Raw genomic sequence first — 72089 nt, forward strand, 5'->3', positions numbered from 1 at the left:
AATTAAAAAACAGCAGCTGGCCTATGCCAGGTGAATTGGGCTAAGGGGCTATTTATTGCGGTGTAGATGTTCACTCTGCAGCCTGAGCTCTGGGACCATCCCTCCTTGCAGGGTCCCAGAGCCAAACATTTACATCGCAATTAAACAGCCCCTTAGTCTGAGCACTAAGCCTGAGCCTGGCATGAGCCAGCCAGGGTGCCTAACTGCAGTGTAGACATGCCCTTAGTCATTTTGTCTCCATAATCCGGGACCAAAGAAACTAAGTTAAAAGATAAATGTATAAAGCAAGATGCTAAGCTTCTGAGGTTCACTAAAACTAAAACCTTGCAATAGTCAAATTTCATTTGGGAGCAGGAAAGAGAAATCAAAACCAGTGTTAAATTCCTGATGATGATCTTCTGTTCTTACAGATCGACACTGTCAGGGAGGGGATCAATAGTAGCTGTCAGAACTTGTTTTTCAAGTATCATTGAAAGTAAAATTTCTCCATTGAAAATACATTATATGGATTATTCCATACCAGATCAGAGTATATGATTTGGGTTGAAATACTTAAATATTTTCCATTGGGTAATGTAGCTGATCATCATGAGTGACTTAAAGATTTCACTATGTAAAAACAGTTTATAGAAGTTCTCTAATTCTTTGGGATTCAAAAAAATTACAGCAGATACTGCTATAGAAATCTAGCATCAACCTTGGCACAGCTCCGTATGAGGTAAGATTAGAGTTAAATCACCACTAAAACACAGATTTCATTTTTGCCATGAAGTTAAACCTAGACATATGGATCAAGCATCATATGAGTCAACTTCCAGGACAAATTGAAATTTAATAACTGGAACATTTTTAGCAGTTTCTTGGTCCGCAGTTACCCACAACAGACTTGACATAAAAGGAACAAATTGAATCTTGACAGTTACTTGCCAGACAAATGAAGCTGTAGTAGGACACCTACACTGCATTTGTGACAGCCAGGTGATTAAATGAAGCAAATGACAAGACTACTGAACATGAACAAGGTGAGGCAATGTTAGGACTTAGAGACCTAACTAAGTTATCTATGACATGGATTTGCAAGCTGCCTAACGGTTTCCCTTTTTCTTAAACAGCTAATTAAAAATACACACAATCAGAGGCCAACTGAATGGTAAAAAGCTTAGTAAAGAGGAACAGAGCCTTTTCATTCCTAAATCTGTGGTTTACATCTGGACCTATTTGGTAATGACTAAAAAACATTAGCATAGGCCCAATTCACTCCTGTTGAAGTAAATGATAATCTTTCCACTGATCTGAAAGAGAGCTGGATCAGGTCCAACATTTGAGGCATGCGAAATGAATCGGTCAGTTCCTCATGATTGAGTGGGCCCCTCAGTATACACCTTTTTGGTACTCAGCAGATAAGATAAAGATTTTAATTTGCTTTGAATGTCAGGGCAGTAAGTCAAGTGATACTGATCACTTCTGGATATTGCAGTGCTGAGCATAGAAATACCTAGGATGGGGGGGGCGGGGTGTGTGTGAGATTTACTTGCAGCAGCTTGCAGAGCCATGGTGTGTGTAATTGCTGGGTACTCCATCAGGACAGTTTTGATCATTGCTCTATGCAAGGTGGAAATTGACTAGCCTCTGTCTAAACTACTTCTGCCTGCCATCTTATGGAGCCCAGGGTTTCCCACAATTCTAGACAGCTGGGTTGCTCTCCTCTCTACAACACGCAGATAGATCAGTATTTTGATTCTGCATGGTCTACCCATGCCCTCTGATCCTGCTTGCTGCTAGATTCTCCATCTCTGCAACAGCAGACTGATGTTTTATTCCTCCTGCCCTTATTTCCACTTAACTTTTCTGCCCAGTTTTTTGGGTCAGTGAGAGCTGTTCTCCCTCCTTGACATTCCTCTTCCTCACGGGTCAGTTAACCCTCCCTGAGCCTGCACTGCAGCATCTCCTGGCTAGCTCCTCTATCCCTTACAGCATGGCAAAACAGCCAAGAAAGCAGAGTTAATCTGAGTGGTGCTCTATAGGTAAGGCAGCGTTTCCAGATTCAGCAGATGTTGAGTTGTGCCCAGCCTTCTGTCCCTAAATCCATGGGGACCTAAGGCTGCAACTCAAGCAAGTCCCTTCCCACCAAGGCAGCTGTGACTCCAATGGGAGGAAAAATAGGCCATGAACCCCAGTGTAGAGATGAGAGAGGCTCCAAAAGTGAGGAGCACCCCGACTACTCAACTCTAGAGGTAAGTCCCATGGGACCTCTATAGAACGAAGAGAGGAGGCTTGCGAGGCCACGTCATCCCACCCCCCAAATCTTAAAGTGGGTCCTAAGCACCCCAGGGAAAGAAGCAGGGTTTCTAATCAGCTCCCAACCTGCCCAGGAGTGCTCTGAGAAGTTCCCCCTTCCCTATGGAATGGGACACAGTGGGGAGGATTCTGAGAGAGACCTCTTGAGAGGGCTTCAGGCCTTAAGGAAGGCAAGCTGCAACAAACCTCCTCGAAGTCACAGCCGGGCTTTTCCACTCCCAAAGCACATGAAAGCGTTTTTTTAAAAATCTAAACAGGGAAAGTAAGTGCACACAACCCAGGAGATGTCCTTTTCTGCCTCCTCCTCTGAAGAATACGAGCTGCCTGGTTCTAAAACCTGAGTAGGCTCCTGCGTGTAAGCTTCAGAGAAAGTTTCTTCCCTCAAAATCCTCCACTTAAGCTGTCTTAACCCTTGACTCCTTTGAGAAAGTGATCAGGGATGAATGGAACAAGCCCGGTAAGGGCAGGCATACTAACAAGAGTGACCTCAGCCTTTCTTAACATTCAAAAACCAAAAGGCTCTATTCCTGCAACACCAAAGGTCAATGTCACTGTAGCATTCCTCACCAGGGATATAGTTATTCCCTCACAAGGAGAGTTCTAGCCTAAGGAACCTTTGGATAGAAAGATGGAGGCCACTCTTAACAAGGGTTTCAAAGCCTCTTCCACCAACCTCTGAGCACTTCTGGCAGATAGTTACTTTCCAAGAGCATCTATTTCCTGGTGGGAAATCTCAAAGCTTATAAGCCTAGAGATCACCCTACCTTGGGCTCCACTTTAAGGAGTCACTAGCAACAGCATTTGCATCTACTGAGCTATCAGTTACAATGAGGGTTTCAGCCTGAGACGAGGGTTTCAGCTCAGTAGCCATGCACCATCTATGGTTCAGTCCCTGGAAGGTGGCTACTCACTCTATGCAGGTCCTGTGCTTAGCCAAGGTTACAGGCTCCCTCCTTTTTGAAGAAAACATGGATAAAGTGGTGGCTGATTGTTTGGATTTTGCTGCATTGTCTCCCCTTTCCCCACTAAGGTCCCACAGGAGACAATATAAACCGGCTTTCAGAGAGGTGCTCTTTTTGCTGCTCATCCTCAGAGGTACCAGCAAAGCTACAACAGATTCCCTCAAGGAAAATGGACTGAAAATCTAGTGGGACCTTAGCCTCTCTGCCTGCCCTCTCCCCATCCACTTTGACACAGATCACATAGGTCTCCACCCAGAGCTAAAGCTGCGGTCAGAATCTCCCATTTCCTAAAGAAATGGTTTTCATTGACCATGCACAAGTGACTCCAGGAACAGTAACCCCATAAAACACAATCTGATTCAGAAGGAAATATCTCATTTTCTGGATATGAGAGTGATAGAATACCTTCCCTCAGAAGAAAGGTTCTGTGGGTTCTACATCTTCATTATACAACAGTGAGGGTAGGGAGGGGTGCATCAGAGTCATTCTTTACCTCAAAAGGCTCAACAAGTGGATGAAGAAAACAAAGTTTCAGATGGAGACCATGGTCTCTGCAGTGTCATCTCTGTCCCAGTGGGCTTCTTGACTTCAGTAGATGTAGTGGAATCTTATCTCCATATCCCCATCAGACCATGTCACTACAGACTTCTGAGGTTTGCATACGCCAGGAGCCAGTATCAGTTTCTAACACTCCCATTTGACCTGCCCTTGGCCCCCAGGTTTTTACAAAGATGTTGGTACTGGCAAGAGCCAGACAGGTCACAGGGAACTCACCTGTATCCCTTCCCGGACAATATCCTAATCAGAGCTCTCTCTCAATCAGCAGTGCTCAAGGCTATATCTTGGATGTGAAATCTCCTCCACATGCATGGCTTCTTCATCAGGGCCAAGAAAAGTTTGGTTTTACCCAGGAATTTATTTTCTTGCTCCAGAGCCAGAGGAGGCATTATGCCTCCAACTGCAAGGACACCTCGTAGTCTGCATAGGGATCACTTCATGGGCACAAGCAAACATCAGAAGTCTTCAAAGCTTTCATATGAAAGGTTCAGGACTCCCCACAGCCCATGAAAAATCAAGTATGGGTTCCAGCACAGGTGGGCAGTCCGTGACAGTGTCCACAAAGGCCTCCTCCTCTGCCTTCCAAATCCTTTAGTCCTTGCAACACCTACCAAGGCCTGTGGAGCAAGAAGGGGAAGGCTCACAGCATAAATCTAGAGCTGAGCGCAGTCAATTTAACTCTGCAAAGGTTCCAGCCTGGACCCTAGGAGGGGAAACCATATCCTGGGTCAAGAGTACAGCTGGGTACTTAACCAACCAACGGGGACGAGGAGGGAACAAGGGAAAGACCAAGGCGAGCAGAACAGTCCCGCCTTTCCCTTGGAGCGATCCACATCACAGGGGACCTGGAGCAAAAGGCAGACTGGCCCGGCAGGCACAGGCACAACTGCGGTTTTCAATCTCCTCATACACCCCTATCCTACCCTCCCCTCCCGCTCTCACTGCTGCACGATGAAGATGTTGGGACTCCCCCCAGCCGCCCGGTGTCTGACTCCTACACACGCAACAGGCCCCAGGGAAGGGCGGCAGACCTCAGCTCCGGGAGGACCGGTGCCTTGTCACACTTGGCCTCGGGGCAGGCTGGGCACATTTCCGCGACGGGGGAAGGTGCTCCGGGAAACGGCGAGAGCAGAGACCAGTAATGGGGAGACCTCCGGCTCGGCCACCGCGACCCTGGTTCTCACACCTGCCACTGGACCCCCGCACCAGCATCATCCACACCCGAAATGGCGTCAAAGCCCCGCCCCCTCCCGTTCTCCTCACGCTCTCCAACGTGGGGCGGGGGGAGTCGGGGTCTGGTCAGCGCAAGACCGGCCCTAACCCGACATGGCGCCTCTCCCCACCTCCCGCAGCCGCGCGCGCGGGCGCTCTAGGTCTCTCGGTGGTTGGCTGGCCGGAAGCTACTGCCGCGTTCCTTCCGGGTTGGGAGGCGGAGAGTTCGGGGCGCACGCGCTGGAGGAGGAGGGCGCGTTGGGTCGCCCCGCCCCTCCCCGAAGCTACCGGCGCGTGGACTCTGGCCGCGCGCGTGGCCGTTGCCGGGATGTGGCGTTGGCGGCGGGTGGGGCAGGAACTGCAGCGGCCCCTCCGCGAGCGGCTCCTGCTGCGCCCGGCTGGGGCCCAACGCGCTGGGGCCGCCGCCGCCGCCTCCCTACCCAGCGCGAGCGGGGCGGTGTGTACGAGGCGCTGGCCGAGTGGCCCCCGTGCACTGGGCGGAAGAGCGGGCTGGTGGCGTTGCGGGGGCACCGGCCTGCCCTGGTGGCTCAGCATCGTGTGTGCCGGCGCCGCCCTGCGCACCGGCCTCACCCTGCGCGCGCGCACAGGGCCACGTCCTGGCCAAGGTGGGTCCGAGATGCGCGGGGGTCCCGGTCCCATTTCCCCTGTCCCGTGCGGGGCGCCTTGGGACGCGGGGCGAGGCGGGGTGACCTGCCACGAGCCGCCCCCTCACCTGCACCGTCTCCACTCGTGCCAGCCCTGTGGCTGCAACTGCTGGGCACGAGTCAACCTCACGGAACCCCTGCCCCAGACCCGCTAATGTCTCTGACCATCCCAGGCACGTGTTTTCTCAACCTGCTCTGAGGGCTTGGCTACACTTGCAAGTTGCAGCGCTTGGCGAGGGGGTTACAGCGCTGCAACTTAGCAGGTGTCTACACAAAAGACTTCAAAAAGCCCAGCGAGACAACTCCCTGTTTGCAGCGCTGGCTGTACACCTGGGTCCGCTTTCGTGTAGCGAGACCAGCGTGTGATGCAGCGCTGGTCATCAGGTGTGGACACTCCACCAGTGTTTTTATTGGCTCCCGGGTAATAGGACTTATCCCAGCATTTCCTTTTTCGCCTCTCTGGTCATCGCTTCGCATCTCCACTGCCGCTGGGCTCAGAGCCTGGAGAGGGGGAGGTTGTAGAGAACCTGAGAGGGAGGCAACTGAAGTGTTTGGAGACTCCCAGGAGTCATGCAGGCAGGAGCTATTTTCCAGCCAGGAAGAAGCTAGCCAGTCGCAGCTGCTGGGACTATGGTAGTGAGGAACAGCAGAAGGAGCCTGTTCCAAGGTAGAGCTTTATTCTAAGGATGCAAATGTTTTGGGAGCAGGGGGCTATGGCTGCCTGCAGCATGCCTAGATGTGGAATAGCCATTGATTTCCCTTAGCTTGCTCTTTGCTTTCCACAAGCCACAGAAACCCATGGCTTCCAGAGTGAAGCAACCCCCACCCCACCCCTTCCCAGGTGAGCTGCGTGTGCAAGATGGCTCTGAGAGTAGCTGCTATGGCAGATGTGGGTGTAGGGTTCAGTGTTATTTCCCTGTAGCTGCTCTTTGCTTTCCACAAGTCACAGAAACCCACATGGCTCCACAGTGAAGCAACCCCCCCCCACCCCCTTCCCAGGTGAGCCAGTGGCAGCCCCCCCTTCCACTGTGGCTGTACGTGCGCGTGTGGGGAAACTCGCCATCTCTATCTGCAGCTGCGGCCTTCTGTGCTATGCTCAGAATGTGTAAATAGTGCTACAAAACTCTTTAAAACCAATGCGGGGCTCTGTATTAACAGTTTATCTCTCGTTGTTATATTTTAATGTGACCTTGAATACTGCTCCATCAGTGCGACTTCTGAAAGACTGCAAAGCTTAAGAAAAAACCAAGGAAGACTAAGGAAGAGATGGTGAAGCAGTATGAATCTGTATTCCACAGAAATAAAAAGTTGCAAAACTGGAGGGATAGGAAACCATGAAAAAGAACAGGCTGCCAGATAAAGGAGAAGGCTGCAAGAGAAAGGAAATTGCACTACCACAGAGAAGCACAGATCGGCAGGATGACTTTAAAAAAGTGGAAAAAAAAGCCTCCATTTCTTTCATGTATTATTTTACTTTCCATAACTCTATGAATGAATAAAATTATATACATTGCATCATATATGCTGGTGATTGGTTATTATGACTGCTGTTTCACATGTGTGGGTCCCGCCATCCCTGGGGGTGTGACACTGTGTTGGTTCCAGCTGCTCCCTGCAGGGTTAATGCCCTGGAAACTGCAGTGGCAGCAGTGGACATGGGGCGTGGCTGAAGGCAGGGCAGGGGCTGATGGAAGTTGGGTCTGGCTGCAGGCAGGGCAGGGATGTGGGGCTTGTTGGAGACAAGGGTTGTGGGCGGGCTGGCTTCAGGCAGTGGGGTGCAGCAGGGTTGACTGGAAACGGCAGGGGGGTGCGGGCTGGGCAGAGTGTGCAGAGCTGGTGCGGGCAGCAGTGTGTCGGGAGCTGGTGGCTGGCTTTGGGCCAGGGCTGCAGGGGTGTGTGACGGGTTGGCTGGAGACAGGACGGGTGTTTGGCAGAGGTGGCTATGGGCACGGGGTGCAGAATGGCTGCGGCAGGGGGGCCGGACGGTGTGGGCAGGTCATGGGGTGCAGCAGAGGCAGCTGGAACCCAGCCTTAAGTAGCCCCAAACCCCTTCTACTCGGGACCTTTTAAATAGCCGCGGGAGCGCGTGGGAATGCAAGAGGAGGCGGGGCTCCGCGGCTATTTTGGAAGGACGAGGTGGCAGAGGGCAGCTGGAGCCCTGGGACTTTAAATACCCCTCACTGCCCAGAGTCGAGGGGGCTATTTAAAGGGCCCGGAGCTCCAGACGGGGTGGGGGCTTGCCGCGCTCCCGGCCGGAGCTCCGACGGAGTGGGGGCTGCCGCGCTCTAGCTGGAGCTCACTGCGCTCGGCCGGAGCCGCGGCAAGCTCCGCGACTCCCGCTCTCCCGGCTGGGGCCCCGGTCAGAGACGCGGGGCAAGCTCCGCGACTCCCTCCTGCCGCCGGAGCGCGACAAGCCCCGCCGCCCACTCTGCATGGCTGGAGCCCCAGCCGGAGTGCCGCAAGCCTGCAGCCCTGACGCCAGCAGTCACCTGCTGGAGCTCTAGGCTGGAGAGACGGCAGGGGGCCATGCCAGGCGGGCGCGCCGCCGCGCTTCACTCAAGGAGCGGACCACTGAGCAGACGCAGCTCGGGGACGCGGTAAGTTAAAAAAAAAAAAAATTAAAATGTGCCTAAGGTTCGGGCCTCTAGGCGTGAGGTCCGAATTCCCGGCAGCACGGGTCGTTGGAACAGGAAGCGGAATGACCATGCACCTTCCGTCCCCTTCCACAACCCACAGCGACAAAATGGACGAGATGCTCTGTGGGATAGCTGCCCACAATGCACCACTCACAACAGCGCTGCAACTGGTGCAAGTTGGACACGACACTGCAGCGCTGGTCGCTGTCAGTGTGGACACACTGCAGCGCTGGCCGTACACAGCTGTACGACACAGCTGTAATGCCAGCGCTGCAAACTGTAAGTGTAGACAAAGCCTGAGAAACCCTCCAGTGGTGGAAATCCCACTGCCCCTAGGCAGCTTATTCCATTGCTTAACCACTCTGACAGGAAGTGTTTTCATAGGGTATGGGTACACTTGGAAATTGTGGAGCCGCTGGGCGTTAACAGCTGTGGTCGTACAGCTGTGTAGGAACAGCGCTGCAGCTGTGGCCACCACTGACAGCTACAGCGCTGCGTGTGGCCACATCTGCGCATTTGCAGCGTGTTGGGACGTGGTGCATCCAGCGTTCAAGTGGGCAGCTATCCCAGCGTTTCAAGTGGCTGCAAGGTGCTTTTCAAAAGAGGAGGTAGGGGTGGAGTGTGACAGGGAGCGTGGGGAGACGGAGAGGAGCAGATTTTTGAGCAGACACTGTGATCCCTGCCTTGCAAATCTGCCATTTCCTCACCCTCTCTCAATCACTCTTAAATGTAAAAGGCTTCAGACCAGATAACAGCTTCTCAACGGACTTCCTTTCCCCCGCCGTGCTGTTTGTCTCCTCAGCAACAGCTCGTGAACATTCCAAAGCCTCGGCTCAGCTCACTCGCTGTAGCAAAGAGCAGCTGTGTTTGGTAGCTCCGCCGGGAGTACCTTCGGTTTGTTGTGTTAGACAGGAATTCTGGGATACCTCTTAATACCCTGGAGGCAATACCAGCGTTGGTGATGTCCACACCTGATGAGCAGTGCTGCTCACCAGCGCTGGATTCGCTACACCCATAGCAGACCAGGAGTACAGCCAGCGCTGCAGCGCTGGCTGAGCTTTGTAAGTGTGGACACTGAGTAAGTTGCAGCACTGTAACCCCCTCACCAGCGCTGCAACTTGCAAGTGTAGCCAAGCCCCTAGTGTCCAGCCTAAACCGCCCTTGCTGCAATTTAAGCCCATTGCTTCTTGTCCTGTTTTCAGAGGTTAAGGAGAACAATGTTTCTTCCTCCTCCTTGGTCCGTGTATTACTGGAGTACCTAGCAAGAAAATGGGATAGGATTGTGCAGTGTCCTCTCCACCACCTCTGCGAGTAAGAGGCTTGGCAACCTATGTAGCCAAGGAAACTAGCTGAGAGCTCCTGGATTCATGCCTGGCAGTACTCTGTCCTTCTAGAGCTGTGCAACTCTTGTAGACCAGCCAGTCAGCTGTCATGTACCCCACCATGCTGCAGTGTTACTTTATTTGTTGGGAGAGTAACTAAAGTAGTGATGTAGCATTGTAATCTAATGTGATCTCCGTCCCCTCTCAAGAACAATATTCAGAGGTAAGATTGACATAGCTTAGATCACGGGTTGGCAACCTTTCCCAAGTGGTGTGCCGAGTCTTCATTTATTCACTGTAAGGTTTTACGTGCCAGTAATACATTGTAACATTTTTAGAAGGTCTCTTTCTATAAGTCTATAATATATAACTAAACTATTGTTGTATGTAAAGTAAATAAGCTTTTTAAAATGCTTAAGAAGCTTCATTTAAAATTAAATTAAAATGCAAAGTCCCCCAGAGCGGTGGCCAGGACCCGGGCAGTGTGAGTGCCGCTGAAAATCAACTCGTGTGCCGCCTTCGGCATGCGTGCCATAGGTTGCCTACCCCTGGCTTGGACAGTGTTAACACATATGGTGCTCTCTGTGGTTGTGGCTACATTAATTTTAACAAAATATTGCCACCAGTGCTACCACTAGCTCAGCTGCCTTGGTGGATGCCCTTTTGTAGATGAGTTCAGCAGCTTCTAAATACTAGATATGCTGCCTCATGAATTATTCCACACATAATACAGTCTAATCCATTTTATTCTACAGCATTTATTATGTTTATGTAATATGTTATAGCATGAAATGCTGTGTACATGTAAAAATAAAATGTACAATTATAAAAGGCTTAAACTATGTACTACACATAATTACTATATGAAGAATCACAACTCGTTATGTTTAATTTTCTTATTGTGTAAAAATGAAAACCTAGTTAAGTATCTGCACTGTTGGCTATGTTTTTGGTAAGCTATTAGGAAAATGGGAATCATTTACACAACTTTTTCAGCACCACTGATGTTCCCCTTAGGCCTGCAAACCAACCAGGTGCTGGCTTGTTAAAATATTTTGTAGACTGTGAAACCTAACAGAATCACAGCAAAAGTGTTGCAGGTGAAAACTTTTGAATCACAAGATAATATACCTTTGGGTATTGCACTAAAGAGAGTAGACAGTATGTCAGCTGTAGTGTTTGTGGTAAAATGCTTCACTGCTAAAAAATTGCAGAATCCTTTGCAACACTAGAATTACTACAGCCATGTTTTATTTGAGTAAAGAGGCGCTATTTAATCAATCTTGCTTTTATTCTTTGTGTTCCTGTTCCTGTCTACAAGATGAGAGGATATTTTACAAAAGAGGGAAAAGTATTTCAGGATCTCAGGATAAAAAAAGCACTGTGAAAATGCCAAGTATTTTATTAGTTTCAATTTAATATAAGAGGCAATTGCTTTGTAACAGTGCACTTAGAATGCAAAAAGTAGTGCCAAAAACAACTGCTGGAAGGTTACATCCAATAATGGTTCAGCTAATGCGAAATTGAAATAAATAAGTGTAATCGCTGGCAAAGAATGCAGTAAAATTTTCTGTAGCTATTAATTGTAATGTTGCAGAATTAACAGACTCAGCCTAACACAGTCCTTTATGGTACACTGATATTTGGGTAGGTAGGTAGGTAGATTTGTTTGTTTGTTATTTACTCAGCAGTGAATATCAATAGCACATCCTTTGTGGCCCCAACACTCCTTATTTAGGGCTTGACTACACTCAAAACTCCAAAGCGCTGCCGCGGGAGCACTTTGAAGTGCGAGTGTGGTCACGGTGCCAGCGCTGGGAGAGAGCCCTCCCAGCGCTGCAGGTACCCCTCCTCCCCGTGGGGATTAGCCATGCTCCCAGCGCTGGGGCACTGTTTACGCTGGCGCTTTACAGTGCTGTAACTTGCTGCGCTCAGGGGGGTGTTTTTTCATACCCCGAGCAAGAAAGTTGCAGCGCTATAAAGCGCCAGTGTAGCCAAGGCCATAGTTGGGAATTTACACTTTCAAAGCACTGGATAAGGGTGGAGTATTACTAAAACTCAGCAATTAATGTGCCTTTCTCAGGAGAGTCCAAAATAGTAAGAGCAGAAGTGTGACAGAAAATCCAGCCTAGGAAATCTTTTTCCTGTTTCCATTTTGCTACTGCAAGGGAAAAGTGAGGCTTGAGAAAATGGACAGAAAATTGTAGTTTTGATTTCACCATACAGAATCAGTTCAGGCATAACTCTTTTTTCCCTTGTTTTTTGGACAATTAAAGTAACTTTAAACTGGTGGTGTTAGTTATTGGCACTACATGTGTGTCTACACACTGAACCAGTTATAATGCAGGTGTGGCAAAGACCATTTTATACCAACCACAATTTCAGAGGAAGTAATCCTCTAGTGTGGTTTTGTAAAAGAGATGTCTAGTAATACATCTGAATGGTAGTAAGCCATGCAATCTATTTTGACTTCGCTAGCTAGTTGTCACATGGTTCTCCATGTCTAAATAAGTATGGTATGTTGTGGCCATCTTTTTTACTTTTTAAAAGCTATTGAGTAGTAGAGATGAATCACGCCGCCTGTGATATTGTCCTTGTATCCTATAAAGTTCTCTGTAGCATTTGTGTGTTTTGCCTTGTTCACAGTCAGAAGTCCATAGAGAACAAATATATTAATTTCATGTTTAGACACAAATATTACAAATTCTCTTACCAGTACTACTTCATACTTGTATCTTGCCACACTGACTGCAAAAATATAAAACTCCATTTTCAGTGCTACATCCCGGGCCTGATCCTATTGAATTAAATGAGATTTTTGCTATAGACTTCAGTGGCTGCAGAATCATACCTTTTAAGGCTGTTCAAAACATGGATGAGGGAGTTCCACCATGTTTTTTTGTATAACAATTGTGTACAGACCCTTTATAAACTAAAAACCGATAATGAATTATAGTATGCAACCAACACTTGTACTTATGTTTTTTATCACCTGGTAAAATTGATGTTTTATTTGTTGTTTTTGTCAGAAATACTTAGGCATTCTCACTCAAGTTCCTCAAAAGCCCAACATATTTAAGGCAGCAAGCCCCCACAAATGCATGCATTTCACTTTACAGTACACATACAAGATGATATGGGGTAGAGCGACTCATTGCAGATAGAACTCTTTAATTTTACTGTATAATCATTTCTTCCTTTTCTTTAGCTAGCTGGAAAATTTGCAACCCGAAATAGAAAACCTAGCTAAGCATCTTCGCTATGAAGTTTCAATTCGTGGGAAGCAACTGGGTTGGTCTGAAAAAGTTGCTAGGTAAGATAACAATTGTACAGTATCTTACAAATCCACTTGGGCTGAAAATAAGAGGCATATATAAAGATGATGGCAATATGTATTTATAAAAAGGCTCTACAAATCTGACACTAAAATAATGGATTCTGACTTATTTTTATATAAAACTTTTCTGTGTTATTTACATAGACATTTAGGGAATATGCTCATTTGAAGCACTAAATCTGTGCAGCTTGAGGTCTTCAAACCACAATTTGAAGACTTCAGTAACTCAGACATAGGGTAGGAGTTTGTTATAGAAGGGGATGGGTAGGATTCTGTGGCCTGCTTTGTGCAGGAGGTCAGACTAGATGATCGTATTGGTCCCTTCTGACCTTAAAGTCTATGAGTCTTATAAGGCCAACTCCTGTTTCCACTGAAGTCAGTCTGGGTTTAGTTGTTGACTTCAGTAGGACCAAGATTTGACCCATAGCTATGGTTTCTAAATCTTTGTTAGGAGGGGATGGCAGGACCTGGCTGTGTCAGCTTTACTACATCCAGTGATTTTTCTCATGCAAGAGGAATCCCCAGCTGTCTTGGTATGGTAGCTCCATCTCCTTTGCAGTGCCAGAGTGATGTAAATGGGACAGAGTGCAGTCTCAGGATCTGGCCTGAGGTCTGTACACTAAGGAGCTTGTAGTCTTAAATCAGATAAATACAACACACAGAATAAGACATCGAACAGTATTGCTAGGAAACAGAGATGGTGAAGAGGTTATCATTAGAAGCCCGCAGAAAAGAAAAGAGTTTGAAGGGTGAGATTGGAGGTGATTGGCAGACAACAAATGGAAGGCTCTCTCAGGCCATAAAGGGCGAGTTCCCTAGTTTGACTTCATTCACGTGGTACTCCAGTGTAATATTTGAAATGAATTCAATGTGATATGCAACCTCTGGTTTATTATTTCAGAATTTGAAAAGTTATATTACAAGGAGTTTTGTTTTGTTTTCCAATCAGGTTCCATTTCAGGAAGAATCTGGGAAGGATTATTTCAGAGTTGTATGTTCGAGACAACTGCCATCCCTTCAAGGCTAGTCTGTTGATGTGGATACAGATTCCAGTGTGGGTGTTTGTTTCCATAGCTTTGCGTAACTGCAGTGTAGGGGCAGCAGACTCAGAAGGTGATCATTCCGAACAGTTGTACTGAAAATATACATCTGTTTTGATAAATACACTTCTCCAGTTGCAGTTTTTACAAACATAGTTTGGTTTTATATTTAAGAATTTGAGTTGTTGAGTTTGAGATGTAAGATTGTTGAAAAAATAACCCAAACATAGCTAAGTGACTAATATGAATAATACTGTATTTGTAAGACTTTTGATTAGGCATGTCATAGATGCTACGCCACTGGTCCATGTAATCCAGAAGCCTATCTCTGGCCTATACCTGTACTTTTTGCACCCCAAATTGTTCTGGTAGATCAGGAACTCAGTGCATCCATAGCCACAAAATAACCTCTTTGTTCATTCAGAGAGTTCATTTCCCAGCAGTGCTTGTAAGGGTGTTTCTACACTGTACTATAGTGCAGCTCTGAACTGAAAGAGCAAAGTGGGATGCATGGGATGATCAGTTAACAGCAGTGCTGGAATTTGAGCTCTAGGAACAATCTAAAATGTTTTGAGTATGCTCCTGGGGCACTAAATTATTTTGTGTGCTTTGCAAGCCAAAGTAATCGAAATCATGCTTAGTATGTAAAGATACTAATGCAACAGTATGCTTAAAATTAAACTGGGATTTTCTCTCATTATAAACCCTTAACATTAGATAAAATAAAATGCGTTCATAAAGATGGTACTTTATTTTATCCGATCCGCAGTATTGGTGTTTTGACCGTTTAAAGAGTAGATTATAATATGCAGGATTAACCCAACATATGATGCTTTTGTGTTGATTAAAATGCCATGATATCTTGTATTCCAAGTCTAACAAAGTACTTTGGTCACTGTGGGTTCCTGCACTGATGAATATTGTGTCTTTAATGGCATCCCCCATATGAGACAGACTTTTCAACTTCAATGGGAAGATTTTAAAAATAATTGTAATGCTCCTGTTTCTCTGGCACATAACATTGTTTTAATTGCTAAATATTACTCGGCTAAAGAACTTGTCATTTAGCCCAATAAAGTTTAGCTACTATTAGGAAAATCGTTTGTTATAAAATTTTTGCAGTTAGGGACAGAAGATTCAGAACAAGTTATTTTTCATCATCTGTTTGTGCCAAATCCTGTCAGCCTGCAGTTCTCACTAATAATTTCCTTTTCTTGTTAGATGGCAGACTGCCTTCACTTTTAATCTTTTGGATTAAAAGCTTTTTTTTAAAAAGACATTATTATATAAATAAAGAGAAACTAATCGTGTTTGCAAAGTGAATTTCCAACTGGTGCTTTGTGAGAACCATTTTTTTAAGTCAGTGATAAATACAACATTCTCTCAAATCCCCTTTGGATTTCTTTGATTTGGAATTCTTTGATTTCTATATCTCCTTTATATCACATGGTGGATTTTGTCTGATAATGATTTCACAGTCTCTAGTTAGGTACAGTTTTCAAATATCCAAATGTATGTTTGATAGTAAGTGTGAGTAAGACTTAAATGTGAGTTTATGCTGCTACTTGGCAGGGGAAGGAGCTTTTCTACTTGGGATTTATATATTATATTACATCAGTTCCTTGCCCTGGTTCTCAGGGAAAGGAAGGATGTTAAAATTACCAGTTGGTGCGCGCACATGCAAAAAAAAGAAAAAATTTCCACAGAATAACAAAAACGTCTACTTTGAAAGTCCAATTTAAAAGCAAAGTTATGCATAATTTTGACTGACTTTGAGGAGAATGACATACTAAATATATATATGTATTTTAAACAGTCCTTGCAGTTCAGGAACAGCTGTCGACAGGTGGAACTCTGTGGTTTACAGACCTTACTGTACCAGATACTACATGGATTTTGCCAGTCTCACTTGGGCTACTCAATTTGCTGATAGTGGAGGTATGTTGCTGGTGAATATTGGACCATTGTGAAAATTATAATTCTTTCTATAAAGTTAGGACTGGTTCACGACTACCTTACGAAGTGTAAAAATACCATGGCAGCTTCTGATTATAAATATGCACCTTAATTCCCGGTGTAGAAGGGAAAAACTGCATAATTGTTTCAAGGTTGAAGTTATATGGGTCCTGCACATTGTAATCGCTGATAAATTCTAATGTGGCATTTCAGAAACTGCTTTTATGTAGCTTAACCTCAGAAAAGTTTACTCTTCACTCCAGAGTGGTTCCTATGCAAATACTTTAATTAGCCTACTGCATTTTATTAACACTGCAGCTTATAAAGGTTAAGGTTTTGGTGTGTGAATAATACATTCCTGTGGGCTGCATTTACTGGCGGCTTTCTTTTCCATGTTAGGATTATGTAGTTCCACTTTTAAGTTATTGTAAGTGATGATCGCGGGTACAGTAGGTATGATTCTAAATGAGCTGAAAACTTGATAAAAGCAAACTACTTAAAATATTAAGTTTAAAATAGTAATTGAGAAAAAGTGCTTTATTGTTATTTTAAGAAAGCAAAGGGATTGAGAGACTGGTACCTCTTACAGATGTCATCAAAATTAGCCAGGGCATCTCAGCACTTAACTATTTGAACCCATTTTCCAAATGAACCAGTATCATGCAGCGTCTATAGTTATACATTCTGGTTCTGTTTTGATTAATGACCAAAAAAACCTATCTAGTAGGAAAGAAGGTTTACTTCCACTCCTGAGAAATATCCTGTCCCAACCTTGAGAACTCGCTTTGTACTGTAAAAAGAATTACATTCATCACTTTAAAAGTAGAAAGTAAAGAGATTTCTCTTTCATAATTAAAGTTAGTAAACATTGCATAGTAAATGTGTTTGAGAAGACACATGTTAAAGTGTGAAATCAAGAATGTTTTACTAATTTTGAACTCAAGCTTTTTTTATACATTTGTTACATCATAAGCAGGAATATGTCCAACACATACAACAAAAGTTCACAGATATTGGGGCACTACACACACAAGTCTGTGGTCTCTTTTTCGGCATCCTTGATGAGTCCAAAGATGCTCCTTCATTGTGTGGGGAGGCAAGATCAAACAGAAAATAAAATAACAATTGAAAGGAAAGAAAAGTGGCTTACACGTTAAACCAAGCCTCATTATAAATTCTTGTTGATATACTGAATTTTTTGGAATAAGAATGAGAATGTTCATGAATATTAAAAATAAAATATGTAGAGGAGTCTGGATTCCCCATGGTCTTGCTCTTTTGCAAATCTCTGCAGAAATAGTTACTATTTAGTCTCTGTCTGTTATCTGTCAGAGTCCGTCCTCCTCATTGCCTTCATGTGTCTGGGTTTCATTCTTGTTCTGTTTTATTTTTTTCCAAGTAATGTGGCTTAGGAAGTTTTGTGAAATGAAAGTCAAGGTTTGCCTGTACACGTTCTGCTTCTGTTCAATTATTCATTTAGTAGGTTGGGGATAATGGTCCATCTCTTCTCAGTAGCCATCTCTCGGAGGACTGTGCTTGAGGATCAGATGTTGGAGGCTTATTCAATGTGCAAAAGCTATTCTCCTGTGAAATAATGTTCTCTTAAAATGTTTTAGATGGATGACTCTTAGTCTTGATATAAAATCTGCCAGGAAAGGATTGAGTATTGACTGTAAGGCACCAAACAAATTTAAGGAAGGAATTTATGAATGTTTTAAATTTACTTGATTTGAGCCTCCCAATAATTGAAAAGAATGTGAAAAGAATATTTGGGTGGAACAAACCTGTTCTAACACTGACTGTGCATGTTTAACTTCCCTTGTATTAAAAAAAAGTCTTTCTCTGGTGTGTGTGGGTTGATGGTTGTTTTTTTTGTGCCTCTTCAGATCTTTGCTCTGCGAAAACTTGAACTGTCCAGGTTCCAGAAGTATGCTACCAACTTCATTCGAGGACTGTCAGTACTGATGGTTCCTATTGCTGCAACTGTACCTTCAGTAAGTACAAAACATAATCTTGTGTAGTAGGTGAAACTCTGCATTAATCCGTGCCTGTGTTGGCCAGACTTGATTCATGGTGCTCTAAGTGCATCCCAAGTCCATGATCTGTATTGCGGATCGTAGTTGATATTATACTTCATACCATTTTAATAGCAGCGACTTCACTCAAGTAGTAGTGTGTGCAGGATTTGTAATCTATAAGGGTCACCATTCAGTACTGAATATGTGAAAGGTGCTATTTGCACTTACATTACATTAGATGCAGCCTATAGGGTCTTCCAAAAGTGTCATGTGCATCGTTACAAGCACTGCACGTTTCATAATATATAAGACACAATAACAAGTAACCTGTTCCAAGGAGCTTACAGTCTATAAGACAGACATAGATAAGACAAGAGAGGCTGGGAGATCCATAGAAGCAGTTGACTTCAAATGTTAAACAAACAAATGTGATGTGACTAGAGTTTTTTGGGCCACTTGGAAGTAATACTGGAACTGAGTGGTGTAGATTGCATGGAAGAGAGACTACAAAGTAGTTATTAAGACTGGCATCACTATAGAAAAAAGGTTAATAGAGAAAATAAGAAACAAGATCAAGCCATCAGTGGAATGGTTTTTTTAAAATTTGATTTTGTTTGAATTATTTTGTATATAATGTGTATTTTTCTGATTACACTGTTAGAATCCAACAAAACTATTCTGTTAACTAGCCTATTGACAGTAGGTTGATCTAAACCCTACTATGCAAACTTTTACTGGAACAAATGAGATTTTTACGTGGTGTTCATACTATGGTACATGTTCAATATGTATTTTTTTTAAAAAAAGTAGGTGCTCTGTAGTATTTTTGCCAAGTATTAAAAAGAGAGCCCACAAACTCATTGTTGCTAATGTCATTTTTTAAAAGTTGAGTATTAGAAAATATCTGGAGTTGGTCTATATTTGGATTTACCTTGTGAATTGAAAGGCAAACCATGTTCATGTAGCTAGAGACAGATATTTCATAAAAGGTTTATTTACTGTAAGATCTGAATAACATCTTGAAAATGTTTTGAGAGTAGATTTGTGCGTGAAGAAATGCATGTTTAATTGCGTGTTTGAAGTGGTTAAGAGATTCTTGTACACAGATGTTGGGCTTATCAAGCCTTTTTAGACTAAAACAGGATAAAATTTGAAATATGAATTTAAAACATTGGGTCCTGTAGTTTACTCAATTTTTAGCATAGATCACATTTTTACAGTAGAGTTCAAAAACTCTGAAAAATGGGGTTTGTAATGGAAGCATTGCTTAACTGTAGCTATTTATTTAAGGGTGCTTATGTAGGAGAGTTGACTTTCTTAATAAGAAATAATTAATTATTGTAGTTTGTGAAAAGCTACTGGAATTGCAGTGCTTTTATTGCTTTTTGGGATGCTGAATGCTGTGTTCCTGTCTCCTTGCAGTCCATGGCTTTGTACTGGTTATCCTCCAGCTTCATGGGACTCTCACACAACCTGCTACTGCGCTCTCCAACTTTTCGTCGACTGTGTCGCATACCAAGGACCAAGTCTGACTCAGACACTCCTTATAGGGACATAGTCTCTGCCTTTTATACTAAGTACTCTTTTAAAAAGTGATACATTTTGCATTCAGTGAAAGAACTACCCTATACAGGCAACTTGAGAAATTCAGAAGTCATATTGTATTGAAATGTACCTATTTAATATGGGGCAAATCTATGCTACCATGCTGCATCAGCGCAGTTGCACTGATGCGGCTGCACTGCTGTAGCGCACCTGGTGAAGAAACGCTATGCTGACGGAAGCGTGTCTCCCACCGACATAGCGCAGTGTGGACACTGCTTTAAGTCAATGTCACTTAACGTCACTCGGGAAAGAAAAAGCCACCCCCTGAGCAACGTAAGTTACATCAGCTGAAGCAGTAGTGTATCCAAGCCTTGAGTGTCTGCTTGAAACAGAATGTGAAAGGCTGTCGTTGGAACTGTATTTTTCCTAATAAAACAGTGGCTGTCTCTGACAAGAAGTGGAGTGGGTAATTGTACTAACTTGTTGGCGCAGTGCAAAGTTGTTGGGATTTTTTTAGTTCATGTGGTGATTTTGTAAGTTGGGTGTCCAATTAATAGCAGCTTCTTTCCTTTATTGGTAATTCAGGATGACAATAGATGTTAAAATTCTGGCTGATGTAGCTCTGCTATTTACACTGAGTCTGATCTTAACTAAAGGCTAGTGAACAACAATTTAGCTTTATTTGAAGACTGAATGGGTCACGGGGTTGGTGATGGTGTACTAGGTCTCCTTTCTCAGACACTTGTTCAGGTTCAGATTCAGTAGTTGACCACATGTCTTCAATATATTGGCCCATAGGAAAGTTCTACGGACAACTGAGATGGTGTTTTTGTGAAACAACAAAGGTGGATTAAATTCCCACTCATTTGCAGTGTCAGCAAACTAATCTGAAACAAGATAGGAATCTGGATTTACACAGCATGACGAAAGGTTCACTGCTACTATCCAGGGGAACAGGTGCAGAACTTTGACTCAGGATACAAGGGTTCTGTTCTTGGCTCTCATGTTGACCTTGTGTAAGTCACTTAATCTCTCCATATTTTAGTTTCCCCATGTATAAAATGGGGATAATGATACTTATCCTGCTTTGTGTTTTTTTTTTGTTTTGTTTTTTTTTAAAAAGGCATCATGTGAAAGAGCGTATTATTCCGGCAGTAGTCATAGGCACTGGTCTCACTTCTGTATAGAACTATGTCACACAGCTCTGCGAGACCAAAAGAACATTGTTTTATATGTCATGTACACACTGTGGAATGTTTAAGTTCACTGTCCATAAAGAAAAGAGTTATTTACTACAACATAAAATTGAAATGAAATGATTATTTTAATTGAATGCAAAAAGGTGCGGATATGGGAAGCCAGTTCAAATAATTTGCTAAATACGCAGTATCAAATGTAGAAGACGTTGGGGCTACTCACTGCACACACAGAAAGAATACATAACCATACGTAGTCTTTCTGACAGCTGTCTGCAATCACGCCCTCCTCCTTTGTGGGTTCTTGCCTTGATTTGCTTTAATCATATGTCAGCAAGCAATTGTCCCTTTGTTCTGATGGATCCTACAAGTTAAACTCCTTTTCCATTGAAATTTCACAGCCATCTCCCAAAAATGAGATTTTTGTTCTTCTAACCAGATGCATTTTAAAAAGGCCACTCTTGGATTCCATGCTTGTTACCTTTCCTTCCCATTCCTTCTCCCTGTTTGTATCAGACCTCATTGTTTGCCCTAATCTTTCCAGTTTGTTTGTGTCTTTTAGTGTAGATCATGATTAGCCCCCCACAAGAACAGAGCTTAGAGGGGGGAACTTATTTTATAAATACTTTTTAAATGACCAAAGGCTGGATTCAACTCCTATTGAAATCAGTGGAATGGCACTTATTACATTCAATGTTCGTTTTGACCCTAAATTCACAGCTACTGAAACCAGAGCAAGAAGCCGTATATTGCTTGTAATCTTGCTTTCAGTGTTTGTCATACCATTGGGACAAATTCGTCCCTGTTGAATTCTTACAATCAGTGTTGTATTTGGCCCATTAAACGTTAACAAACAGAATCTCAAACTAAGTTCTGTAGGGAAGAAATGCCTGCTTTCTCCATGGTTAGAGACAAGTGGGTGGACCTGGTGGAGGAGAGAAGAGTAAGCAGAGTGCCAGGCAGTGATAGAGAAGAGAAACAAGCTGACTGTTTGATACTCCTTAGCCAATGCTGAGGTGAACGGGGCGCTGTGGTGGTTTTGGCTGTTTCTCAGATAGCACAGAAGTGCAGCTGTTGCTCCACCAACTGGCTGAAAAGCCTCCTGCCACAGACAGCTGTGGATGGTTTTAATCCAGGATTTGGCAGGTAAATAGTGAAGATTTTTCAAATACTTTGTTTAAAAATGTAAATGTTTAATTGTTAATCTTGGAGTTATTAATCCCTGCTCCCCCAGAATTGACACACACATTCAATGTGCATTTAGCATACATTCTCTGTAGACAGGAGCGGCACCATGGTTTTTGGTGCCCTAGGCGGGGTCCTTCCGCACTCCCGGTCGTTGGCGGCAATTCTGCGGCGGGGGAGGCCTTCCACGCTCTCGGTCTTCGGGGCACTTCTGCGGCAGGTCCTGGAGTGAGTGAAGGACCCGCTGCAGAATTGCTGCTGAAGATCTGGAGCGCAGAAGGACCTCCCCACTGCCGAATTGCCGCCTCCCCAAATCCTGGCACCCTAGGTCACCTAAATGGAAGTGCCGGCCCCTGTCTGTAGAGAGCATACAATAGAGCTTCCATGTAAAGTGGTAGATTGACTGCCTTGCGGACTGAAATCCTCCATTCGCAAGACAGTCACTAAATTGGCAGTGACAGTTTTCCTATAGTTTTCTTACTGATGACTTAAAAGAGGTACCACCAGTGGCAGAATGAGGCTCGTTCAGTGTCCGGGTCTATTAAATCCCTGCCGTCTGCTGAGAACATTGCCAGTTACAGTGGTAATTTTTGTAATGGAGTTCTCACCTGACTGTACAAATAGCAGTCAACCCTCACAACATCCATGTAAGGTTAAGACTAAATTTTCTAAACTGCCTTCTAATTCTAAGTGCTCAGCTTTGAGGCACTTACATAGCATGGGGTGGGGTGTTTTTGTTTTTTTTTTCAAGGAGGTGCTAAGTACTGCATCTCACTGAATTCAACTGCCACTGTGGGAGTTCAGCACCTTTGGAAAAAGTAGCCACAAAGTGACTCTCATTGGACACCCAAAAAAATCAGTGGATGCTTTTGAGAATGTAAGTCTAATTTTGCACTCCGTGGCAAAGCTTACGAGTGCTGGGTAAGATATATGGGAATAATGCCTAGCTCTTTTAGTGCTCATCAGTAAATCTCAAAGCTCTTTACAGAGGGAGGTAAGTACATTTGTCTCACTGTGGTCTTTATAGTCTAGTTTAGACCCCAGTTGTAATCATTTTTAAAGGGAGCTAAAACTGTTTAGTGGTACATTACTACTGAGTTGAAGAAAGCTAATAAACATGCAAACATGTTTGAGGCAAATGGGAAAGACTGACTTTGTGGGAAGCACTTAGGGTCTCTAGAACATCCTCAGCACAGAAGTGATCCATTCTTTAAACACATCCTTGTGTGTTTTTCAAGTCTCTTGAACTAGGTAGATACACTATATGGCCAAACAAAGCAATGACGACACAAAAGCAGATGTGTCTCTATTTCCAGTACATCCACAAACATAACCCAGCTGTAGCACTTCTGTCTGTATTTCTGTTTTCAGCGTGAATGGAGATGCAGTGAATTGCTGGACCCAATCCATCACTTACACCCACTTTGCTGGGCATGCAATACAAGATGTGAGAAATACTTCTCCCCTTCCCTGACACCTGTGGGAAACACACTAGTTTTCCAGAGATCCAGTCACAGCTAGTAAAACTACTCCTTCCAACACAAAAAGGCAGAGCATCTTGAGGACTGCATAAACAATGCTGCTGACTAGTGTAATCCAAGAAAAAAATGCAGTCCTAGAATTTGTCTAGGATGCTCAAATGCAACACTAGAGTTTTCAGCAAGGTCCTGTTTAGTCTAATTTTTCAGTTACACTTACAAAAAAGAAAATGACTTGTCCATGGGCAGATTGAATCTGGCTCAGACAGTGTCTGAACTCCCAGTTGTTTTCTTTCAGTCACTAGATTGCAACTTTTGCTACCAGGTTATGGTTTATTCAATGACACAGCTTTAAAAATATAAGCTGTAACATTGAGTTATTTACTCAACCTAAAGATTTTATATAGGTACAATTATAAAATTTACATCGGATTATATATTCTAACATGTAGATCTAAATCCTGAACTCATTTCTCATTTTATTTACTACTTTAGGGCCAATGTGCAGTACAAAAAAACCAAAGACACTCCCTGCCTCTATTAGATTAGTCAGAGATCCCAATCCTGCAAATACGCACCTATTTAAGTATAGGCGTTATGGAACTAGTCATATAGTTACACAGGTAAGTGCAGGATTGAGGACTAAGATTTGATCCATTTTTTAAAACATCTTAACCCACTTTACAATATAACTTGCTTAAGTCTTATTGGGTAGAAACATGAGAGAGTGAAAAGAATTGAAATATTGGTCTCGGCACCATACGAAATAGAAAAGAAGAAATAGAATGATTTGTCCAACATTGCTTACAGGGTTTATTTCTCCTCCTGCTGAAGTCAATGGGAGATTTTTCCATTGACTAGCATTGGAGCAAGACCTACCCTACCACAAGTGTGCAAACTCTTATTCACATACATAGTACCATAGATCTCATGGTACTGCTAAGTTCGTGGCCTCAGATGAGTGAGTTTTTAGGAAAAGGTCAGATAACAAAACTAGAAATTCATAATTAAGTGTCAATAAAACAAAGGAAGCGAATCCAAAACCGATTAAAGGCTCTTACACAATCTGTGAGTAGACTGGAGCTTATTACCACAGGATGTCATTGAAACCCAGAACTTTGCAAAATTCAAAGAGGGATTGGACATTTACATGAATAAGAATATTTAGAGTAAGCAAATAAAAATAATGCTTACTCAACTTTGCAAAATGCTTAAAGGGCTATAATTGAAGAGCACTATGTATCTGCAAAGTATAATTGTAGTGTACTTTTCCCTTGCTTCTTACTGTCTGTTAAAATGCAGAAGGCTTCACAGAAGAAGCCTTATACCCCTTATATTAGTTTCAGGGAAAGCTGGGAAGCAATTTAAGTATAAGAAAATGTTAAGTATTAAATGCATTCTATCACATTCAGAGGAAGAGAAAAGGAAACATCGTATTGCCTGTAGGTGGCACTTATGGATTAAAAATATTGTTATAGTTTTAAATTATTACAGGGTCAGCAGCAATACTACCCGTGCAGCTGGCTCTATTATGGAAAGTCTGTGCTTCAGAACCTGAATTGCATTTTGGGGGTACTACCATGGAAACCACCACTGTTTATCTGTGTGTTCTCAAATAGTGTGTGCACTTGCTATATTTGCACAGCGGAATGTAGGAATGGGAAATTCCTTGCGTACAGTGACATTACTTCTCCTGTTCTTTGGAGATAAGTTCAGAAGATTTCCCTAATATTTATGTCTGTACGTTAAATTGAAATTAATATTCAACTAAGATAATGACATTGGGCAAAATCTGACTGGTTCAGTTCAAACTGAAAACCCATTCCCCTTTTTGCACAATTAAAATAATTTTTGATGTTAGGCCAGATTCGTTCAACCCTCCATAGCCCTGCTTTCAAAGTAGGTTCCTACTCCTAGGATCCTAATGGTCCATTGGGTCTTCCTCTTGTGTTCAGCTTCCCCTGATGTGGCTTACCCTGGGCATCTTTGAAATGCAAGCACACAGCAATTCCTTCAAGTTGCTCTGTTTGTTTTTCCTAGCTGGCATCTTGCTATGTTAAATATTCTACCATCAGTCATTTTATGCTTCCTGTGGGGCAACAGTGTTCCAGTTCATTCGTCAACCCCAGATGCCATTTGACATTTAGTCACAGCATAGAGATTCCATGAAATTAGGCCCCACTTTTTCACCATTCAACTAAAGAAGTTTTACTGTATCGGGATCTTTTAAGGACTGCATGCAAATCCAAACTGTTAATGGACTTCCACGGCAGGGAAATTTGGAGGCAGTTAGCATCCATCACCTGTTCTGGGCCTGCGTCATCCAAACGAGCCAGCCTTTCATGAAGATTGGGACTGTCCTTCCTCAGAACCATAGGAGGAAAGGAAGATACAACATTCAACTGGTAAGTGAAAACCTCAGGGAAAGGGGGAAACAGGCCACTGTCTTCACCTGTTCTGCATTGTCAGCAGGAACTGCTGTGGTAAACATGGAGCAATGCCAGGTTTATGTGACTTTTATGGAAGGATTCTGGGAAGATATTATCCTCCAGCTTCTTGGCAGTTATGCAAAGACAGAGGTCTAGATTTCTGAACAGCTGGGTAAAGCATATGTACTATTAATTTAAAGGGCAGTTTGCAGAGGAGAGGTGTATTTTGTTTGTTTTTGCTCTATTGAGCTCTAGACATAAATATTTAACAGAAATTAGTTTTGGAGAAGATTTATAAGCAGTTGTGATTATCTGTGGATCCATAAATTTCCTCAGTCTGAAACGAATACTATACATTTGGTAGCAGGTCAGCAGTCCATTTAGTGTTGCCAGTGTTAAGTGATCAAATATGGCCCTCAGAAATTCCCAGTTGTTCCCATAGAGAAAGTAAATTCTCAATGTTCGACTATTTCAGAAAACTATACACAATGTGGGGGAGAAGGGTAGTTGTATATTCGTAAAACGGCAGAGGTTTTGTACATACTAAAAGTTTTAAGTGGTGCTTGTACAACCGTTCATTACTTAACAAATACAAATGCACTGAAAATTGTAGTATGTAATAAAATATGTAAAATTGTAATAAAATTGTGTATTAAGATTCATCTTGTCCTTATCTGAACTGTTGAGCCAAGCTGTAACTAAGGAGGACTGTCTACAGGAATCCGAAGGAATGAAAGTGTGACAGATGTCTATTTTCGCATGCTACTTTTGGAGCTGACCCACTTGTTCAGCATCTATTCTATTTTCTCCTTAAATTTACTGCATCTGGACAGTGTGACAGCTTAATCTTTGTCAGAAGTTTCTGTAACTTCAGTTATATAGGACATAACCAGTCCATCTTGGCTTTTGCTAAACTGCCTGTATTTGTGAGGCACAAAGTTACAGCTTCTCCCCTCCTCACTCTGTTGAACAGACATTGGATTTTGATCACACTGGTTTTGCACCATGGGAGAGAGGCAAGTCAACACTATTTCTTTCAGCACTGCCTCCCAACAATGCAGTTGACAACTCCAGCACTTCTTTTTGGGGGTCCAATTTTGTTTCGATTGCAGTAAATGACAACACTACCATTGACTTTAATGGGAGTTGGATCAGGCGCTTTATTGTTTGTATTACCATCGGGCCTAGAAGCCCGTGATCAGGAGATTTGGTCTCCTGCTTTGGTTCCTGACTGCTCTAAGCTGACTTCTTTTTCAGGAATGACTGTGGGAAGTTAGTGTGCTTTCAGGTGGAGCTTGAGTAAAATGGAGGCTTATTTTATGCCTTAACAGGACTTCCATGATCCCAGAGAGCTGTGGAGAGTTCCTGAAGAACTTACCCAAGCCTGTGAAAGAAATTCTGTAGCCAGTCAGCAACAGTGCTTTGTACAGTAAATAAGGGCCATAACTGTTATACAGGCACGTTATTGCAGTAGAATTTTTGGTAGCCACCATTAAACCTGAACAGCATTTAATTAGTTCAATAGTAGATACAGTATTGTTGCATGGGCTGTCATACTGTAAGGGCAAGACACTACTCTCATGTTTTCGGTAACTTAACTGTCCCCAACAGTTATAGCTGGGGCTATAATCTCATATTTGGTTTGGGCCCAGTACTGAGTTTACATGGTAATCTTCAATAACTGCCCTTCTGCCTGGGTTTGGAGTTATTTGAAAGTGAAAATAAATTGTTTTGCTTGAAAACCCTTGTTTTTTTGCTCCTGGATACGCCAAAACATTTTGTTGGATTTACTGGAGTAATTAGGCATGCTGCAGGACAGAAAGAGAATGACTACATATTCCGGTGGCTAGGACATGCACTGGGAGATCCAGGGTCTAATCCCCCTGCTCCAGTAATTTTCATTTTTTAGCCACAGTGGAACAGCTTTGACTGGAGAGATGGAGGGAGCACTGTATTAAAATATCTTAGGAGGTGGGAGACCCCTCTTCAACTCCTTTCTCCCCCACACTGGGGAGAAGGTGGATTAGAATCTGGATCTCCTACCTCTTAGGCAAGTACTGGAACCACTGAGCTATAAGGTGCATGCCATTATTGTCTTCTATTACTGCTCTGGCTAGGTTTTAAATGGGACCCTATTTGGCAAGCTTTGATCATCCTACTGGATCATCCCCCACATGTGACTTAGGCTGCCAAACACCTATCTTTCCCTGGTTTGGGAACCAGGGCTATGTGTACCTCTGGTTGAGAACCACTGCTCTAGACTTTTGCTATCTCATAGGTGATCACAGGTAAATTTTCAGGTTCTTTTTTTCCTTAGAGCTAAATGGGACCTAATCAGTCCTATAGCTAGAGTTAGGAAGTGGCAAAAATGGGAGGCGGGTAAGCAGAAGTTCTGTTCCTTTTTTATTGATGTTTTTGAGTTAATACAAAAGGCCCAGTTTTGGAAGGCATGCACACAGGTACATGATCCATTTTACCCCTACCTGACTTGTGCACCCCTGATATCCCATACACGTGTACAATCAGGATACCTATCCCCATGCATGTTCCATACTTTACTGTACACATGTGGTTTTGTGGATGCTCAAAACTGTGAAGTTTACAAGTTAATAGGGTTTGTTCCTCTGACAATCCTGGGCTTGGAAAATCATACTCTATGTCGGATGATCGCTATTAAAAATGATGGTCAAAATATATAGTAATGTAGCTGACCACATACATCATTTCGCAAATGTAACAGAATGTATAGACAAGTCAACTTAATGTGTCAGACCCCACATGCACTTAAATAGAGAGGAAAATATCTCATACCATCTTCTAGAGTTGCATGCTACTACTTAATTCCATTATATTTTCTCTCTGATTCATAGAAATGGTACTATTCCCCCCCATACACACACACACATTTTGAATCAATTCTCAAAACAACAGTAACAATTTTAAGTGATTATTAATTTATTTGTATGACCGTAGCACCTAGGAGCCCTACTCTTGGACCAGGACCCCTTTGTGCTAGGTGCTGTGCAAACAGAACAAAAAGATGATTCCAGCCCCAATAATTCGTCACTCATGCAGGCAGTATGTTTACGGTATCATTTCCTTGAGGTGGCTCTGTCCATTGGCCAGGGTATACTTGTAGCTGAACATGCAGGCTTCATCTCCATTAAAAAGGAGCTTCATGTACCTATTGGGACCCTTGAGCTGGGCATTATACCTAGACATAATAAGAGATAATCCAGACTGTAATTTTTTTCTGTCTAAACTAAGACAAAGAGTGGGAGGGAGAACAGAGGCACAGAGAAGGGAAATGACTTGTTGAAAGCCAGGTGGATCAGTGGCAGAATTGGGAATAAAGCCCAGGTCTCCTGGTTCCCAAGACAGTGCCCTATCCCTTAGACTATAATTATATTACATTATGAGCTGATTTTGCAAGCTGAGCTCATGTCTCTGAGGAAAATGTCTCCTGTGAATAAGGCAAGCAGGATTTAATTTCAGGTGATAGTCAGAAAGACTGTTGCCACCCATACTGAAGCCATAGTATACAACAGTGTGGATGGTATTTTTTGCTATACCTTCTTTGAGGAAGATAGGTTTCTGGTGCACTTAGCAATATGATTGGTTGCATTTTATTTTTACTATTCTCTCCCGTATTCTGCTGATGTGAATATCATTGATTTTATTCAAATGATGATCGGATATAAATGACCAAAAATGTATCTTATAACAGAGAATATTGTTTTGTATTATGTTGATGAGAAGACGAAGTTCCTGTGTTCAGGAAACTCGAAATGAAACTCTTCATTTTCAACTTTCTTCTGCTTATTGACTTAAACCATCACATGGAAAATGAGATCATTAGCATCACATCCAAGATGCAAACATCAGTATAATATAACACCATTTACAAGGCACAGGAGGGGAGAGCTGGCAGCAGCCACTGAATTTCAAATGTGTTGTCAATCCATCCAGACTGAGTCCCTGATTGTTTTTCATGGAGCTTTGGTGAGGAAACCTATATTTTTAACTCAAAGCTGAGATACCGTACATTGCTGGGATGGTTTCCTGGCATTTCAAGCCAGTGATTTCAGGAAAAATAGGCTGCTTCGCACTTTTGTATGTAGCCCTTGTACACAAGAGGGCACTCGTGCTACGGTTATGTGGAGTAGATGCCAGACTGTCATGGTTCTAAGATGTGAGTCAGGCAGACTTCAAGACCAAAAACCGTTTTTCTTTTTCTGTCTTTCATCTTGGTGCTGTTTCAGAACTCAATCAGCCTGCTCCTTCGCAGTGTAAACGGCTCTTCCACCTCCTTGCTGTATTGCTTTGAAGTAACTCTGAGTTTAAGATTGCTCATCTTTACAAGAATGGAAAACTTACTAGTTGATCCATCCCTTATGGCTAGAGGTGCCAAATGGAAATTGTCAGGTGTCAGGACAATCTCTCTTATTGTTTAATTGTATTTGCAAAGCTCTCTATCTTTGCAGCAACATGCCAGCAGGGAGAAGGAGAATTCTAGGTTTGTGGTGGGTTTTTTTTTTATTATTATTATTTATTTTATTATTGAAGCTGTTGGACTCACTGTATTTAACTGATCTCTGCTAATTCTAATAATAAATAGAATATTTCTAGTTCCCTCAAAGCTCAGCAGGACACAGAGCAGCAGCTGTCCACCAGGGCTGCATTTATTACTTTATTTGTAAAGCTTGACAGATCACAAGGCTGTATTTTCTAAAAGGGGAGATGGAATAAACCAGTAGGGAACATGCACCACGTAAAAGGTGTCTATAATCCTTTTCTTACTGAAAGATGGAGGAGTACCTTTTGGGGACAGTTTAACACAATGTGTTTCTAAAAGGAAACAAAGCTAGCTTTGGGACAAGCATTGCTATTCTCTCTCTAGCTTCCAAAGTGGGATGTTTCACCCCCAGGTTTGAAATGCTGCAATGTGGGGTTTCAGCACCACCCAGCACCCACATGCTAAACCCAACAACCAAAGCCAAGTATTGCAGCCCATATACATAATGGTAAGGATTGTGATATGATTACGTGGGAGAGAGATGCAATATCATTTAGTGGGGCAAATTACTCAGATAAAATCTGAAGACAATCACACCACAGCGAATGCATACAGTAGAGGAATATGAATTTTACTTTAGGCTGAGATTTACAAAAAGAGCCTGAGGGAGTTAGGTTCCCAGCTCTCATTGGATTTGAATGGGAGTTGGGCACGTATACCCTTAGGCCACTGTGAAAATCCTAGCCCTGTTTTTTGCGTTTAGCTCTAGTTCCCTGGGACTGAATAAGGTACCTATTTATCTTCTATATACCATACCAAATGTATCTCAATAGGTGTTAGGGTTAGTAATACAGTTAATGCAATTCTACAGTACAGCAATGGAGTTACAGAATACATTAGTTTCTTTTAGCATAGTTTTTTTTTTTTAAAGTGTAATTTAGGTTGCATAATCAAGCACTCAAAAGTTGGGAAATACTAGATTTATGATTTTTCACCATAGTGAGCTTGCAACGTTAATTCTGCCCCATTGCGTTTCCATCTCGTGCGCTGAATGAGACTGGGCTTGTGGAGAAAAATAGTATGTGATCATGTAGTTAAAGATTGTGTCCTAATGTATAAACACAACGGGGCTGAGTTAAGGCTACCCATACAACTGCAAATGTGTCATTTCCTAACTTCTGAGTGCTCACCTTTGCAACCTAAATAATGTTCTTTTAACAGAGGTTATGTAATATAACTCTTTTGGCTTATTTTAAAGGAAACAAGTAAAAATACTGCAGCACAGTGTGCTGCTGCTTGAGTTATAGGACTAACTACATTAGCTGGCAGCAGAAGGCTGTTATCCCCAAGGAGGACAGACTGCTGGTCAGAGGGGTGGTCAGCTGTGGGGTCCAGCCAGCTCTCCTTTTTGTCCCACTTCCCCAGCATTGAGTGGACTCAAGCACCATGTGGTGCCTTGGTTGGGATGGGAAGAGAATGGGCTGTATCCTATAATTTTTCCTGGAGAATCAACAGACTGTGAGTTGGACTGCGGCCCATCCAGGGCCCCTCTGAAGGGAGAGACACCAGAGTCTCGACTGGGACTACCTCTATGGTTGATCAGTTTTGCATGCTTGCTTGCTGCCACTGAGTTGTTTGAAATGGGGAGAAGTGTCCAGAAGGGCTTGGCCAAAAGGCTGAGAACCCATCACCACCAGAATGCTACAAAGCGTCCCCAGCTGCAGTGACCGACCTGAGTGAGTACACTAGGGGGTGCTCTGTTAGAACTGGATCCTTGACAGACCCCCAGTAACTTAGGTAATATCTTCCTTGCATTTGAGAAAACGAACACTAATCTTCAGCTACTTTTCTCTGCAAAGGTGTAATATCAAGGCTAGAGGAGTAAAGTGCTGTCATAGGATGCTGACCTCCAGCTAATAAAAAGAAAAACTGAACAAATGGCTCCAGTCTCCCACTTAAAGCAATCATCTTATATCATAGTTTATAATGCCAGAAGAGACCATTGTGACCATCCACTCTGACCTCTGGTATAAAACAGACTGTTGGAATTCCATGACTTAATTTCTGGTTGAACAAGGGCACATCTTTTAGAAAAACATCCAATCAAAAATTTTCAATAAGAGAATCCACCACAACCCTTGGTAAGTTGTTCCACTGATTACTGTAACTGTTAAAAATGTGCATCTTATTTTTAGCCTGAATTTGTCTAGCTTCAATTTCTGTGCATTAGATCTTGTTTGTACCTTCGTCTTAGATTGAACAGCTGTCTCTTACCAAATTTCTATTCCCTATGTGCATACTTACAGATTGATCAAGTTAACCTGTAACCTTCTCTTTGATAAATTAAGTAGATTGAAGTTCCTTCAGTCTATCACTATAAGGCATGTTTTCCAATCCCTTTATCATTCTCGTGGCTCTTCTCTGAACCCTCTCTAAGCTTTCAACATCCTTCCTGAACTGTGGATACGAGAACCAGACAGAGTTCCAGCAGCAATTGTAACCATGCCAAATACAAAGATAATATAATGTCTCTGCCCAAGATTCCCCTATTTATGTGTCCAAGGATTGCATTAGATCTTTTGGCCACATTGATGCACTGGGATCTCATGTTCAGCTGATTATCTACCTTGACCTGTAAGACTTTTTCAGAGTCACTGCTTCTCAGGGATAGAGTCCTGCAAGTATGGTCTACCTTCTTTTTTCATAGAGGTATAAATTCATATTTTTCCATATTAAAATGCACATTGTTTGTTTGCTTGTTCCAAGCTTACCAAGTGATCCAGATTTCTTTGTATCAGTGACCTGTCCTCTTCATTATTTACCACTCTCAATCTTTGTGTCCTCTGCACACTTTGTAGGTATTTCCCTCTAATAACCAGTATCAATGTTAGGATTCCCTCTCTTCCCAATCTACGTAGTAAGTGCCTTCTGATTGTCCTTTACTCTGTTGCTCTTGAACACAACATTCTTTAAAAACCAGGCATTTTTGTGATATTTGAAAACAGCCTGGTGACAATGGGATGAGTTATTCTGTATGAAGTCCACTATGCCTTATTCAGGATGAAGGAATTAGTGCAGGAGCTTTCCTGCTTCATTTTGCTCAAAAGACAGGGCAGTCAGCTGTTTTCAGTTTGTCTTTCTGCAAACAATGCCTAGAAGGGATTTTAATTCTTGAGACAGCCCTTTATACATGTTCGGATTTATTAAACTGCCTGGGATAGTCCTTCTATTTATTATTATTATTATTATTTATTTTATTATTTCTTAGTGCATTTAGTACATGTGAAGCTTGCTGAGTAGACAACCCCAGAGTCTAGTGTTCTTTCTCCATGGAACAGGTACAAGACAGGCAAGATTCTTATTTTATTTATTTACTTAGATCCACAAAACCTAAGCAAGAGATTCATCCCATGTTCTGAGCACTCTTAACATGTTCATCTCATGCCAAAAACCAGTATCCAAATACAAACATACCCCTGCAGACATAGTCATAACAAAATCTCCCCACAGCAGGCACAATGACAAAATCCTTCCATCTCTCAGCCTTCCCCCTTACAAATTGCCTGGGAAAAATGATGCTTCTTCCAGCATGCCCTGAAGGTTAATAAATCCAGGCTTTATTAGACCCAAGCGGGAAGGGGAGCAGGTTCCCATCCTGAGAATGTTTTTCCCCATGTGCCCTTCTTCTATACCAAAGGGACTCCCATTTGACCAGCTCTCCTGTTTTGGTGTGACATGGTGGGAGAAGTGATCTCTCAGGCAGCCAGGTCCCAGACCATTTAGGGCTTTGTAGGCTAACCAACATCTTGAACTCCAGCTAGAAACTGATTGGCAGCCAGTGCGGACCCTGGAGCACTGTGTGCAGTGCAAGATTTCTCATGTTGTCCTGCAGGGACTGCCAGCACCTTTGCGTGTGGGAGGGTAGTTTATACCATGATGATGAAGTCCTGGCTTTGTTGCTGAAGTTGCTAGTTGTGGTGGTGATTTTGTGATGTGGACACCTGTGTATCGGGAAATGGGCCGAGACCTCCAAAAGCCCATCACAGAGGTAATGTTTTTTTTTACCAGTCATTGGATTGGAATTGAATTGATGACTAGAGGTAAAAGTTTCAGTAGCCCAATACCCTTTTCCTGGGCCATTTTGAGGGAAGCAGTGAGTCACAGGTACATGGAACAGTGGATTATATTTGTATTTACCACAGCTACATCTCTCTAAAACATCACAAGGAGCAAGGAGGGGAAGAGGTGCAGGGTATTTTACAACATTAGTTGTTTCTTAATCTATTAGATTGTGAGCTCTTTGGAGAAGACCGTCTTTAGCTCTATCTTATATCTCATCAAGCACATTGTGGAGCGAAAAAACCGAAATGTTTGTTTAAAAACAAACAAAACTCCATACAAACAAATAATATTTCAGATAGGTCTGTCTGCCATCGCTTGAGAGAAATTTGTCCTTGCTCCCAATTCTAGAAGCTTCTTCCCTTCCTCACCAAATATTTTCCATTACTTTTTTCATAAGGTTTGAGGTCTTGCTTTTGTTCTGAAGAACTTTAGCAATAAGGAGCAGGAACTTCTCCTTCTGAGGTGGAGTAGAACCTGCTTGAAAGAACTCTGCTTGTGGTGAAGTAGAATGACTGCTCCCAAAAGTATCAATGCACAGTAATGTGCTAATAGCAGTTGTAGTCAGGGTAGAAAGCAGCATTCACTGGTCTTGGCCTTGTTGATAGAGCAGTGATTCTCAAACTTTTGTACTGGTGATCCCTTTCACATAGCAAGCATCTGAGTGCAACTCCCCCCCCCCCAATAAATTAAAAATATCTTTTTATATATTTAACACTGTTATAAATGCTGGAGGCAAAGCGGGGTTTAGGGTGGAGGCTGACAGCTCGCAATCCCCCACATAATCTCACAACCCCCGGGGGGTCCTGACTCCCAATTTGAGAACTCCTGAGATGGAGCATCTGTATTGGAGCTGTTTACTTGTGCAGCCATCTGAGTCTTCATTTTCCTGCCAGAATACTGCGTGGCAGTGTTACAGGAAACACATCACAATATTGATAATCTGCAGTGAAAAGAGGATTGTTACTCAGCTGCCACCATTCAGCCCTTACGTCTTTTCACCTTTCTCTCTGGTTGGCTTGGCAGGCCTGCAACAGCTGCCTCCTCAAGGGCTGACAGCTCTACTCAGAGGCTCAGCAGGGAAGAATTTCTCTAGACTGATGTTTTTGTTAGGGAGAGCCTTTCCCCGTTGGGGTTTTCTATAGATAGATGTAAGAAAAACTGAATATCCCCAGAAGAGAGAGAATCAATTCAACTCCCTGGTGATCTAATGCCATTAGTTTCATGGAGGTGACACCTCTTACTTCCACCAGTGAACAGTAAAACTTTGCCCTCTTTGTTTTTGGTTTTGGATGTTGTTCATGGAGTGTGGCTGAGATCCTGCTACAGTATCATATGTTTGATTTTTGGTGTTATGAGGCCAGAGCTCAAATGCAGTAAATGTAGATGCCAGATGGATTGAAAAGTAATGTTGATGGGTGCCACACACACACTAACGGGAAGAAGATTGTTAGACAAATCTATACTTCAGTATCAGTAACAGTTCTGGGGATTGAAGTGCTCCCAGCATGGGCAGCCAGACTATGAGCTTCTCCATACAGCTCTGCCTATATACCTCCTTCTTTTCAGGAGAAGTGGAGAGAACAGAGCTTAGTTTCCATGCCCATTCAGTCCCCTACCTCTCTGCTGAGACTAACAGCATGGATGAAAATTGTGATAGTTGCAATCGTGGGCTTTTTTATCTGAGCATATGTCCACTAGGAACTAGACACCCTGGCTTTTTTGAATTGGGGCAACATTCTAAATAAAGACTGGGCTGAGATTTCCAGAGGGTTCAACTCCCAATGAGAGCTGAGCACCTAACTTCCTTAGGCTCAACACAAAACTCACTACTATCCTAGTGGACACAGCTGATGGACATTTTCCAAATTTTATTGGAGGGATGGGTTTTTTTCCCTGTAATCCTTTATTAATAAACTCTTATCAAAAGAAAGCTGTGATGAAGAGAGAAGACATGTTTTTTATCCTGAAGGTGGTGAATTAGGTAAGTCAAAAACAATTATTTTTGTGTGGCATATGCAGTGTTAGTGGCAGCATATTGCTTTCCTCTTAGAAATGCTTTCTGAATTAAAAAGGATGATTTTTCTTTTCTGGGACTGCTTATAGGCGATCCTCCACTTCATTCCCTTCAGTTCACACACCCTTCATGGCTTCACATCACAGAACTTCATTAGGCTAAGGAGAGCTGCTCAGAACTTTCTTCAGATCCCACCACTGCTGATACGAATCAGCTGAGGGGGTCACTGAAAGCTACTCAGGGTCCTTCTACTCAATCTATGCTGAGAATGTGCCCCTTGTAGAAAAAAGGATTCTTCTGAGGGTCATATAGTAAAAGAGTGTGGTCCAGTGGCTAGGGCACTAGAGTGAGAGCCAGGACACTGGGATTCTAGTCCTGGCTCTGCCACTGACCTGTGGCATGGCCTTAGGCAAGTCACTTCACCTCTGTTTTCCCTCTCTTTGTGTTGTCTGCTTACACTCTTGGGAGTAGAGACTATCTCTTTCATGTCTGTACAGTGCCTGGCACAATGGAGTCTTGATCTCAGGGTCTGTAATACAAGTAGTGCTTGAAGTTCTGGGTATAATGAGGAAATCTTTTATCTTGTGATAGGCTCTCTAGAGAACCACTTGCTGAGCTAGGCCATGGAAGGTTCCGTGAGGAGTTTTGACTTCATTTCATTTTACTCATCAACTACCTTAAATGGCCTTTTGGAGTTGAGAGGAGAGTTTTGCACTGCGGTGGTTGAGTGTTTATGATTACAATGACCTGAACATCTGTGGTTACATATTAAAGACCTGTTAGTCATATTTTAAAATGTTTTTGAAAGGTTTTAATATGTGGTATAACAGCATCATTAGTTTGTAATTTACCATTCTCAGGTTCATGCTCATTCGTTACAATAATCATACTAGAGAAAAGACTGAGCCAAAACCGCAGACACAAATTCTCCCTCTACTTAAGAGAGTCTGGATTCAGATCCAAAGGAGGTAAACAGTGTCCCTTCCTAGGGCAGCTGATGTTTGGGTTAAAACAAGGGTGATTTCTTGGTGATTTACTTCGTGTTTTCTAAGGGGTCTCTGAGAATGGAGCCACTAAAGAACAGTGAGTGAGGGCTTGCTTCCAACAGGAGCAATTTATACCCCTTTATTTAGGGAAAAGGGATGTCTCCCCCCAGAAAATTAAGGGGGCATGAATTGTGGTCAAGGGTGTGGCTGTGTAAGGAGATGGCTGATTTACAATTTATGGGGGTGAGAAGCACCTGGGTTTCTGAGTTAATGGCTTTTCATTTTGCTCTTTTTTTTTTTCCTGAAGCTGGCCAGCCACCACCTCTCACTTTTTCTTGCCAGAATTTTCTGTCAACTATAAACTGTCTTCCCTTCACAAGCTGGAGGAAGAGGGCAGGGTAAGGAGAGAAGTTGCTATATTTACCAATCCAAGTGGGGCTAAAGATATGACTGGGAGCTTATAGTCTACTAGTCTGAAAGGGAAGGATGTAAAATAAAAATAAAATAAAATAATGGAGATATACCTATTTCCTAGAACTGGCAGGGATCCTGACGGGTCATCAAGTCCAGCCCTTTGCCTTCACTCGCAGGACCAAGTACTGATTTTGTCTCAGATACCTAAGTGGCCCCCTCAAGGAGTGAACTTACAACCCTAGGTTTATAGTAGGCCAATGCTCAAACCACTGAGCTATCCCTCCCTAGCCAGAAAATGGTTGATTAGTAGAAAATGTCAGGCAGAACAGCATTACTTCTAGTACTTCAGGTTTTGTTAATGTCTGGGTTGTTTTTTCCCTTCTGACTGATGGGAGAAAAGGGGTGTGAGCTGTCAACCTGGAGAGGGTTTGGTGCTTTGCCTTTGTAGCATTGGTTGAAAACAACTGACAGAGTCTGTCTCTATATCAAGGATACTGTTTGGCTTGTGTCCCTTTTGGTTAATGGGAGTGCACTTAATGAAGATTGATTTAATAAACTCACATGGCAACTGGTTTGGCTGGGCTTCCAATCTCATTCTCAGATAATTCATTAGCACCTCCGTAGAGGCCATTGTGATGTCAAGTTTGGGGGATTTTACAGGCAGTTATTAGCCCAGCTGGTATTCCAGAGTCTCCTGTGGCTGCCAAGTGCTCAAACATAGAGATGCTTTCTGGGGGTCTGACAGTGTCTAACCTATCCTTCTCCCACCAACATGCCATATATCGTGTAGGGCCCAAAGAGGGAAGGGGAATTTACATTGTGGTGGTGGAGGCTTTAAATGCCTAGAGCAGGGGACGGCAACCTTTCAGAAGTGATGTGCCGAGTCTTCATTTATTCACTCTAATTTAAGGTTTGGCATGCCAGTCATACATTTTAATGTTTTTAGAAGGTCTCTTTCTAGAAGTCTATAATATATAACTAAACTATTGTTGTATGTAAAGTAAATAAGGTTTTTAAAATGTTTAAGAAACTTCATTTAAAATTAAATTAAAATGCAGAGCCTCCCCAGACCAGTGGGCAGGACCTGGTCAGTGTGAGTGCCACTGAAAATCAGCTTGCGTGCCGCAGGTTGCCTACCCCTGGCCTAGAGGGAAGGCTGACATTTACTATTTATGCCTTAGATTAAGGCCAAGAAAGCGAGCATTGTTCCTTTCTTTGTCACAACCCTGTTCACACTTTTAATGGCAACTCCCATTAAAGGATTTTAAGTAAGCTTCACAGTTCCCCTGTGAAATAGGGATGTCTTATCCCATTTAAAAGACTAAGGTCCTAGTTTTGTAGTGTATATGAATAAGATAGTGTCCATTTTTACTGCATTATTTGTTTTAGGAACCAGCTGGACCAGTAGTCTCTATGTAAGTAAAACTTGTGTGTTTGTGTATAGCAGGGATGGGCAACCTTTGGCACACGGCCCACCAGGGAAATCCACAGGCAGGCCAGGACTGTTTGTTTACCTGCAGCATCTGCAGGTTCGGCCGATTGCAGCTCCCACTGGCCGTGGTTAGCTGTTCCCAGCCAATGTGGGCTGTGGGAAGTGGCGCAGGCCAAGAGATGTGCTGGCCACTGCTTCCTGCAGCCCCCATTGGCTGGGAACAGCGAACAGTGGCCAGTGGCAGCTGCAGTCGGCCAAACCTGCGAACGCTGCAGGTAAACAAACCGGCCTGGCCTGCCAGCAGATATCCCTGATGGACTGCGTGCCAAAGGCTGCCAATCTCTGGCATATAGTTAGTAAGCAAAGATCTTCTGACTCCTATTTCCATCCCTTACCCACATCATCATCCAATGAACACTCTGTACATGCAGGCATGCCGAAACCTTTCACGCCAGCTCCTGCATTTATAGCTCCATTATGAAATAGTTGTATATCCTGGAAATTGCAAATGAACATACCAACCATTCTGCCAGGATAGCTATAGCCAGTGCTAGCCCCACAATGAGCTCTTTAAATAGGGTTAGGAATTACCTAGCCCTGGTATACAACTATGGTTTCTGAAAAGTTTGGCCTTTTGCTGTGCATATGGTCATAGCAAGTGCTATGTGTGGTTCACAAGCCAAAAGGCATCGCCCAATTTCTACCAGGATTTCTCTTCCCTTTATACTTGGATTAATACCTGTATTATCATTAGGTAATTTTTTTTAAGTCTCACTGACAATTTTCTTATGTTTGTAGTTCTATAAACCCAGATTTGAAACTTTTATATTCAAAGAAATTCTTTGCAAAATCCTTTTTGCACAGATGGTCAGTCATGTTGCCGGGGGGGATCTTAAAACAAACAATTATGGTGTTAAAAATGTGTGTTGCAGGTGGGTATGAGGGGAGACTGTGCTATTGTAACTTTGTAGTTAATCTGGAAACTATTCCAGCTAGTACTGTTCGTAAAAGCAGCTTCCAAGAACAGCTTTTAGAAAAGAAGCCAGGGTGTTTGGTACTTGCAGTGCTCTCTATGACAGAAAATATTTCAGCTGAAGGAAGCATGGGGACTGCTCTAAAATGCCATGGAGACACTGCCTGTCAAGTTGCTGCAGGTGTGGTTTGATTTGATTCCTACCTCCCCAACTCCAGGTCTTAGAGCTGACCAGAGAACCTGAAACAAAAACAGAAGACTCTATGTACTGAAGGTCATTTATTTACTCTTCTACATCTGTTGAATTGTTTAGATGGTCCAGGAGAGTACAACTAGGTATTCAGATATCACATCAATGGCTGTGGTGTAATAACCTATATAGATTTGATGGACTGAAGTCATGGAATGAAATTAAGCATAAGAAATGTGTTATGGAAGTGCTATATAAAGAAGTATCAGTATACATGTGTCTATAAAGATAGCTGGTTAATATGAAGAGTGCCACATATTAGCATGAATTATATGTAGCATTGTTCATTAGTTCAAACGTTCAGTGAAATTGCTGTTGTGTGCGGCAAATGGCTTCCTGAGTCCAGCTCTAGTTAAGATGATCAGGAAACACTTACAAACAGTAACACCTGTTTCCCTGCAGAGTTGTCCGCCACGGAAAGACATAGAAATCCCAGTATGATCGTTTCTTGTCATAACCTTATTGTTTTTACAGTGGAGAAACGTGTGCTGTGCAGTTTACAATACCAGCAGAAAAACGAGTCTCTTCCCCAAAGAGTTCATAATCTAAATGTAGCCAGAGCATAAGTGGAGGAGACAAACAGTAGCATGGAGAAGGGCTGCAGCAATACAATCACAGTGCAGGCAGGTGTTCAATTAAGTATCTTCTTTAAAAATGTACTATAGGTAACAAACCGAGCAGGAATGGACCAAATGGCCTCGTAGGTCTTTTCCATCCTCAACACATATGGGGCAACTCTACCCTCAGTTAGACGGGCAGTGTGTGGCTGCTGTGGATTTCTAGGGGAGTTGTACCACTAACTTCGGCCAGACTCTATGGTTCTGTGACAGTGGGGTTTGCCAATACATATTTTAGAGAGTAGCTCACTGTGGTTAACTATACTGAGATAGGATACACTTTATACCACCTGAAGAAATTTCCATCTGTAACTAAACAGAATTTCTATTTTTATTCATTAAACTCAGCAAGTTACTTTGAGTCTTGTTGCTGGTCACTGAAGCACGCAAGCCTTGTCTGTGTCCTGAGCCATCTATGACTGATAATGTCTGTGTGTCACTCAAAGTACACTATGTACTTACTACACTCACACCAGGAATGGAGGCAGCCAGGTTAGATAGTGAGTCTCAGCCTATTGTTTTTAGGGGAAAGAGGGGGTGGGTTTGCCAGCCACTGAGGCCCTTATATTTCGCACCTATGGAAAATCCAAGTAACCAGAAAGAATGACTCAAGCTAGCATGATCCAGGTTGGAAGAAAACTGAGATGCAGGAATTCAGTTTTGAATATATATATTCCCCAAAAGGATTCAAATTAAAATTGAGTCACTTTGACTCAGCCAATCGTTTTACATATTTGACCAAGACAGATGGAAATCATACTGAGCATAATTACAGATTTATGTAAGACAGGAAACATACGTTCATTAGGAAGTGAGAGTCTGAGGGCTATGCTGTAAAAATACGATGTGGTCTAATCTCAATCAGCTAATAATCTATTTAAACTGGAGCTACTGCAGGCAGATAAAATTATCTTGTGTGTGAGTACTTTGACTGTTAGACTAGAGGTGGGGGGAAAGAAACTTGAACTATATTTATGACTTCAGATATGAACCCTCTCTTATCTATAGATGGTTCTAATATTTGTTTCCAAGCTATAGGAAAATATCTTATTCCAGGTGAGAACCAACTTCCTGGAAATGCATTTAATGTCTATTTGCAATACTAGAAATGGGATAATGTTGCCATTACAAGGACTAACCTATGTAAAAATTAGTTTGATATTGGAAGCTGGTAAGGAATAAATATTTAGAGGCTAAATTTTCAAAGTGGCCTAAGTCTGGCCTCTAATTTGTGAAACCAACTATTGAGGCCTATGTTTTTGGGTGCTTGAGACCTCTTCTTTGTGCATGCCAGTATCATTTGTGCTTGCAAATCAAACAGCATGATACCTAGCTGACTGGTCTGCATGCACAGACCACAGCTTTGGAATAGAGCCCTGCGAGGATACTAAATTTGTACCGACATCTGATCTGCAAACATGTTCTGTGAATATAAAGCAGATATCTGCAGATTTGCAGGGCTCTACTTCAGGGAACCCTAAAATGGAGGAACCCAAAACTAGAGGCATCTTTTGAAAATTTGGTCCTTAGTGCCTAAGTATCACACACTCTTTTTCAAATTTAAGAACCATCCTTGGGGCAGAGTCCAAATGAATTTACCCAGATCATTTTTTCCCTCTTGCTTCCAGGGGTTTCATTGGCAATCAAACTATCTTTCTACATCATTCTTTACACATAAATCCCTTTGTTTTTTCTATGCCTTTCTCTTGCTACCCAAAGTAAAAGCTCACTAACTTCCCATCCAGGAACTGTATTTTCCCCTCCTTATACATGTTCTGAAGGCCTGATTGATCATTTATTAAATCCAGTACTACGCACTATTGACAGTCTGCAGCTTGAATACTTTTGCGGCTTCCTCGTTTCTAGAAATTGCACAAATAAATTGCAGTCCAGGACTACATATAAATTAATGGTTCTGAGGCAGGTAATCCTCACACCAGAGTAAATTAGGAGCAAATCAATGAAGTTAACCCCAAAGTAAAAATAGCAAGAGCTCAGAATCAGGCACTAATTACAATACTAGGCTAAGAATAGTCTCTCTCATTCCCATTTTCCCAAAGTGGTGCCTTTTTCAAAGATGAGTTGTTTTTTATACTCCAATCACTGTGATATTCATGGTTTTTATTTAGATACTGCCTGAATTAGTGATTGTTCCAGTCCATGCACCTAGGTCCCTTTCATTCCATAACATAACTCCAGACTGATAGGATAATGATAGCCACTCTATGCTAGCATTTTCCCCCATCGCACCCTATTATTGGAGGCAAGTGCTAGATTCATTTGTTTAGAGGCATCCAGAAATGTAAGATTTCCATAGTAAGTCTTAGATAACGTACCATTCAAATGACTACATAGGAAAATTTTCTAAATTGATACAATGTGGCATTTCTTCTTACAGATACACAGAGTGGCTTAACTGTGTTTAGCAGAAGCCTAGAGGAAAGTGGGGCACAGGTGGCTTAAAACTCCCCCTAAGTTCTGGACACCAACCCAGTCCCCACAATAAAAGTCTGCTAATAGTCAACAGACACTGTTCCAGCAGCCAATATCAACTGGGTGCAGGAAGCATGTCACTTTCCCCTGCTACTCCATGGGAGGGTAAAAAGGAAGATGACTTATGAGCACGAGTATAAGAGAATACAGCACACAGACTATGATACCATGGAGCTTTCCTGTATTTGCTTTCCCAGAGCAGCCCTTCCTCCCATCTTTAGGAAGAGAATGGTACTGAAAATAGAACACTATTCTTGCGGCTTTGGAGTGTGCACCTACCACCTTGTGCTGTCATTGTGTCACAGGCTATTCATGCCAAACATGGGACAACTCGGTTCTTGGATGGGAAACCTCCATGGAAAACCCAGGTGCTGGAGGAAGCTGTGTTGATGACTCAGTAGGTGACCACCTCCTCTGAGTCAGTGGTGAGCCAAAGTCCCAACACACCGATCATGGGCCAGTGCTATCTTGAGTCAGATATAAAATCAAGGACCCGATCATTCACGGCCATTAAAAGTTCTCTGGTACTTTTAACAAGAGTAGAGATGATTAACTCTGGTGACCTGGCCAAATTCTAACTGGTGGTATTCCCATCTGCCTTCCTAATAGTCCCCATGCAGTTTCCATAGGATTAATTATTATTCTTAGGGTGGCAAATAATACAAAACATAGAGACATTGCAAACCCAGTTGCATTTCCAAGCAAAGGGATGTTTAACAGAACTGCATTTTCACCAAATTGTCCTTAGCTTTGTGTATGATTCCATAGCCATTGTTCCAGCAACTACATATTGTGCAAAGTGTATGGGTCTTGGTGTGTCCCTTGACTGGCTCCATCCTTCCAAAAGACTATGGGTGAAATCCTGGCCCCACTGAAGCCAATAGGGGCTTTGTCATTGACTTCAATGTGGTCAGGATTTCACCCTCAGTCTTTTTCTCTTTCCACCAACACAAGGGTTGGAACTGGAAGTCAGTTGTCATTCATTTGGAGCTGCTCTGCTGGGCTTTTAATAGAATAACATTGGACTTGCTATGCTGAATCAACCATTAGTTTGTTGAATCTTCTCTTCTGTTTCCAGCAGGGGCCAATAGCTGAAAATGGTAGGTAATGTATGAAACTTTCTGCCAATGGTGTAGTCATGTTGTGACAGTGTACCCCATAAGGCTTTATGAGGAGGTGCTCATAAATGTATGTAAGATATAACTGGAATAGGGTTTTGCTACATATGCCATGTAACATATCTATGTAAAGGTTATGATCTACTGGTTATATTGAGCCTAGTTGTATGCAGGCACCATTTGTGTGTTCAAAGTTATGAACATTGGCTTTATAATTGCTTTATTTCTAAGTAGCTTTAGTTAAAACATTTGGTCACTTCTTGGGAAAGGAATGTGCAAATTAAGTGCTCAATACAGAAGCACTTACCAGACAAAAGAGCTTGGAAGGCTCCAATCCACATAAGAAGTCTTCCTGGAGACATACAAGATACCATGTGGAAATTGGCTTTTGCCTGTAAAGACTGAGTCATGCATGGACATGTGACTTGCCTGGGTGGCTCCAGAACTCCATCTTGGAGCTGGACTTTGCATAGGAGAGAGGAGGGGGGTCTCCACCCACAAGAGAGAGTCTATTTAAACCTGAGAGACCTCTCCATTTTGTCTTCAGCTGGCTAAAGAAAGAACCTCTCCACCCCTCTAGGATACTTAAAGGAAACAGGAACAAAGAACAGTAACAATAGGGGGTGTAGTGATTGCTGGACCCAGGCTAAAAGGAGATTAGCCTGTAAAAGGGAGCATTCTGGAACTGGTGAGGATCTTATCCGTATTCAGTTTGATTAGACATAGATTTACGCATTTTATTTTATTTTGCTTGGTAACTTACTTTGTTCTGTCTGTTACTACTTGAAACCACTTAAATCCTACTTTCTGTATTTAATAAAATCACTTTTTACTTATTAATTAACTCAGAGTATGTATTAATACCTGGGGAGCAAAGAACTGGGCATCTCTCTATCAGTGTTATAGAAGGTGAACAATTTATGAGTTTACCCTGCACAAGCTTTACACTGGGTAAAAAGGATTTATTTGGATTTAGACCCCATTGGGAGTTGGGCATCTGGGTGCTAAAGACAAGCACACTTCTGTGAGTTGTTTTCAGGTAAACCTGCAGCTTTAGGGCAGGTAATTGATACTCTGGGTCTTTGTTGGAGCAGACAGAAGTGTCTGGCTTGGCAAGACAGGGTGCTGGGGTCCTGAGCTGGCAGGGGAAATGGGGATAGAAGTAGTCTTGGCACATCGGTAGGCAGCTCCCAAGGGGGTTTCTGTGATCCAACCCGTCACACATGTACATGGGTTGAGTAGGGGGTAGATGAATTCTCACCTAGAACATAAGCTTTGATTATCATTACCTTAGCCTGTATAACTGAAGATATTAATTCAGATGAAAAGCTCTGCACAAATTAGGACATTCTTCAACCACTATTTTCTAGTGACTTGAAATTAAAGAAACAGGGATATAATCCTTGTGGCAGTTATTTATCAGATTTTTTTAGATAGAGCCCCTGAAAGCTATGCACTTAAACTCATGTTTAGGGTCTCATAGACTCATAGACTCATGCCCTGATTTTCAGAGGTGCTGAATACTCACCACTTCCACTGATTTTTGTAATAGTGAGAACTGTAGGTGTTTGGCACCTCTGAAAAATCACAAAAACATGAAAGTAGCCATACTGGATAAGACCAGTGGTTCATTTGCTCCAGTAGCCTGTATCTGGTAGTAGTTAGTACCAGTAGCTGTTTTTTAGGTGCCTGAGCATGGCTGTAGGTGTCTAACTTTAAGCATCCACCTCTGGAAAATTCTGGCCTAAATGCTGTGCAGCAAGTGAAGCACATCACAGCAAACACTTGAGGAAACAAATGCAAAAGCCATTCTCTCAGGTCTTGAAAAGAAGTAACATTGATCTGAAGCTTAAAACTTCAGTAAGCAGCTCATTTTACTTAATTTATTTCTACAGATTATTGGATATCCCTCTGAGGATGCTATGTTATTCAGGTATGGCCAACCATAAGTGTCTGAGTTCCTGTGCTTACACTCAGTATTTCTCATTTCTCTTTCTTTCAGCAGCCATGATCTCCTAATCGCTGGCAATGGCTGTACCTGTAAGAGTCTAGGAAGAAGCATGCTGGCACTTGTCCAATGAAGGGAACAAAACCCTGGCTCCTTGGCTATTTAAGGACTGGTCCTCTGTGGAGCTAAACATCCTGAATTTGCACTCTCTCTACGGGAGTTGAGGGTTCAGTATCTGATGCACATACATGCTGCACACTGGGGCATAGGTGAGTAATTAAATGAACTTTATTTCCTGCTAGCCTAGATCATTTATATTCCTCCCATAAGACACCCAAATGGCTGCTTTAAATAACTAACACCACATACTGTACCCTGCAGGATTTTGTCCTTCGAGGATCAGGATTGAGAAAAGCAGTTTGACAGATACAACAGAAATATGCTTGTCCTTTTGTAAGCCAAGCAACCTGCCAACTGCCATTCATTGGGAGGAGTTGGGGGGCAGGGGGATTCTGCATTTAGCTATTTAATTTTTAAATTAGAAAGATCCACAGTACCTAATAGCTCATGCTGAAGCTCCCTTATGTTTTTACTGGCAATATTATCATTATTGTTAAGAGTAGCTCTCTTGGCTCATTTAAAAGCCCTCTGTATTTTCTGAGCTTGTTCCATGGCTTTATCATAGGCTGATGAAAAAGGAAACAAATGTCAGTGTGATAAAAGGGAGATAATTAAATGGACAGTTTGCTGCCTTAGTGGAAGGAGCTGATCGCATACCCAGCGGACAGACTATTAGTTCGAAGAGGTGGGAGGGGAGATGCAACAGATCAGCTTTGAGTTCAGAGCCTGATCCAGTTCTGACGCTGCCTAACAATCAGGGTAACATTTTGAAATGTGGTTGCACGTTGATCACCTCCCTTCCATCTATGTGACACTTCCTAGGTAAATCTGGCTGAAAATAGCATGGGAGAGGCTATTGTGCTGTTGTCACCACCTAGCTCCATCTGGAAAGTGAAGTAGCCTGCTTGTCTATTCTCACACGACTCCCTCTTTTCCATGTTTTGAATATGTGCTTGTGCACACCCTTGTTATACTGCTGCTATGAGAAAAGGGAAGGTTGGGTTGCTGAATGTGGATAGATGTGGTCCATACCTCAATGCCAGCAGGGCTTGGGTTGACCCAGGTCACACTGAGAAAGTTAGGAAGACTAATTTCAGGAGGGGCAAAACAATTAAAAATAAGTGGGTGTGTGTACACAAAAACTTACTCTAACACTACGGGGAGGGATTTAGCCAAAATCTTCAGAAGGGGTTAATGATTTTGGGTGCCTCTGTTTTTTTGGGTACCCATCTTGAGACTCCATGAAGGATCCTGATTTTCAGAGAAAGTTTAACGTGGGACTGCTTAAAATCTGGTTGCTTTATGGTGTGTCAAATTAGGCACCCAAAACAACTCATTTTTGAAAAGCTTGGCCATGTGTATGAGCAAAGAACAGTACTCTTCAGTGAGAGCAGCTGCTGAATGGTCTCAGGCCCAGATATCTGTATGTAGGGCACAGCTAAATATCCCTTCCCTGGTATTTGAAAAACAGCAACAACAGAACAACCAAACAAAAAATGTTTTGAGGCATCAGTTATTTGAAGGACGATCAACACCCCCTAGCCCCACAGCTACTGGATTCTGCAGTCCTCACTCACATGAGTAGTCTCAGTGCATTAAACCCCTCCTGCACCCTGAATCCCTCATTTCTGGCCCCACCCCAGAGTCTGCACCCCCAGCTAGAGCCCTCTACCCCGCTGCATCCGAACTGCTTGCCCCACCCCGGTTAAAGTAAGGGAGGGAGAGGGAGAGTGAGGGCAAGTGATGGAGGGTGGGGGTGTGTGTGGAGTGAGTGGGGGTGGGGCCTCAGAGAAGGGGCAGGCCAGGGGGTGGGGCAGAGGTCTTCAGTTTTGTGCCATTAGAAAGCTGACAGCCCTATTTGCTACCCCAGAGGCGGTTCATTTTTTACCGTGACCTAGCTGGAGGGCCGAGCCACTGAAGACCCATCAACCAAGGTCAGCAACCTACAGGGGGTGCCAAGATGGGGAAAAGGACTGCAGTACAACATGCAGCAGGTGCTCAAGAGTTGACTGCCCCCCATTACACACTCCCATGTGAGGTTTTCTTTTTTTGTTTCATCTTAACAATATTTATAAGAAAATAAAGGAGAAAGAGACTGCAGTTAAGAATTCCTGCCTTCGAAGTCACAATGCAATGTGGTATATTGAATGGTTAGAAGTGGTACATGTGCCATGATACAGTAGTTGAGTGTCTGCATTCAGCATTTCCTTTTGGAATCTTTTTTTGAGCAAGTGACGTGCAGTTCATGTTTCTGTTCACAAATAGACAGAGCAAATACGCTAATGAGTTCCAAGTGGAGACCACATGCTCCAGTTCTCATGAGTTGAGTGTAATTTTTCCATGTTGTTGTTTTCTGATACAAGTCCTTAAATTGACTACACATGTTTGGTTATTTGAACTCTTCAGAAATTCGATTGCCTGTAATATTAGCATTTAACCCTCTGTTACCATTCAGATACATGAAACTCACTATAAAAATACTAATATAAACAGCTAAAATATAACTGATCAGTAAACAGGTGTTATAACTACTCTTTAAAAAATATATAATTGTTTACAAGGCAACAACAACGAAAAAGAAGCTTGGTTCTGATCTCATTTTAAAGGGAAGATATGCAAAATCTCCTAAGAAATTTAGGAACATAAGTCTCACCGAAAGTCAATAGGACTTGTGCTCCTAAATTGTTTAGGCTATTTAGAAAAGTTCCCCCTATGTAGCTGTAACTCCGTTTACGTTACTTCTTAGCACCTGGTGTAAATGAGAACAGAATCAGACTCACAAGTAAGCATGAGAGGCTGTGTTGACTTCAGGGTAGCTACGCCAAGGATGAATTTGCTTTGCTTTTAAGGGCAAATGTTCTGTTTTAGCAAAAAGGTTCGCTATTTAAAACAAGAAAACAGTTAAGAGGCAAATGTTTGGCTTGTGCAATTCTTCAGGACATGTACCGCTTTATTTAAAAGAAATCACTGCAGTTACTTCTATGTGCTGGCTCCAAAAAAAGGCATATCAGTATAGCACCTATCACTGGCTCTTAGAAATTGATAAATTATACTTTTCATGTGAAAATCACTGAATTTAGTCACCTTTTACATTCCTCACAGGAATCCCCACAGCAATTAAGTGACTTGTCTCAAGGTGTCCTGAGGGTGTCTACAAAATACCTATGTGTAGTGGAAGCATATCTGAGAAAACGGGATTTGTGTATATCCTTACCTAGAGGATTGGTTAATAAAATTGTAATAGAGGGAAGATGTCCTATTTTGTGGAACAAATGTTTACTTTTTAACTGTCTGGGATTATGCATAAAAGGGGGGGGGGGAATTCTCCTAAATCCAGCTAAAAGGATCGTTTTCATAGCGGCTATGTTAAACTTGACTGTAGGAAAAGCCTTTCCCCCAGAAGAAAGGTTTATAAAATAAAATTGTCTAAAATTCTGCAGTCCCCACAACAGTTAATTATCTCCACCCCCCCTCACCCCCACCCCCACCCCGCTTTTCTGGTTATTGGGTCTTCTAGCATCAGCCACATCAGTGACCCCACACGCTCTTCAGATGAGACCTGCAGCACTACCAAGAAATAACAAATCAGCCATGGACAATATGCACGGCAAATTGGTAATTCTACACGTGTCAACAATACTGATGTGGTGGGTGTGCTCTAAATGTACTTAATGAAGAGTGTCTTTTAGTCTCTCTATGCCATCAGTAATACTTACTGCTCGTGCATCTATACTTGGATAGGGAGGGCCTATTTAAACATCAGTTTATTCATCAGAGTTCACTGGATATCAAAAGAAAAGAATCTACATATCAGTGTCTTACAACTGAGAGCAATCAGATTGGCTCTAAAGTCATTTTGCTTTAGGTGGTGACAGAGACAAGGTGAGTGAGGTAATATCTTTTATTGGACCAATGTCTGTTGGTGAGAGAGACCAGCTTTTGAGTTTGCACACAGCTCTTCAGCCTTATTATCTAAACAAAAAGGTTGGACTCATTCCCTACGCTTGTGAATAGAGGCAAAGTGTCTTTGGGTTGGGACATAGAACAAGATGTTTACCCAATAACAATTTATATATTGGGGGAAAAAAATTCCCTTGCAGATCATTTGAGCAGGTAACCCTCTCAAATTCACGAGTGCTCTTTGCAAGACGTATTGGTAACATACATCCTTATGTTTTGGAGAATCCTGTAATAGATCTTGTTCCATCCAGCAGCAACAGGAAATGTCAAAAAATTTTCTTGAGAGCAGGGAAAGACAGGACTCAGTATCAGATACGCTTCTTATAAAGTGGATGGGGTCAAGGCTTAATATATACATTTTCTCCCCATTTTTCCTTTCATTCAAACAGTTTATTTTTTAAGAGACCCATTTAGGGTAATTTTAATAGCACCAGCATCAATCAGACTTAATTCACCTGTCCAGAGAATTAATAAACCTCTACCATTAGTAGTAGACTTGTTGACACAACAAGGCTTGTCTGTCACCTTGATCTTCAGTCTCTCCATCTAACAGCATGGGGAATAAGACTCTGGGCTTGCTAGAAAAGTCTTGTTTGATAGAGAAGCAAAATGTACTGATAAATTCAAGGAAAGAGTCCACATGGAAATTTTATAGTCATAAATGGAAATGTTTGTTTTTTCGACTGTGGGTTTCTATGGATGATACAGATCCACATGTAGTACCATTACAGTAAATATTTTAATATATAATTATTTAAAGAACAGGTCTTTGATTACCTTCGGTGAAGGTTCACTTCTCAGTCACATCAGCGTACCATGTACCTATGGCTAATAAAACAATTTTTTACTCAGGAGGCAGTCAAAATGTTCCTAAAATATCTTAATTTGTATCCTTCAATAAGACATTCTGTGCCATCATGGCCATTTGAACATAATGCTCTCTCAGTTGGTGAAACCTCCCTGGGAACTTTTGGTAAACTGCACATTGTTTTACCTGTATATTAAGACTGTGTTTTTTGATAACTAGCATTTCAGTGAGGCACAAAAGTGAATTACAGGTGATTAATGGCTGATCTGCCACTTACTCTTTTCAATTTTTTATGTACACCCAAGATTTTTACCAAAGGTGGTCTCAGATTTTCATACAAACCAATCTATAATTTTACTGATGTTCTTTCCCCAACCTCATGCTCAGGTTGGAGCAGCTAAATGACATACACTGGATGTTAGGAAAGCTTTAGCCTTTTATTTATGAAATGAGGAGTAAGGATAAAGCTATTTCTGTGCAAATCTTCTAAAGATGGGCTAGATTATGTATTAATGAAGCTTATAAATTGATGGGCTTGTCCCTTCAGGGAATTAAAAACACGTTCTACTAGACTGAAGGCAGCCTTGTGGCTTTTTCTAGATGTGTTAGATTTGGAATCTAGATCTGATGCAAGATTTGGCAAGGCATTTCTGCAGTCCTCCTTCAACTAGAACTCCATGGTCCCACCATCCTGGATCAAAGTACTGCTTTTAATATGTCTCATGAGTGGGAATAGGCTAAGGACTCTCAAAGAAGAAAGAAAAGGTTACTTACCTATAACTGGTGATGAGTTTCAGAGGGGTAGCCGTGTTAGCAAAAACAGCAAGGAGTCTTTTACCTACAACTGTGGTTCTTCAAGATGGACTCTTCTTATTCACATTCCCTGCCCACCTTATGCCACTACCTTGGAGTCCTACTTATCAAAGAGCTTGGTGTTGTGGGGGAAGGAAATGAGGCAGCTAGAGTACCACGCCCCTTTTATACCTTCATCCTGGAACATTCAACATCCCCTGAGGGAAGGGATAGAGAGGCATGGGAGTGTTCCAAACATTACTGCTAGCGAGAGTTCTACCATTCAAGCTTCACTGGTTGGAGCATTTCATGAGAGTGAATATGCAGAGGACACTCGAAGAACCTCAGTTACAGTATAAGTAACCCTCATATCCCCTAAAAAAAAATAGGTTTATTGGAGTTGTGGATGTTCTTTGTGGCCTGAGGAAGATTTTGAAGGCTTCATAGTAACTCATTTCATATTGCAGTGAGAAATTTATAGAAAGCCTCTGCTGGGTGTGAGGAGAATAGACCTGTCCTCCAAGCCAGCAGGCACAGGTAGTGAGCCCAAAAGGAAAGTGAGTCAGCAAGCCCACCATGAGAAAACTAAAAAAGAAAAGGCAGCTGGCCTTCTCCAGAAGACAGCTCACAATAAAGACAGGGAGATTGGCCTGTTGATGGAAGGGATCCTTCAGGGTGTATCTGGCAAAAACTGAAAGCTCAATATACCTAGGAATATATCAATAAACATAGGACAGGATACACGAGTTGCTGTGTTCTCCTGCTGCAGTGATGAAGCTTAGACTTTCGATAACAAGTCAGCCCTCTGCCCTCACTACTGTTCGTGTCTCTGAGGAGGCTGGCGGGTAAAGGTGTGAAGGGTGGTGGAGAGAAGGATGTGATAATAGTTGGCTCGGGGGAGAGAAATGTATGTTCTGTCAGTGCATCCCTTATTTTGCAGTTGTGTCCAACATCTTGGTATTAGGAGGCTGGGTGATATGATAGGAGATGTAGGCCAATCAGTTGTTTCCAGCAGAATTTCCACTATCGCTTAATGAGAGTATATTCACCCATTTTGGAAATGGCCACTGCAACACATGTACCCAAGAGCCTAGGTGGCAAGGGCTCCTTCGTAGTAGCGGGCAAGCTGGTTGATTTGAGTCCTCTGAAACTTTGGCTATAGTGCAACCTGTACTGAACCAAACCTTGCTGCTGAGGTTCTGAAATTTGGTGAAGGGGTTGGTATTTCAGCAGAGGCACTAAGAAACCAGAAACTGCCAAAGAGGTCAGTTTAAGGTGGAGATCTCTCCCCTATTTACTCTTCTGAGATCATGTGAGTACTCATCAGCTTTCAACAACTTCAAGACACCGGGCTGTGGATTGGATTAAAACTGGTGACCTAGTGGAGAGAGGCTGTCTGTAGTCCACTGTGCTGTCCACTTTGTGCCATTTCATGAACTCATAAAATGGATGGATTGATATACGCAGGGAGTTGTAGGAACTAATGGATACAACTTAGAAACATGTATCAGTCTAGACTAGACAAATCTTTCAAAGAGCAGGGCTAATTATTGTAAATATCTCTCTATAAAATGAAGCAGTCTTCCTGCATTCCTATAATTTCTGTTAGTGCTTTGCAAGCTAAATGCAGAGAGTTATGGTGTTGGTAGCAGCACTAGATACCTTTTGCTGACGGTTTCTGCCATCTAAAAGATGCTGAATTGCTAAAACTGGGACATGCACAGGATAGTCAGTATAGAAGGTAAATTCTGGGACTATACTCCCAAGTTTTTGGCCTGACCCATTCTCCTCAGTAACTTTTTTTGTTGCTACACATTGCACACAAGTCCAACTAATTTAAGCTTGGAGGGCTTTTTGTGCAGAAACAATGGTTGACAGCCAATTAAACACAGAAACCATCACTGTGGATCTAGTCATGTTCAATGTAACCAGCAGTTGGCTACAGAAATCTTTCCGCCTTTTGGTCTCTATCCTGAAGTATTCCTTTATCATCCAAACCATGTTGTACTATGTAGGTCAGGAGAAGGACACGTTCTGTACTCTGTCCTGAACATCTACTTTAACCATCGCTATCACTTGAATATGCTTTTTCTCCAGATACTGGGTTAGAGCAATGTCAGTGTTCATGAGGGTACAAGCTGAACTCAACTGAGTCAAGCAACCAAGGCTAATGATCCCATGGTGGCTTTGGGGCTGGGGTGGCTCTTCCTCTGCACATGTCGATGGCAGATAGAACAGTGTTCTTGAACTAATAAACAATAGTATTAGACTTGGAAATGCTGGTTTGCATCTCAGCTATAATGCACTATTCCATGGAAGCAATTCTCGGCTCTGTAGGTCTTCCTTCACAGAAGTAACGATAACCAGACTGCCTACAGAGAGAAATGCACAGTTCACAATGTTCCTTGATTGAACTGCCTCTGTGCTCAGGCCACACCTACAAGTTCTGTCTGGTAAAAATTATGGAGACACATCACACGTGTAGATAGGGTCCCATCTAGGCTGCCATTGGTCTTAACCCTGCTCTTATAAGTTTTTTCCACTGAGAGTTTTAGTTCCATTCAGGGAACTTCTTAAAAGCAAGTAAGTCTGGACCATTTTTTAGTTTATGAAGTGTTCTACAGTTTCCTGCAGGATTCCTCTCTGCTATTCAACACAGTGTTATGTCTATTTTGCCCTAAAGTGTGTGTCTATTTTAGGGTGTCTTATGTATGACCACATAAAAATCAGTAGTATATCAGGGAAACTTCCCATTGATGTCCATGAGAGTTCTGTGAATGGATCAAGGATGACATATGGAACTTCTTCTTTATTGCTATACTTACATGGCAGTTAGGGTTGCTACCACACAACTAAGGTCCCATCTATATCACAATTTGTTAACCTGGATATGCCTTCCGTTTTAAGTAGGTTACAAGACATGGTTAAGATCCCATACATGCTACAAACTTGAACTGCGTGAGCTGAAACCTAAGGTAAACTACAAATGGTAACCAGGTCAATAAAACAGATGATCTGGTGGTCTCTTCTGGCCTTAAACTTTGACTCTATATAGAATGAATATTAATTCTAAGGCTTTGCCTATACAGGAACGTTTTACCATTTGTATGGGTATATTTATATCAGTAAACCCCTATGTGAACACTTATTCCAATATATGAGTGGGTTTTTTCAGTTTAGCATAAACCCCTTCCTAAAGAACATAAGGTAAACTGAAAAGTCGGATTTATCCCAGAATAAGTATGTCCATACTAGGGCTTAGTGGGGAGAGTTATACTGGTATACCTATATTAGTTTGAATTCACACTTTAAATTATATTGAAAAACTTTCCCATGTAACAAAGTCTAAAGCGCTGACAAACACATTACTACTCTTACCATAAGGGGCACTGACATTCCTCTTGCTTCTTCCCCTCCCTCTCCCCCAAGAACATGATGCCTCTTGCCTGTGAAATTCTCATGTGCAGAGGGAATGAGATCACATTCATCCAGAAACAAATATGATCAAATGAAATTATTTTCAGGCAGGAGTGGTGACTGTGTTGTGACCCTTCACACTAATGCCTGTACATTACAAAATTGTGACAGCAGGAGCAACAGAAGTACCCTCCATATGTAGAATATTATGCCCCTCTGTTTCTCCAGTGTGGATTTCTCCCTTGCAGCAGTAACGTATGTGGCCTGGCCTGTTAAACTAAGCAAGTATGCTGCCGTTTTCCACAGTAGAGTGAAGATATTCAAGGGAATACCCAAGGATTTGGTTTAGATATTGTAAAGAACTCTTACAACACATTCAGTGGAACACCTGGGGATTTGGTTTAGATATTGTAAACACAATCTATCTGTGTGGTGTCCATCACTGTAATATCTAACAAACATCAATACATTTCTCCTCACAGCATCCCTGTAATGTAAGGAAGTAAAGGAGGAACTTTGGCACAGAGAAAATAAGTGACTTTCCGAAAGTTATTGATTTCGGTCTCCTGCTCTTTAGCCACAAGATCATACTATGGACACTAGATACCAAGAAGTGTTTGGGATAAAGCACAGCAAGTAGAACGGGGTGAACTGTTAGCAGTGAGACATTTATTTAAAGTTAACCCCTTTTCCTATTCATGAATATCCATGAACACATTAGAGAAATAAGATGGGTGAGGTAATATCTTTTCTTGGACCAACTTCTGTTGGTAAGAGACAAGCTTTTAAGTTTACACACAGCTTTTCAGGTCATGAACAGGTTGTCATTTTAATTAATATACTGATTATTGACAATGGTGAATGTTTTATATAAAACATCTCAGTCTATGGATTGCTTGTGAACTCTCTGCTGCAGCCATTGCTTAAAGCATTTGCTGTGCGCAATTTGTTAGTCACACTGTAGGTTTGGTCATCTGAGGTTCGTGGTATTGTTTCTGCCTCCTCCAGGGGTTACTCCCAAATGCACAAAAAGCAAGAGGATGTCACAAATACTCATACATGCATGTGTGACAGATTCAGTAAAACCTCAGAGTTATGAACACCTCAGGAATGGAAGTTGCTCGTAACTCTGAACAAAACATTATAGTTGTTCTTTGAAAAGTTTACAACTGAACATTGACTTAATATAGCTTTGAAAACGTACTATGCAGAAGAAAATTACTATTTTCCCTTTATTATTTTAGTAGTTGATGTTTAACACAGTACTGTACTGTAGTTGCTTTTTTTTTTTTTTTTTTGGGTCACTGCTGCTGCCTGATTGCGTAATTCTGGTTCCAAATGAGGTGTGTGGTTGACTGATCAGTTCGTAACTCTGAGGTTCAACTTTATTGCAACCTCATGTGGTATCTTTGGGGATCCTATTGTATTAAAACTTATTAATATTTTATGTATCTTTGTGGACTAGAGACCATATTCTACTCCATGGTGAAGAATTACTGCAACTCCTCTAGGAACTGAAAACAGTGGGAGTTGATTACTGCAGTCCCTGGGATTGTGAACAGCTCCAGAGAAGTAGCACCTCCTGAGTGGTTTCCGTATACTGGTTCATACAGGTCCAGAGGCCAAGGAGACAGGGCTTTTGGAATAAAAGGGCCAGCATGAACTGAGAGGGGGCTCCCAACCTTGCTGAAGGGTTGGAAAGACTATAACCTGCCAGGGTCACCACAGGACCAGCAAAATGTGGATAATACTTGTATCGAACAGTAGAATTCTGAATATTAATTCTTTAATGCTTGTAAAGTATTCTGATACTGTGGTGTTGAATGCTGTAGAAAAGTGCGTGTGGCCATTCTGCACGCTCTCAGCTCTACCTTTAATTCCTTGTGTTACTGTGGGCAAATCATTTAAGCACTGAATTTCAGTTTTCTCATTGCTAAAATGGGAGCCTCTCCAGGCAGCAAAGCAAAAAATGGGTTTATGCTGTTAAAGATGCAAATTAGATCTGGAAATGGATCCACTTGTGGTTTTTGGATGCAAAACTGCAGAGCCCAGTTCAGGTCTGGGACCTTGAATTCAGCCATTCTCCCTTCAAGTAATTAATGAGGCGTTAGATTGGAGGGTCTCAGGATCTGTCGCTAATAACTTTTATACTGTTACACAGCTCACCTAATAAAGAGACTAGCAATACAATCAAAAGGCCACAAATCTAAAACTGATAAAATGAAATGCTGTTTTATACAACACAGTTAGCTGGTGGAACTCACTGCTACAAGATGTCATTGAAGCAAAGAGCTTAGGGGCATTCAGAAAAACCAATGTGTTTTAAAACACCCATAGTTGTATTAGAATGAGAAATAGGCCTATTAACCCTCATGGTTTACAATTTAAGCCAACCACTAAATGCTTGGGGTTAGAAGAAAATTTCTCCAGTGGACAGATTACTATCCATCTTGGGATCTCTATGAGCTTCTACTGATGCATTTGTTGTGGGCCACCATTGTAGACAGGACAATTGACTACATGGTCCACTATTGGAATGGTCCAGTATGTTAATTCCTTGGTTTTTCAGAGTGATCTTAGCTAAACTGACTTTTGTGTGTAGACATTCCTAGGATCAGAATTTGACCCTTTTTGGGTGTTAGTAGAAAAAGCTACAGTTGCCTTCCAGGAACAGGTTGTGGTGAAGGCTATCCTCCTTCCTAATTATGATCCTCTGAAAGCAACATCGTAAGTAGCAAATTCATGTGTTCTAAGACAATATTAATTTGCATCTTTCATCCTGCACAAGCAAACTGGACAAGATATTGGTGCCAGTGCAAAGAGGGTCATTGCTTCTAGGATTCAGCTTATCTGTGAAATGGACTAGTGACAGATGTAATAGGACTTGTTTATGGATGTCACACGGATGCATGTACTGTGACTCAAGTGGATTGTTGTTTAGGTATGTATAACTGAATGAATCTAGCGGCACTGTGTTCATTATATTTATGTCTTCTGTGGTGATTAATATAACTCCTGTTCATTTTACTGTTACTGAAACTTGTGTACCCTTATACTACATCTCCAATAACGTGCATCAATGAGAAAAGCATTCCAGGGCAGACAGGTGTACATGAGTACATCAGAACTACTAATGTGCATGCAGATAGTTATACAGCAGCAGTGTCTATACACATTTATATCCACGTCAGTGGAATGTTCCCCCGCTTCCCCCCCGTCCATCATACGCCACTGATTTACTTCACTTGTAATAGATTATCTCTCTATGGCTTCTGGACTGCATACTACATTTGTCCATAGCTGCTCCTGTAGATACCATCAGCTGTCACTACCTTTGTAATATAAATAACAGCTGTCTTTTGCATTTGATCCAACTGCTTGGTTTATGGACAATCTCTCCTGTTATTGGGTTCTCATGAGCGATAAGTGACTGTCCAGTATTTGAATAAACATGTTCTTTCCTTTTATGGAGCATCTATCAATGAAACCACACCCAATGGTTGTAGCTCAGGTTTTATGTTTACAAGGAGGATAGGGTGTAGTTTACTCTTCACTGTTCTAAGGTAAATTTTAGAGTCTCTTTCTGCTCTGCAGTGTTTTTACTCCAGTTGGAGTAAAACTCTAAAAGTAGATTGAGATCTTTATTAAGAGGAAGAAGTGGTATCTGCTCCTGACTCGATGATGCCCAGTTTTCTATTAGCAGCATTGTGCTGGCCACTTGCTGTAGGACTCTGGTGCACTGGCAGGCTACACCCTTAATCCAGCACTGAGGAGGCATTTACTGTGCTCCCATGTGCTCTAAAGCAGTGGTTCTTAACCTGTGTCCCAATCAACACAGAGCTGCAGCCCATGTGATATCCTCAGGGCCATACAGATAATATTGGATGTGGCCAACAATGGTAAATAGGTTGAGAAACAGTGCTCTAAGATCACTGCTAGAAACAATCAGAAAATGTTAGCTTGCCATTCCTAATGTTGGAGATTTCTCTTCAAGCTCTTTCAAGGAGGAAAAGTCTGATGCACTCGGCTAAAAGTTTTATTTGCTATGGGAATTTGCTTTAGCTAATACAGTTTTTAAGACGTGTTGGTTCATTCAAAGGTCGAGGAACATTTATGTAAGGAGTCTTCAATAACATTCCTTTAACTTGGCAAGTTGAGAGAGCCCTAATGCCAGTTTCCCCCCCTCTTTTGAGTATTAAATTTTTGTGTGGATCCTTTTGACCTCCAAACAAACAGTGAAATTGTTTTCAAAATATGAAGATATCATGTAAAGGTAAAGAAACGTGTATTATAAATATTTCCTTTGAGTTTCCCCTGCCTCACTGGGTTGACATGAAGCCCAGCACTCCATCCTAGCTTTGTTTTGTTTAAAGAGTTGTCTTAGCTTGCTCAGCCCCACTGATCAGCTTAGTTATGATATTGACACATCTAGGCATGCTGGAGATAGAACATGTAAGAATAGGCATTTCATTCATTCTATCTAGCTGCTCCCCCACAATGAAGAGGCCCCTGTACTTTTCTTTCTGCTGTATTCATCCCACCCTATTGACCTGAGCAAATGCTCAAAGCAGTCACCTCCCTTAAATTCACAAAACCCACATCTGGGTGAATTCTAGACTAATAACATCAGGTCAGGAAACAGTTGAGCCGGATTCACTCATTTTTTTAACATTTAAAAATTGTTCTGCCATACAGCAGGGTAATTTGATGGGTCATTTAACTGTCACCTCATGTGACTTTAAGCAATAGGAAAAGCAGACACTCTCCACTAAATCCTAATGATGAGCCACTTCTTTAAATGTAAACCCTCTCCCCGCACTCAGTATGCAACTATTCCTATTGCTGTCACTAACTTCACACGGCTTGTGCAGAGTTGAGGAAAGGAGAAAATGGGGGCAAGTGATCATATTGCTGAAAAACCTGATGAATAACCAAATGCATTTCAGATATTGCAGGAGCACATGCAATATTCTGGCTGACAAAGCTCTTACCTTGAAATATGCCATTTCCCTAAGGATGGAACTATATTGCTGCTTTTATTATCCCATTATCTTAACAGTTCCCGAAGTATCCAAATATTAATTCTGGTTTATAAAAACAAATGTGTTTCATTATGAAATGACATGCATGACATAACCTGGCTTGTAATAATGTTGCAGTGCCGAACTCCCAGAAGTAACAGCAATAAAGGTCTCCCTCGCCCACGTTCTTTCTCTCACTTGCCTTTCTGCCCCTCAGGTATTTTCTGTTATCTGTGAATTTAATAGAAAATCTGCCTGGTGAGTCAGAATTACTATTATAGACGCACCAAAAGAAAAAAATCCATACAGAGACCTGCTTCAGGAAACACTGAGGCCGTCTAGGATGATGAGGCAGGAAAGCAGAGGAGGCTAGTTTTCTTTGACTTGTCATGAATAAACCTGATCAGCAGTTCTCGAACAGCAGTTCTCAAACTGGGATTCTCAAACTGAGCTTACTACATAGGGGATCCTGAGCTGTCAGCCTCCAGCCCCAAATCCTGCTTCACCTCCAGCATTTATAATAGTACTAAATATTTTAAAAAGTGTTTTGAATTTATAAGAGGAGTCACTCCCAGGCGTGCTGTGTGGAAGGGGTCACCAATACAAAAGTTTGAGAGCTACTGTTCTAGAAGGAAAGAGAAAAGGGCAGGGAGTCAGATGCACTCTTGAATGTTGTGGGTATTTAGGAGTCCAGGAGGAGGTAAAAGGTCGATAAGACTCCAAGACGGTAAACTTCATTAAAAAGATGCATCACTGTACCCTCAGTCAATGGTGCAGATATCACCTCCGCCTCTTATCCCACACATGGAGAATCACTCCAAGCCTCTTCCCACTAACTCTGATACAAACCCCAGTCTTGTCTGGACACTGGGAAAATAGATTGGTAGGCCTGTCTGGGTCCAGTGAAAGTAATGTAGAGCTGAACGTCATCCACACACTGATGACACTGGAGCCCAAACTCTCTCATTTCTTCCAGTGGCATCACATAACACGTTGAACAGGAGGGGTGACAGAGCAGAGCCTTGTTTGTTTATTTAGTGTGTGCATAGTCGTCTAGCCAAGAGATGGCATCTTCAGTAGTGTGACGCAGTTCTTCTAGGCCACCGCTGAACCTAGTCAGCAGGCATTCATCGACAATGTGTGTCATTGTCTGTGTTGCATTGCAGTTGCACAAAGAGCTGCTACAAAGGACCCATCGATACTGGTTGGCTGCACGAAGACCTTGCCCGGTCTGGAACCTGTTCAACAGGGACCGTTAGTAACGGGGCAGGTCAAAACCAGGCAGGTAAACTGTGGGATCGGTGACGAGGGACTGGTTGGGGATTATAACTGATATCCATTCCTGTTGCCAGAGTGTTTCCGCCCTAACAGCCTGGCATGGCAGATGACACCATAATGGGCGACGTGACAGCAAATGCACAGCTAGTGGTTTAAAAAGGTCATTGTGCAGCGGCAGGCTTGAGTTGGCGTGTACTTTCTCCAGTAATTTACCAGTGTCAATCTCTCATCTGATATGAGGAGGAGCAATATTGCTCAGAACTGGAAGTCATGGGAGTGCAGTCGGAAGCAGAGTGCCAGAGATGATATGCATGGTGGCATGTAACTGTGTATCCACCAGTTTGGTATGTGATGATCGACTCCAAACTGGTGCACAGTACTCCACCACCAATACAAGGTACAAGAGCTGATGTCCACAAAGTTGGAGCACAAGCACCCCATGACGAACCTGCCAGTTTGCTAAGAAGATTGCTGTGCATCTTTATTTTAGCTGCTGTCTTTTTCAGGTGGGCATGATAACTCTGTGTGTGGTCTAAGGTCACACCTAGATAGACTGGTTCTACTTCATGCTTCACCTTCTGACCATTCAGATAAACATTCAGTTTTTGGGTTGCGCTGGCATGATGAAGATGGAACAAACTGGAGGCTGTTTTTATGATGTTTGGCTGGAGGTGCCAAGCCTTACAGTAATCAGCTAACTTTTTATCGTGTCCCAGTTTAAGGTGTTATCAAACTCGTGAAACGTCCGGGCCTCGGTACTGCAACAGATGTCGTCTACATAAATGAACTTTCGTGACTCCATTGTTGGCAGGTCATTGATGTAAAGGTTGAACAGGGCTGTAGAAAGCATGTAGCCCTGGGATAACCCATTGCTCTATCATCTTCAAACACTCGTCTTCTCCCCCATATGGACTCTGAACTGCCTATCACAGAGGAACAGTTCAACGACGCCTGTGACCCAAGGTAGCAGGACCTGTGATACTTTCACAAGCAGGCCTATGTGCCGTACCGTATCGTATACTGCTGTTAGATTGATGGAAACAGCAGCTGTTTTCAAGTTTCTCTGCAAGCCATTTTCAACACCTGTGGTCAGAGTGAGTACTTGGTTGCATGTGCTATGGCCTCAGCGAAAGTCGGCTTGGTTAGGGCTCAAAATTCTCTCCACGTTGGCTAATATGCACTGTAGGACCAAGCGCTCCAGTGCCTTGAAGCACACCAACAATAATGATATGGGATGAGCTTGATGCTTGACATGGGTCCTTTCCAGGCTTTTGGAGGCCAATGACTTTTGCCGTGCGCCATCTCTTCGGTTGCCTACCTTCACTGATGACCCTGGTGAAGAATTTCACAAACCAAAGCTGAGCACGGAGGCCAAGGTTTTTCAGGAATTCTGGAGATATGATGTCATAGCCTGCAGCTATTCCACATTTGATGCTACCCGGTGTCTGTTCCAGCTCAGTTACAGTGAATGGTTCTGGGCAGCTTCTGATCTGGTGTACACATTTAACTATAGGCCATTCGTTTCTCACTTGTCTTCAGACCTGTTTCTCCAGAGGTGCTCTGGCCACTTTAAGTAGGTGTCCAGCTACCTGGTTGGGTGTCACTGAGGGTTGGCAGAGTGCAGGTGGCTGCTGCGCTGCTCCAAGGCATCAGAGCAGACTCCAACACATGCGGCTGGAGTGGGTAAAGCTCATCCTCTTGGTCGTCTCCTCCCATGTGGCTCGGCGGGTAGTGTCCAACGATTTGATCAGATGGTCAGCGACATCTGGGTCACCAGATGCCTCATACTGCTCAAGCAAGGCAGCACTCCCTTTGTTGAGACAGGGGATGTAGACTGGGTGGCAACTACATGTGATGGCTTTGCAGGCTGCTTTGTAGACAGCACCACAGGTCTGGTAGGTAGGTCTCATTTACCAAGATATACTGGGCTCGTATTGTCACCACACTCTTTTCCAGCGCTCCAGAGCCTTGTGGCATCCCACACTGGAGCACTAAAAGGTCAGAGAGAGGGGCTCAGCAGCAGCCTCTGGGACCTCTCAGTGAAAAAAATTGGAGACAATCAAACACAATTCTGTATATCCCTACTAAGGACCACAAACACATCAGCACCACCTCATGGTTATTGGTATCTAAGAACATAAGAATGGCCATGCTGGGTCAGACCAATGGTGTATCTAGTCCAGGATCCTGTCTTCAGACAATGGCTGGTGCCAGATGCTTCAAATTATTGAGTGATCCAACCCCATCGTCCAGTCCCAGCTTCTGGTTTAGGGACATCTAGAGCATGGGGTTATGTCCCTGACCATCTTGGATTGTAGCAGGGCGGTCACCCACTCCTGCCTTAAAAGGCTTAAATCAGCCCTGGGAGAGGGCTGAGGCTGTGAGAAGGCTGCCACTAGGAAAAGCAGCCAGCCTTGGCTGATTGGGGAACCAGCCAAGATGTGGCCAGGCCCGTCAGGGCCCAGCTGGCCCTTATAAGAGGGCAGTGGGCCAGGAGCACACAGAGTCTCTCTCTCTCTCTCTCTCTCTGTAGATGGTGAGAGGGATGGGCCTGGCTGCCTGGGAGCTGAGCAGGGTACCTAGACTGGAGCAGGGCTGGGGGAAGGCCAGAGAAGCTGGGGAGCTCCGACCTGGAAACCACTGAGGCTGCTGGCCTTGTTAAAGGGCAAGAACAAGTACTGGGGTTGCAGAGGGCAGCCCAGGGGGAAGCAGAGGCAGCAGGTCCAAACCCCCTTGCCGGTGATGAGTGGCATTTACACCGCAGTTTGCCCCAGTGAACGGGGGCTAGATCGAGACTGGCAGTAGCCATAGTCTGAGGCGAGGTGGGGATAGATGGTGGGGGTTCCCCGGGGAGGGGAGACTCAGATCTGTGGGGGTACTGCTAGGGGGCAGCACCCCGGCCTGAAAGGGGCACCGGGATCCAGGGGGGACCGGACCCAGCAGCAAGCGGGACACTGGCCTGAAGAGGGCACTCCGGAGCTGGAAACACTAATTCCCTGGATGCAACAGGAGGCGCAACAGCAGTGAGTCCTACCCTGTAACATGGATTATAGCCTCTATGGACTTGTCTAATTATTTTTTAACCCTGTTATACTTTTGGCCTTCACAACATGCACTGGCAATGAGTTCCACAGTTTGACTATGCATTGTGTGAAGAAGTACTTCCTTATGTTTCTTTTAAATCCAATGTCTATTAGTTTTATTGGGTGATCCTGGTTCTTGTGTTATGTTAAGGCACAACATAATACTTCAGTGATCTTTGGCCAGTGAGATCACTGCATTCTCAGTCCCATTCTTGAATCTAAAAACCAGAATGCTAGGAAGACAAGGGAGTCAGATAAAGCCATAGCAGCTTTGCTACAAAAATCTTTCCACCTTTCTGGAGATCACCAGAGCTAAGAGGTGGTTTCTTGAACAGTGATATAATAATAGCTTGCTTAAATGATGCTGGTACTTTGCGCCCCTCAAAGGGGAGATACAGCAGCTTCTACCCATGTAAGATTTTACTACTGTAGAGTGGCATGGGTCCTACTCTCAGATAGCCCAGAACTTCAGTAAGTAAAACTGGTCAAAATGCAACCAAAGAAGAGGATTTCCCAACCCTACCAGGGATCTACTATCATAGAAGCAGTGGAGCTAGTCCCTATGCAAGAAGTGTTAATTGTGATGTATCTAGAAAACTCAGTAAGAATAATTCAACTTGGCTTTCAAGGGAAGAAACCCTGGATTCACCTGAGTTATCTTCTGCCCCACCTATACCCTTGCTCCCCAGAACAGTTCTACTAATCAGAATGTCATGGGCAACCTGGAGGAAAAAGCTGCCTTCTCTATCATGGCAATAACATAGGATTTCAGAAGTACTTTCTGCTGTGTTTGTTGAGCTCAGAATATGATTTCCATCACCGATGCTTTAGCTTCCCTCTCATTTCATCTGTTGCTGGCTCTCCAGTACCATGGTGATGTGAGGATGATGTACATGGAGAAGGGTATTTAGGAGCCACCATGCTTAGGAGAAGACAGCATAGCTGGTAGAATGTGACCTCAACAGCTACACCAGTCTGTGCTAAATCTGACTCTACAGTACAATTCTATATAAAGCTTCAGGGACAGCATTGCATTGGAGGTATTTCCATAAGCCCTCCCTACACCTGTTCTTCACAGGCTATGTTTTCTGCACTAATCATGATGGTTCATATACCTAACTAATCACCTGCTTGCCATAATTCTTGCTAAGGCAGAAGACTGGTGGTTTACTGACAGACTCATTAGAGCAACTTGCTCCTTCCTTTTCTTATACTTGATTGACTTCAAGCATTTTGAGATGTCAGCCCTCCCTCCTCTGACCTAGCTTTCCTTGTGCTTTTTTCTTATTTTCACTTTCCTCCGCCCACTGTCTCTCTCATTTGTGAGAGCTTTATCATCAACCACTGAAGCTTGATGCTCAATCTGGTTTTCAAAAAGAATTCAGGGGAGAAAGTTCATATATTTCTATATGCAACAAATACTGCATGTGGATGGCTGAAGGAATTTATACATAGTGTTGTTTTTAAGTGCTGATATTAAAATACCCTTGGCCAATTTGATCCCTGATGTAACTATACTGAAGCTGCTGGAATTTCACCTGAAATGAATTTGGCTCATTAATAGGTACCTATGACTGTTCAGCCAAACATATTATTCGATTGGCTGAACATTCTGACACCTCTTTGTGTGCAAAGAGATGTCATCTCATTTCATAGGAAGTCCCAGTAGTCAGCTCCATTTTCATTGCTGGGAAGGAAGCATTTTGGCTTTAAATATAAAATAATACAAAAACTTGCTAGTACTTAATGATTTATTTACAAGATTTACTCTGCCTTGTATCTTCTTTTGGAATTATGAAGTGTTTGCTTACAGTTTTTGTAATTCCAGGAACTACTGGACTACAGTTTGCAGTGCTTGATGATATAAGCCAGACTGCTCAGTTGGTTAAACATTCCAGTGCTTCCTTTTTAAAGGTGCTGCTTCACATTGTAGTAATTGTCTGTCTCTCCCCCTTGTTTTAGGGATTGGCAAACCTTGTGGAATTTTAAGTTTTGCAAACATTTCAAACAGCTTTTGAGGTTCATAAAATTAACATAGTTCATGAACTAAATGTAATCCAAACACATAGGACCAGATCCTCAGCTGGTGGAAACTGGGCCAGTTCTACTGAAGTCAATTTGTATGCAATTCTTGAACCTCTCCCTGAAGCAGCTACCAGCCACTGTGTTGGAGACAGCGTATTGGACTAGATGGGTCTGATCCAGTACTCCAATTCTTAGCCTGGCAATAGTGGTGGTCTCTACAATATGCTATGTACATTTTCTGTGGTCTTTCTGTATTTGTTTTCTTTACTCCCTATTTCATTCTGTTTCTTCGTTGGACTTTTTAAGTCTTTGCTCAGCAGAATGCGACTCTAATAACATGAGTTAAGAACATAAGAACAGCCATACTGGGTCAGACCAAAGCTCCATCCAGCCTAGGATCCTGTCTTCCAACAATGGCCAATGCCAGATTATTCAGAGGAATTGAACAGGACAGGACAATTATCAAGTGATCCATTCTCTGTTGTCCAGTCTCAGCTTCTAGCAGTCAGAGGTTTGGGACACCTGAAGCATGTGTGCCTGACCATCTTGGCTAATAGCCATTGATGCACCTATTTTCCAGGAATGTATTTAGTTGTTTTTTGAACCCAGTTATACTTTTGGCCTTTACAACATCCTCTGGCAAGAAGTTCCATAGGTTGACTATGTGTTTTGTGAAGAAGTACTTCTTTATGTTTGTTTTTAAACCTAATGCCTATTCATTTAATTTGGAGACCCTAATTTGTGTGTTATGTGAAGAGGTAAATAACACTTTATTTACTTTCTCCACAAAATTCATGATTTTATAGACCTCTCCCTCAGTTGTCTCTTTTCCAAGATGAATAGTCCCACGCTTTTTAATCTCTCCTTGTATACGACCTGTTCTAGACCCCTAATCATTTTTCTGCCCTTCTCTGTACTTTTCCCCAATTCTCATCTATCTTTTTTTGAGATAGGGTGACAAGAACTGCACACAATGTTCAAAGTGTGGGCGTACTATGGAGTTATATAGTGGCATGATATTTTCTGTCTTCTATCTGTCCTTTTCTTAGTGGTTCCTAACATTCTGTGTCACATTAGTTGTTTGCTAATGGAAAGCTCAAACCCACAGTGTGTGAAATTAAGAGAAGTGGGTTTGCCCACCTTAAAGTATTACTGTTCATGGGAATGCCTTTCTTTCTAAACAATTGGTCAGTTTAAAATGAAGAGAATGTATACATTGGTGGGTTCTTTGCAATCTATTAAAATAGTTGCTCCTGTTTATTTCATTGGTGCTTTTGTTCTTACCCTGCTTATGTGGTGATGCTCTCACCAAAGGCTAGAAACCATTCGGAAATCTTATTATGTACTGTATTAAATACATCTGGTAAGAGAGGAGAAAAAGAGAGAATGAAAGAGATTTGACATAGAGGAAAGAAATATTATTAGCCCACAAGTAAAGGAATATCTTATGCACAGGATGTACAGAAGGCAATAAACTGCTGGGCTTTTTTACTCTGTCATTTGAAGGAATGTCATGAAATGTGTTAGTCATTATGAAGAAAGACCCTTGGCTCCTGTTGGATGCTCCATTTGTGTCTTATCTTTAACAAAAATCTGTGGTGGTGCTGCTGCTGATCTGTTAGTGATTTCCTGCCTGTGAAGGGAAAAAATACAATTTTTAATTGTAGCATATGGAAAACCCCTGTTGATATGGCATGTTTCATTAGTTTGCAAATCCAAGTTTTATTCCACAGAGTTTAACAGTAATTTTTCAGTCCCAGAATATTTGCTAATTATCTTTCCCACAAATCCCTTACTGATTTTACTGGCGAGACATCAGTCCATAGAGAATGGGAGTTCACCTCTGGACTATGTCAAAATATTATTTCATTAGTGAATGGAGCTACTGTATAATAAAACAGCCTGTGAGATCAGAAATTTTTAATCTCCTTTCCATAATTTCAAGTCATTTTGTTGGACAAAGCAGCTAATAGATAATTTTCATACAGGAATGTGCTACTTTAAGAAAAATGGACCAAATTCTTTTCACCTACACCAAATCTAGAATGCAAATGTAGAATAAGTAAACTGAAATCAGTTAACAGCTTAATTGATTTCAGTGGGGTTACCAGATGTAATCCAGTGTAATGACAGAAGAAGGTGTTCTGATAGTTTTATCCATCTGAACTTTGCTGTACTATGGAGGCGGTGGTAGCCTGTCCAGAGTTTAAGGGTGAAACTTGCATTGTAAATCCAAATTTGGTGTCATGCATAGTAAAATCCTCAATGTTCACTTCCACTTTAAATTTTGCATGTGTTCTATGGCTGGCAGACAATCTTTTGTCAAACTCTGAGCTAATGTGGGCAAACCATTTTAATGAGAGTTGGAGGCGGAAAATATGTTAATTGTTTTTGAAGATTCTTATAATGCTGCTTGTTTAGCTACATTTTATCTCAAATATGACTTGACTTGTCCTGGAAGATCTTGCTGATTAATAAAGTGCATGGGACCAATTTAGAGATGGGGAATGGCATGTTTAAGGAAGTGAGTATTCACCCGTGAAAGCTCATGCCCCAATACATTTGTTAGTCTATAAGGTGCCACAGAACTCTTTGCTTATATTTAAGGAAGTTATTCACTAGTGAATCACAGAAGTCAGAACAGTCCATTGGGTTCAGGTGGCATTTGAAAGGGTGCCAAATGAAAGATGCTTTCATATCAAATAAATATATATATATATTGAGATCTTTTCCTTTCTACCTTCCTATGAAATCTATTAGGCAGTTTCTCACTTTTAAGTTAAAAAAAAAAAAAAAAAAAAAGAGTGCATCTTATCCCAAGCATCTAGCCTCAGTGAAGCTTTTTGTGGATTTGGGCTCTGTCTGGTGTATGTAACCAATCAAAACAGGTTTACTTTGTTTCATTACAAAAGGCTCACAGAGCTTTGCCTCCAGTGTTATATAAAAAATAGCCTGTTAGGCCCTGATCTGTGAGGGCCTGCTGTGGACACTGTCCACTTGTGTGTTTCCCCAGCTTCTTTGATTGCTCCCATTCATTTTAGTGGATCAACTCTGGTTTTCTTCGTACAGTTTCATGGTTGGGAGGTGAGAGAGAACAAACCCCTGTAGTCAGTGTGAAGTGAGTATTCTTTAGTCTGGCACTAGACTCATAGAGAACATCCCCAAGATTTCACTGGAGCATGTCTCTAGTTTTACTTCTGACAGAGTTCTATGCCTCTTGCAAAAGAAATGTGTGTGGGGGACACATGTCTCTTCCCCAGCAGCCCAGGCAACGTGTTTGTTCCAACATGCCTGGAGCAGCCTCAGACACAAATCACTGTGGGGGCAGGGGGACTGGGCATGTGTGCCTATGGTGGAAGACGTTGATCACCGTCAGCGGGGCACAGCTGGCCAACAAGTGAGAGAGACTGTTCCTCTCACTTGCTACTGCAGCTCACCAGGCGTGGAGGGGGATGGGTCGTCTTATTGTGCATGAGGAAGGCTCTGTCTCTGAGGCAGAAATGTAGCAGCCTGCCTATGTAGTAACATTGTTAATGTTCCTATTGTTAGTTAACTATTCCCATTCTCAATCAATTCCCCCAGGAGCATAAAATCTGAAAAAATTTTACCTACGTTGCCAGAGTGATGTAAAACCTTATAAATGACAGTAAGGGAATCAGTTGGGAAGATATATGTGCTTTCTCACTTTTTTCCTGTTCCAAAGTGGCACAATGGGATTAGATTACAGCTCAGGATTTATTTTATTTAACCATTTTAAAAAAAAGACTTTGAGGGCAAATAAAACATTTACCAAGCAATCAATAAAATGTCAGGACAATCAGAACAAAGCACTTCCCAAAGTACACAGCCAGGTCCAGGACAATGATTAGTATGACTTTGACTTTCATGTGTAAAAGTCTGAGCAATTTAAAAAGACATTCTGTTTTTTGGGGTTTTTTTGCAGTTTGGTGTTCTGTAATGTAATTTAAATGAAAATCCAGGATTATAGATGCAAGGCATTAGTATTTGTAACTTAACATTCATGTGTTTAGGAAATGCTGAATAGTTATTGTGAGTTTTTTTCTGTATTGTAGTTTAAAGAACTTACCAAAACAATTGAAACTGGTGTGGTTATACTGCATTATTTTGACAAATGAAATTTGCAGAATTTTAAGTTTTTTGGCATAGAATTTTTAACTTTTTGGCACATAATTTTAATTTTTTTGGCGCAGAATCCCCCCAAGAATATAGTTTGAAGCCTGAGTTTGCTGCCCAAAAGAGGGTGCCACTGGGGACAGTGGACGGGAGGTGTTACATGTAGTAACTTAAAAGGTTGTTTCTTCACTTAGAAGTCCTGTCCCTGTGCCAGCATTGAGGTATCTGGTGACATTCCATTACATACTAATACCTCTCTACTGGAGCACTGAGTTTGCATCTTGAAGAAACTGAATAATGGATGAATGGAAAACTTGGAGTTCTCAGCACTTCCAGTTGTCAGCAAGGAAAGCTGTATTGCAACAGGCAGCAATGAAAAATTCAACTTCTCATCTGAATTTGATGCTGTTTTCTATATCTTCCCTTCCTTCCTGAGTCCTCCTTTCACTCTCAAAGTTCCTCCTCCTCTACTGCAAGAACTTCAAATTCTATCAAATCTTCTGAATCCATTGACTAATAAAAAATGGTCACATATGTACCAATTGTCAACTTGTAGCTCAATGATGAATTATTTTTCAGATTGGACAAAATGAGCATTATTAATCAGTACTATCTAAAGCTAGCATTATTAATGAACTTTTATTCACATTTAAAGTGTGATTTTAATGTTGGTGGAAGGTGCTAGGTTGACATCCTATCTGGAGGTCAGGAATATCAGGGACAGCCAAAGC

The 72089-nt window shown here is 42.4% G+C and overlaps 1 protein-coding gene across 1 annotated transcript; it reads left to right on the forward strand.

The window, feature by feature from the left end:
- The first annotated feature begins 5358 nt into the window (after nt 1-5358).
- Nucleotides 5359-20854, forward strand: COX18 (cytochrome c oxidase assembly factor COX18). The gene is given in 9 exon segments (XM_032788423.2): nt 5359-5479; nt 5482-5554; nt 5556-5624; nt 5626-5656; nt 12866-12966; nt 13940-14103; nt 15847-15968; nt 17873-17980; nt 19427-20854. Coding segments are annotated over 9 exon segments (963 nt in total). The 3' UTR covers nt 19601-20854.
- The last annotated feature ends 51235 nt before the right edge of the window (nt 20855-72089 follow it).

Source organism: Chelonoidis abingdonii, chromosome 5 (assembly GCF_003597395.2).
Source record: "Chelonoidis abingdonii isolate Lonesome George chromosome 5, CheloAbing_2.0, whole genome shotgun sequence".
Taxonomy (NCBI): domain Eukaryota; kingdom Metazoa; phylum Chordata; order Testudines; family Testudinidae; genus Chelonoidis; species Chelonoidis abingdonii.